This window comes from Leptonychotes weddellii, chromosome 1 (genome assembly GCF_054177405.1).
Source record: "Leptonychotes weddellii isolate Sample4059 chromosome 1, ASM5417740v2, whole genome shotgun sequence".
NCBI classification, from domain to species: Eukaryota; Metazoa; Chordata; class Mammalia; order Carnivora; family Phocidae; genus Leptonychotes; species Leptonychotes weddellii.
The window spans coordinates 150,687,862-150,758,929 of record NC_138369.1 but is presented as its reverse complement, the minus strand read 5'-3'; the positions used below and the strand labels follow the sequence as shown (position 1 = coordinate 150,758,929).

Here is a 71,068-nt window from a genome sequence, read left to right as displayed (position 1 = left end):
AAAGAATATCACATATTTTCCTTGTCCTCAAGAAGTTTACAATCATGTTGCGGTCTAATGGACAAAAAAAAAAAAAAAATAGGAAAAAACATAAGGTTGATGAGCTGCATTTAACTTTGTGTTAAATTTTCAGGCGCCTGGGTGGCTCAGTCGGTTAAGCGTCTGCCTTCAGCTCAGGTCATGATCCCAGGGTCCTAAGATCGAGTCCCACATTGGGCTCCCTGCTCAGCGGGGAGCCTGCTTCTCCCCCTGCCCCTCCCCCCACTAGTTCTCTCAATCTCTCGCACACGCTCTCTCTCTCAAATAAATAAAATCTTTAAAAAAATAATTTTGTGTTAAATTTTCAGTAGGACAAGGAAGATAATGATGGTTGAAAAGGTAGGGAAGACTTGACGGAAGAGGTAGGAATTAAGTTGGTCTAGAGGAATGGTAGGTGATATGGGCTGAGTTGTGTCCTCCCCAAATTCATATGTTGAAGTCCTAACCTCTAGTACCTCCAAATATGACTGTATTTGAAGAGGGGTTTTTTTTAAAAGAGGAAATTAAATTAACATGAGGTCAGTAGGGTAGGCCCTGATCTAACATGACTGGTGTCCTTATAAAGGACACAAACACACAGAAGAAATATCATGTGAAGACATGGGAGAAGATGGCCATCTACAAGCCATGGGGAGAGGTCTCAGAAGAAACTCCCATGCCAACATCCTGATCTCTGACTTATAGTCTCCACAACTGGGGGGAAATACATTTCTGTTGTTTAAACCATCCAGTCTAAGATACTTGGTTTTGGCAGCCCTAGCAAACTTATACAGTAAGGTTAAAATCTGGAGAAAGATTAAAAAGTAAAAAAGGAGAAACCTCCAGGGGAAAAAAAACAATAAAGAGGTCAAAATGAGTATAGACGTAGATGAAGAGTAAAATTTTGAAACATAGGTTTACATTAGTGAAAGTCACCTGTAACTACCATTGTGATAAATAGGATTTTCTCGGGGTTTTTTAGTATTGTGTCTTGAAAGACAAATAAGCCTTTCAACTTTCACATCTCTATCCAAAATTTGCTTTCTCAGAAAGATCTTACCTCACCACCCTTTCCAAAACAGTGTCTTCTACCCCAAGTCATTTTCGAGCCCTTCACTCTGCTTGGTTTTCTTCAGAGCACTCAAATCTAAAATTGTAAAATTTATTTTTAACTTGTTTATTATTGCCTGTCTCCCCACACTGGAATGTGAGTTCAATAAGATCAAGGACTTCATCTAATTCACTCCTTTCTCTAGTACCCATAATAGTAATAATTAGTAGGCACTCCTTACAGATCTACACCTAATGAATGAATTGCTCTGAGAAATGCAAGCAGGACAGAACCTTCTTTAAAAGGCATGGGAAAGCCAAGAAGACAATTCTGGTGCACACTGCAGGGGTAGGATTCTGTCTGACTTCCCCTTGCTTCAGGGGCGATAAATCTGAGGCCTTGAGAAACTACCAATCCTGTGTGAGGGGCTGCCCAGCAGCAGATGAGAGAGGCTTGTCCACACACACACACACACACACACACGTGCAATGCGCACACTGTGTTAGCACCATGTGAAAGGGAAAGTTGGATTTAGGGCAAGAACATTCTTTTGCACAGCAAGCCAAAATCTCATGGGGATAAATGTACAAATAAAATGCTGAGGAGTGTCTAAAATAATATGTATCACATTATTCTGTTATATACACTACAGGTCACATGAGGAAACTGAAACTCTCTGCAGCCCTTCCCAAATATAGGGAACCATTTAGGGCTGTTCAAAATGATTAGGATTGGCAACTCTGGCACCAGAATGAATAACTGCCTTGGTTCAGCTGTTCTTTTTTGCCATTTTTAACAAGTACATTTTAATGGCCATTATTGTTTTATTCATGTTAAGGTTTATCATTACTGCAGTTAACCTCACATTTATTTTGGCTAGTATCCTTCTTTGAAAGTCTTTGGCATTTCAGTTGGTTTTGATTTGTCTTTTTGGTCACACTCCATTAATAATAACTTAAATTTGAACGGTGCTTTTCAGCTTACAAAAAAAATCGTATTATCATTTGTGTCCTTGAACAGCTCTGTGGGAGAAGCTGAGATTATTATTTCTTTTTTATAGTTGCTGTTTTATAGGGAAGGAAACTGAGGCTTAGTGAAGATAAGGGACTTGTGCAAAGTCATAGACATGGTGAATAGCAGAGCTACAGCTCAACTCCAGGTCTTTGGCTTCTTCTACAAGGCTTTTCTCATAATGACATGAAACCCATCACTAAGTTGGCCTGACTGGCAAAGATCCACTGTCCACACACAGTATATATGTTTATGTTCATGCATAATCAAGCGCACTCACACACACACACACTCACGCACGTGTGGTATCAAATAGAAATCTAAGAAAACAGCGACTAGAACTCACATTATTGTGTCCTGCACCCTCAGAAAAAGGAAAAAGAGGCAAGAAAACCCATTACTACCATTTCTCCCAGCAGAAATTCCAAGGCTCCTTCTTCCCGCCAGGTGTTTGTATAGCGTTACACAAATCTGATGTTCTTTTGAGTGATTTGGGGAGAACCACCACACCACTTTGACCACCAAAAATATCCTCAGGGACAAGAGGGAAATTAGTAAGTGTAAGTCAAGCGGTAAATTCTAACCAGGGCCCCTGTATAAATATTCAAGTTAAAACTGAACAAAGTTTATTTAAATAAAGAGCCAGAGAAATGGCAGATGGCAGATCTAAAGAGGTGGCTTTCAGGAGAGAAAGGCCAAGCTTACAAGAGGAAATAATTGTAGTAAAGAAGGATCCCACTGGGCCTTTGGTATTCAACTGGTCTTCTTCCCAGGCATTTCGCTTCCTTCCAGTTTTCCAATGTTTCATTAGATTGTCCTGGTTTAAAGATTATTAAGTGTAATCCAACACATTCACTGAATTGATGGAACGGTGAAGGGCCAAGCATGCTCCTTATTCTTAAAGGCATCACCACAAGCTTAGGGTTTAGTAATTAAATTCAGTCATCCCCAAAGATGGACTTAAGTCCCAGCTTATACATCACCAGGTATTACCATGTATTTCTGGTATGGATTAACATTTTCAGCTCTCTAGTGACTGCCTTAGACATTAAATGTTAAGGACTTCAGAAAACAATTGAGTCTTATTTTTAACAAATAAAGAAGTTGAAGGGCTCTCTTGAGATATATAAAACTGAGAAATAAGGTCTGAAGTTCTAGTCTTCTAAGTGGACAAAGTAAGGAATAGTGGTATGTATAGTATACTGTAATTTGTATCTTAAAGGTGTGTGCATATTCTTAGAACATCTCCGGAAACATGAAGAAAATGGGAAAAGTTGTTGCTTCCAAGGGAAGGGATTTAAGTTACTGGACAGAAGTGGGTGAGAAATTTACTTTTTTTCTGGATATCCCTTGCTACTCATTAAGTTTATACGTCTGTCACGTCTACTAAAAAAGTATAAGCTCTTTGGGGGCGGGGCCCATTGACCATATTATATTCACCACTGTAATCCCTGGATGGGTCTAGCATTGTGTTTGGCAAGTAGTCAATAAATTTATCATTGAGTCCTTACAGCAGATGTTCTTCTTTTCCCATCTAAAATAAAACTGACTATTACCGAGTATAAATCAATACTAATTTTGTGGCTCTTTCCAAATGGTTTATAATAATTAATCATTCTTAGACAGAAAATAATTCCTTTCTATCTCCTCCCATTTACCAGCCCATGTATTATTTCTAGTACATTTGAATCAACCAGTTCTTGAGACTATTCTGATTTATGAAATGGAGGACATTTTATAAATCATTTTGCTGACAGATGTTTTGGGGAAAAATGACTAGTTAGTATACTTTAAAAAATTGTAAAGAGGTGAATTTTGTGGTAGAGATTCCATTAAATATTTTCTTAGGTGCTTTTTATTAATCAATTCTTTTATAGCATGTTCTCACTCTTGGCACTACTCTTGAATAGGATGTCGCAAAGTCAACACATATTTTCTAAGAAGTGGAAAACTATGATCCAGAATTAAGTAAGGCAGAAGCAAAGAAAACAAACTCACAGAATGGAAATTATAATTATTTAGAGATAGAAGTTTATTCAAAGTTCTCCAGAATATTCTTACATTAAAAATTGTGAGAACCTTGCCACTTCTTTCTCCAGCATAATGATGACACTCCACTGAGGATTCAGATTTTCATCAAGACCTTTTAAAGGTGTGGGGAGCACCTTATTATGTCGTGTCAGTACCCTGGAGAACAGACTTCAATGTGTACCACACTTGCCCTCTAGTGGGCCTTTGTGAGCACTGCAGTTCCCTGGGCTTTTGGGTTTTCAGCCCTAGGCATTTCCAGAGGTCTTTGCAAGTTGGTTTTTTATAAACATATAAGCCCCATTAATATTTATGCCATTAACTGTTAAACTGCAAAGGATGCTATTAAAAGGCTTATACAGCTTATTCTCGTGAGTAGTTAAACATCATTGTTTTCTTTATACAACTAGTTTGCCTTGTAAACTCCTTTCTTTCATAATAGTATAAAGACAAAAGTCAGCGCACTCCAGGTCCAATTAGGCAAATTCTAAATTAATGACTTTATAGTATTTAAGTAGAATGAAATGGCATTCCTGTATGTGCATAATTATGATAGTGATTTTTAAAATATTTTGGGACTGTCACATGAAGTACCTTCTCTCCAATTCAGAAGACTTCCACAGTTTTCATTACTGTTGTTTGCTCACTCTTTAATGCTTACATTACTTTGTGACCACACCAAAGCAAAAGGCAGATGAAAAATCCCAGCCCCTGGCGTAAAGCCTGTCAATTACTAACCGTTTCCACTTAGAATAGAATTTTGGCTCGTACTAACAAAGTCTGACTTGCCACCAAGTTTGCCTCCTTTTGGACAATGTACTCTAGCCATTAAGATTAAGTTTAGTGCAAATGTGTGACACTCAAAATAATAGCGATTTAAAGAAGATGATAAAGCTTTAGCTCTTTCTTGCGTAAACAAATTTCAAATGTAAGGATCAATACGGACCTTCGGGTTCAACCAAGGCTGAGGTTTATTCTAGCTTGTTACTCCACCATGCTCAGTGCACGGATTTCACTTCCTGGTCCCAGGTGTCTGGTCTGTTTCCAGGCAACATAACAACATTTCAGCCAGCAGGAAGGAAGAGGAAAAACAGGGCCACTCTTTTAGGATCCTTCTTGGAAGTTGTACCCATTACAACTACATCCAATTGGACAGAACTTTGTCACATCGCCACACTTGGCTGAAATGTCTTTATTCTGGGCTGCTCTGTTCCGGCTAAAAATCAAGAGTTCCAGTACTATGGAAGAAAGCAGAATTGATATTTGGGGATACACAGCAGTATTTCCCATAGCTTATAATCCCACCGATTGCCTTCATTTGACAGTTCCTACTCTTTTCTATTTTTTGCTTATCTCCTTCTGAGAGGTAACATCATCCTCCTTTCCATTTGCCTTCCACGGGTGATGTTCTGATGGTAAAGACTGTTTCCTTTTTCTCCCCCTTCTTTCTAAGTAAACTCGTCACTTGGCCTGCCAGTTTTCACCATGTTGGTGCATTCATTCCTTCCGCAGGTGATGGCTATGCCACCTGGCCCTCCACTGCTGGGAGTGCTGCTTACCATTTCCCTGGGCGCCATCAGGCTCATTCAGGCTGGTGCTTACTATGGGATCAAGCCGCTGCCACCACAAATTCCTCCTCAGATCCCACCGCAAATTCCGCAATACCAGCCTCTGGGCCAGCAAGGACCTCACATGCCTTTGGGGAAAGATGGCCTTAACATGGGCAAGGAGCTGCCCCGCATGCAGTATGGCAAAGAATATCCACATCTACCCCAATATAGGAAGGAAATTCAGCCAGTGCCAAGAATGGGCAAGGAAGCAGCACCTAAGAAAGGCAAAGGTAACATCATATTCCTGTGCTGTTATGAAACAGCAGCTTTCCAAAATCCGAAACTATAAGATCGGGGGAGAAGCTAAATTTTAGAAATTTTTATTTTGGACTGTGTTACTGACATTAAGTGTTTACTGTTCTCTAAACTCTATCCTTGAAAAGTTCAAGACCTAAAAATACAAGCAAAATTACTGTTTTATGTTGTGCTTTATTATTTTAACAGCATTAAATGGCACAAAACATATTTTTATTCCCTTATTCATTATCTATTCCAACATTTGGCAACTATTTAATGAGCATCTATTTTTGTGTCAGAAGCTGGGCCCAATTAAAATGGTCGGGGAGGGGGGTGACAAGCCTACAGGAGGCTGCTGGAAGGCGTGGAGAGCAGGACTGCTCTGCCTCTTCCAAACTTTTCTTCCCTGAACCTGAGGGAAACCAATCTGGATTCACTCCCTCTCATTGACACTCACTCAAAAAGGGTACTTCTGATTAAGACCATTGAAACTAGAGATGGACAGGTTATCAATGCAATTTCTCAGCATCACGATGACCTTGAGTGAAAATTGCACATGACTTGGTGCAGCAATATATTACCACCAAGAATTAAAAAAAAAGAAATCCATTATCTTAAAGAAACAGCTTTCAAGTGCTTTTCTGCAGTTTTTCAGGAGCACAAGGTAGATTTGGAATAGGAATAACTTCTAGTTCTTAAGAACCAATAGCCTTAAAAGACTTCGAAAAAAGTTTACAGCATCATCTAGTGTACAAAGAAAACTTGTGCTAGAATACCTTTTAAAAAGTATTTTTGAATACCATTAAAACTGCTTTTTTTCCAACAAGTATCTGGCCAACTTGTTTCTGCTTCAATAAGTCTTCGGAAAACTCAAAATAAAAACAGGTGACTAGTCAGTCTTCTTTACTGGGAGAGCAATGTTGTTAAGGACCTGCTGTGTTAGAAATATATACATATGAAAGCACTTTGTGAACCAGGTGCTGGATAAATGCCAGTGTTTTTAAGAGCACTTTAAGCTACTACACCTGTTAATCAATAAACTGAGAGGAGGCTATGAAGGGTAAGGACTGCATATAGAGATGAAAATTTTTCCCACTGCCTTCCAGCCATATTCATTAGTTATTCAACACCTACAAAATGCTTATCACTGTGAGAGACACTTTTTTAAAACTTCATGAGGTTCATCTGGATTCCTAGGAAACCTAGCAATCAATTGTAGGAAAAGAACTGCATCGGCATAGCAATTCCCTTTGAGGAACTGGAGGTCATTCCCACTGGTCCCTGAAAAAGCAGGAATCTCTCTGTCTGGGGTACTAGTGGATTTGGTGCTAAGAGGCCTAGAGGCCAGAAATGAAAGACCTGAAAATAATATAACTATTGTATGGCAATTATATATTTCAATTAAAAAAAAAACAACACCTCTCTGAAACGACTTTTCTTTGTAAAAAGTAAGATCTGTTGAGAAAATCAGTGGCATAGGTAAGTAAAAATGCTCAGTAAATACTAAAGCATCATAAAACATTTGAGTTGCTACAGCTGGTCATTCAGGCAACCCTAAGAACAGAGTACATTCCGGGCACTGTGCTGGACACCAAGGAATTCTGATGAGTAAGACATGACCCTGCCCCAGACACTCTTGATATCGTAGTATGTACTACACAATTCACTTAGATATAACATGTCTTAATAGTACAAGACTATCGACTTAGCATAATTGAAGTATTCCCAATTTTCCTCTCTTCAGGAGCTGATATTCCACTTAGGGGATGATCTCAGCCATTTGTTCTCCTTCCTTTCTTAAGTGGCCTGCCCAGCTTTTGGAACTTCCTGTACTTATTCTGATGGGTACCAGATTGCAATAAGAGAATTTGCTAAGAATATGAGTTCTGTGGTTTTATTTTGTTCCCTGACAGTAGGTCAGTGAAAAATATAATGGTCAGGATTAAGATGTGACTACTGGTTAACATAAAACTTTGAGGCCATAAATTTCACTTATGTTTCATTTCAATAGCGTAGAAGATCCAGAGTTGTGTTACTCTGAAAGGCACAGTATAATCATCTTAACAGAGATGTGCTTTGTATTTTGACAACAATTTGTGAAAGTACAACATCTTTCACATCTATTATCTAATCTTGTAGGGAGGCCATAATATTCTTGCTGCACAGAGAGGCAAGCCAAGACAGTGAAGGCCCAAGTGGCCCAGTCCAGATTCATTTCAAGACCAAGAAGAGCTTCCTGCTCCTCCCAGCTCAATTCCTTCTCCACGCTGCTTGTCAGCCTCACGTATCTTATTCACTTCTTCTGTTTGAAACCCAATTTGCAAATGAGAAATAATTTATTAAAAATTTGAATTCATATGAGACTTAGGAAATCCTATAGCACATTAAAGAAATTAAGCAAAAGTATTTGGCTCTAGAGGACAGATGTGAAAGATGTTATTTATTTTTTTTTTAAGATTTATTTTTTTTTAAGATTTATTTATTTATTTGAAGGGAGAGAAAGAGGGCACATGTGCACACATGTATGCGAGGGAGGGGCAGAGGGAGAGGGAGAGAATCTCAAGTTGACTCCCTGCTGTGTGGAGCCCTAAATGGGGCTTGATCCCATGACCCTGAGATTATGACCTGAGCTGAAATCAGAAGTCAGCTGCTTAACCTACTGAGCCACCCAGGTACTCCATGTGGAAGATGTTATTAAACCACGCACAAGATAAAATACTTCTATTCCCCCCTGATCTACATGATAATTACTTTACCTAACACATCATACTGTATTTCAACACAAGAGGAAATATTATTTAGCCACAAATTATTATATAAAAAAACAAGGACATGGAAAAATATAGCATTAAATAGAAAAAGTAATAAAAAAATAAAAATGGAGAATGACTCCATTGTTTAAAATACACACACACGCACGCACGCACACACACACACACACACCTAGAACACAAGATGGAAGCACATATAAATGTCAAGTGATTATAGGCAAATTTGATTTTTCTTTATCCTTTTTTGAATTTTCCAAAATCTCCATAGTGAACACACCATAACAAAACTTGGAGTTTTGTACTTGGAAAAATGTTTTTTCATACTTTTTAGCTTTTTTTCCTTAACCAATGCTGATAAAAGCAGCTACAGGTATCAGTTCTCAAAAAGTATTTCAAACATGACAAAGCAATTATTAGCTTGATTGTTCTTTAAGTCCTGATAGTCCTGGAAGACGAACACATTATTCCTAGTCTCCTCTCAATAAGGAATAGACTAAGGTGTCAGAACTAAATAATGATCGTCATGACTTCCTTGAAGTGAAGAATAATAAATATTAATTTTTCTCTTTTTTCCCCTCCCTCTCCTCCTCCCTCTCCTGCTCTCTCTGTCCCCTCTCTCCCAGTAGAAATACCATTAGCCAGTTTACGAGGGGAGCAAGGTCCCCGTGGAGAGCCTGGCCCAAGAGGACCACCTGGGCCCCCCGGCTTACCAGGTCATGGGATACCTGGAACCAAAGGAAAACCAGGGCCACAGGGATATCCAGGAATTGGAAAACCAGGTATGCCTGGAATGCCAGGAAAGCCAGGAGCCATGGGAATGCCTGGAGCAAAAGGTGAAATTGGACCCAAAGGGGAGATTGGGCCTATGGGGATCCCAGGACCGCAAGGACCTCCAGGGCCTCACGGACTTCCTGGCATTGGAAAACCAGGTGGACCAGGGTTACCAGGGCAACCAGGTGCAAAGGGAGAGCGAGGTCCCAAAGGACCACCAGGACCTCCAGGCCTTCAGGGTCCCAAAGGGGAGAAGGGCTTTGGGATGCCAGGTTTGCCAGGCCTAAAGGGTCCTCCAGGGATGCATGGCCCTCCTGGCCCTGTTGGACTCCCAGGAGTGGGCAAACCCGGAGTGACAGGCTTCCCTGGGCCCCAAGGTCCCCTGGGAAAGCCAGGTCCTCCAGGGGAACCTGGGCCCCAAGGCCCTATTGGGGTCCCGGGAGTTCAAGGACCTCCTGGGATTCCTGGAGTTGGAAAACCAGGCCAGGATGGGATCCCTGGCCAGCCAGGATTTCCAGGTGGCAAAGGGGAGCAAGGACTGCCAGGGCTGCCAGGACCCCCAGGCCTTCCAGGGATCGGGAAACCAGGCTTCCCAGGACCCAAAGGTGACAAGGGCATAGGGGGTCTTCCTGGGGCTCTAGGACCAAGAGGGGAGAAAGGACCAGTAGGTGCCCCTGGAATGGGAGGTCCCCCAGGAGAGCCAGGCCTGCCTGGAATCCCAGGTCCTATGGGTCCTCCAGGTGCTATTGGTTTTCCCGGACCCAAAGGAGAAGGTGGGGTTGTAGGGCCACAGGGGCCACCAGGTCTCAAGGGCGAGCCAGGGCTTCAAGGCTTCCCAGGAAAGCCAGGTTTCCTTGGTGAAGTAGGGCCCCCTGGCATGAGGGGTTTGCCAGGTCCCATAGGGCCCAAGGGGGAAGCGGGACACAAAGGTTTACCAGGGCTCCCTGGTGCTCCAGGGCTGCTGGGACCAAAGGGAGAACCAGGAATCCCAGGGGATCAGGGTTTACAGGGCCCTCCAGGCATCCCAGGGATCGCAGGCCCAAGTGGGCCCATTGGACCACCTGGAATGCCAGGCCCCAAAGGGGAACCCGGTATCCCAGGGCCCCCTGGGTTCCCTGGAGTAGGGAAGCCTGGAGTAGCAGGACTTCATGGGCCCCCAGGGAAGCCTGGTGCCCTTGGTCCTCAAGGCCAGCCGGGCCTTCCAGGGCCCCCAGGCCCTCCAGGGCCCCCAGGGCCCCCAGCTGTGATGCCCCCTACACCACCACCCCATGGAGAGTATCTACCAGATATGGGGCTGGGAATTGATGGAGTGAAACCCCCCCATGCCTACGGGGCTAAGAAAGGCAAGAATGGAGGGCCAGCCTACGAGATGCCTGCCTTTACAGCTGAGCTGACTGCGCCTTTCCCACCTGTGGGGGCTCCGGTGAAGTTTGACAAACTGCTCTATAATGGCAGACAGAACTACAACCCACAGACGGGCATCTTCACCTGCGAGGTTCCAGGGGTCTACTACTTTGCATACCACGTTCACTGCAAGGGGGGCAACGTGTGGGTTGCTCTGTTCAAGAACAACGAGCCCATGATGTACACGTACGATGAGTACAAAAAGGGCTTTCTGGACCAGGCATCTGGGAGTGCGGTGCTGCTGCTCAGGCCAGGAGACCGAGTGTTCCTCCAAATGCCCTCGGAACAGGCTGCAGGACTGTATGCTGGGCAGTACGTCCATTCCTCCTTTTCAGGATATTTATTGTATCCCATGTAAAAAAAGAAAGAAAGATTTAATAGAAGAAAAGAAAATGGTGCACCGAAAAAATCCAAATGAAAAACATAATTGCTTCAAAACATTTATATAGTTGGAAAGTTATATTTAAGTGAAAATCTAAACCATCATGTACAAATAAAAACTAAGATGCATGTTTAATGCTCTGCATAGCAGCCTGTAATTAAAAATGATGGGATAGATTTATGTATCAAGTACTGACACTTTTGTTGTACCCACTGGAATCATATTAGCTGTTGTATTGTTATATGCTTCCATGATAGCCTGCTTATTCAGATCAGTCAAAATATTTCAGTATGAAAGATCATAGCTAATGAAAGTCACTTGCTCACATTGTTTAAAGATTTATAAATATGGCTTAAGGAAATGTCAATGATAACAATTATATACCGTATTTACTTGCATAATTTCCTCTGTCTTTGGGCAGACGTTTTGCCAGGGAAGGTGGGGGAGGAGTTCTGCCGTGTTATAGCCCCAGTGGGAGGGAGTCAGGGGGAGCAGTAGGGTTTTAGTCCAAGGGCTATTTCCCTCCCGTCAGAGGCTGTGTCTCTTATCAACACGAGTCCTCAGAACTGTGTATCTCGTGTTTCTAAAAGAACAAGTGAGCTAATCGCCTGCCGTGTAATTTACTCAGTAAATTCTGTGTGCCTCACACTGGATGAGACATTTGAGGGACATAAGACGGTGCCCCAAAAGGAGCTAAAAAAACAGGTGGGAGACAGGAGCAGTAATTAACTCACTTATTTCTTAAGGATCCTTTTTGTTTTATTTTCTGTAATTGTTTTTCTTCCCTCCATGTAATTTCCACTATGACCCAACTAATATAAACACATGGAAGTCATAAGAAAAAAATAATAACTTTCCAGTTTTGTGGAATATTCATTATCAACAGTTTTTAATCATGTTTACATGTGTATAAAAATCCCCTTCTTTTGCCTACCCATACAAATGAGTACAATGAGGTTTCACCCACGAAAGGGCTATCGCTATTTTTCAGTAGCAGTTGAATTTTGAAGAAATTTCCTGGTGTAGTATATATACAAACTGGCATGTTGTCTCAGGTTCCTAAGTCAATTTCCAAAATCCAAGCCATCCTTTATGTGGGGAGGAAAAAAAATTTCAGAAATACATAGGAAAATAACTTTTTTTGAAAAAACGATTTCTCAAGTTTTAAACTTAAAAATGGATGTACTAGTGTCGGTACTAAAACTGTAGGAAAAGAACTGTTTCTTTAGAAGCAACCTGTGGGAGAGCTATCTGAAATGTCAAAGGGCAGGAAGAGCCCCCGCTGCTTGGGTCACCTCACACTCAGCACAAATCAAGAGCCAATACAAGTTTAAAGAGAAAAATACGTATCTTTCCAGGTTTTCACTTAGGTACATACTAACTGCTGCGGGCATTCAAATCTGGTCTCAAAACACAGGCAAGATATGTCAGTCCGCTATGAGTCTGCTGCTGCTACTATAAGCCACTGGGGTAAATAATGTGGGGCTGTGGTGGTAGAATCTTGTATCTGTTCCTCAAAATTAAGAGTGAGAAGTTGAGGGGAAAGGTACAGATGGAAAAATACACAAATAAATACGGTATAAACACACATGGAAATGTGTCTATGTCGAATCTGAATCATTTTAACCATCAAGAAAAATTCTCCTCAACCTAATAGATGCCTTTCCCTTACATGGTATACGAGCACCATTTCTTCTCAATTTCTTAAGAAGAGAAATGAGTTCATTACCAGAGGGTTTCTTATTCACTGCTAATTCTATGACAAATTTTCCCATCAAAAGATACCTGACCCAACCTTCATTTTCAAAGCAGACAGTGTCTATGTGGTCAAACATCCTTCAGATTGGTCTTGAGGATGCTGGTTTTGGACTGATGACTATGGAGGCAACAAGGATCCACTGGGGTCCTTCTGCTGAAGAGCTGCATTGGAATGGCTTGGAAGCAAGTCAGATCAGCTGATCTGTAAATCCGTATTTATCTGTACATGTATGGGCTTTTTATTTCCACCAAGTAAGAGAGACAGTACCTCTTTCGTTAAGACCAAATTTCACTTTTTAAAATACCTTCCAACTTATTTATTGGTTGTTACTCAATTGCCTATATATATATATATATATATATATATATATATAATGTGTGTGAGTGTGTATATTATCAGGCATATGCTCCTAACTTTTAGATAGGGGAGGAGCAAAATCTATGCCAGATACTGTGTATTCTACAATGGTGCTAATCTCAGAGCTAAATGAATTACTCCATTTAATTTAAAAAAGAGTTTTAAATAATTATCTATGTGTCTTTGTTTCCCTTTTAAGTGTTGCACATTATGTTAACACATTAGTGTAAAAGCAGATGAAACGACATGTTCAAAAGTCTAGGGGTAGTGCTATAATCCCTACTCAATTCAAAATCAGCTAGAGCTTTTCCATGTGAAATGGACCAAACTGGCATTATATTATTTAAACACAGAGTTTTAATGCAGTATGACATCCCACGGAGGGAAAGAATGTCTGTAGTGGGTGACTGTTCTCAAATATTTTACAGAACACCATGAAAGGTGACCAGACTGGTGACTTTTTTGAGTTTCCATGATAGATTTGAGACTTGTCAATAGCAAATCATTTTTGTATTTAAATTTTTGTACTGATTTGAAAAAAGACTTATTAAATATCTTTAAAAGTATGTTTCTCATCTTGTTCGTATCACTCAGCGGACACTGAACCTCATACTTTTTTTTATCCCCCAGTGTACTAAGGAGCTGCTGAAACAGAGACCAAAAACAATCTCACAGCTTAAACAGGACAATTATTTCTCTTTAACATAATAGCTCTGAGCATCAGCAGTCCAGGGCTCATGTAGTAGCTCTAGTGAGAGCCCCAGGTTCCTTCTGTCTTGCTGGTTTTCTGCCCCAAAGGTGTTGCCCTCATCCCCAAAGTCCAGGACAGCTAACCATCACAGCCACATTCCAGCCATTAGGAAGGTGAAAAATCAGGAAGGAGAGGGCATGCTCCCTAATTAAAGAACTCAAACCAGCAGTTGCTTACAGTACTCCCTCCCACATCCTATTGCTCTGAATTTAGTCACACTGCCCAAAGCTGCCAAGAGAGTGAGGGAAATTGAATATTTATTCAGGGTAACAACATGCCCAGCTGAAACTCAGGGATTCTCTTAACATGGAAGAAGGGAGAATAGATACTAGGGGACAATTAGCTGCTGCATCTGTCACATCCATCATAAAAGAAAGAACTGCCACAAGCCTCTCTTCCTCCACAAGAAACCAATCTTCAGGTATTCTATTTTAGTTGGCCATGGTAGAGCCAAATATTCTGAGCGGCGAGCAGAGCTACAGAGCAGAGGCAGACCTGCTTCAAGAACCTAAGAGTCTTAAAAGGCATCACTGGTAAGGAAAGAATTCTGTTGTGATGACTCATCAAGTTCAAAACGATTGTAACTTATGTCTAGAATATTACAAAAGGATTATTCAAACCATTCCATAAGCAAGTATCACCAGTCTGTGGCTGATTAACTCACCTGCTTAAACCATCAATCTGGAAGCTCAAGACCACAGCTTCCATTCCCATTTAAGCCCAGTTAGTTCTATTTCCTTCCACAGCTAAAGACTCTTCCATAACATGGATCAATCATCTTGTATGCTTAGTGTTGGTCACAAAAGTAAACAGAAGGATGGATACAGGAGACACACGCAGGGAAGAATAAATGGTTAGAATTCAGAGTACCAGACAAGCAGGGCAAATCCATCATGACAATGAGTCTGAGGCATTCTTTTATGTTAAAACAAAACACAAAGTAGTCCCTACTTTGCACTTGATACCACTAGGCAATGTGAAGGATACAAAAGCAACAGAAACTGGTATTTTGTGAGTGTGTGTGTGTGTATGTGTGTGTGTGTTTTCTGGGATGGGTGGGTGACAAGACCAGCTGGAATGATGGAAATGACCTGAGTAGATCAGAGAATCTATTCAAGAACTAGTAAAGGAAACCAAGTTAATAACCAATGAAGGGAAATGGTATAGGCCTTTACATATAGGGAAGAGGCATTTATATTTTATCTAATATGCAATAAGAAGACACTGTAGGTCCTTAAGTGGGAAAATGGTACAAAAATATTTTAGAAAAGTTACTTTGATGATTCTATGAAGAAGGTGAATTACAAATGGTAAAACCAATGAGGAGATCAGAACAGCTGCAATCCAGAAATCGGATGATGAGTTGATGGCAAACAGTCCTAAACAAGTCTCATGAGTAAAGGTCACATGTCAGGTCAGGTGTCAGGGTGTAAGGACTGCAAAACAATGGAGCTATTTCAAGGACAAGGAAATGGAATAAAGAAGAATGGAAAACTAAAGAGACAGTTGAAAGACTGAGCTGATGTTGGGGTCAAGCCCAGAATGGCCTTATGAGGGAGAAGGAAGTTTGGCCTAAAGGTGGTTTCTTCTCACTGATACACCTGGAAGACTGGGATGGTTCCCTGGACAAAAACTGGTGATCCACTAGCCGTGCCTGCTCCAAGCAGGGAAATGAAGACACTCAGTTTATTTATAGACTTATGGGACTTCCCTGATAGTTGGAGGAAGATGCCTGTACTCCACAGGTGTATTTGGCAGGGAGATGAAAGGTGGATCCATGAGCTTGGGAAGAGACATGGTGGCCTACCATAATAAGGGAGAAAAAGACCAACTTGAAATTAGTAGCACCATTTGCAGACAAAAATCATTAAATGGCTTTAAAATATCCTCCTTTTCTTACTGCAAGAATTTATTTAACAAATCCCTCATAATAGATATAGCAAAGATAAATATCCTCCCAATCCCTATGGAATTACAATGAATTCTAAGTATACAGGGCCAACAAAGAATGCAAATCAATCATGATTTACTATATTTCAGAAAAGCTTTCTCCTTAATGGTCTTCATGACTCTAAAAATACAAATGGTCATGTCATTCCCTATCATGAAGAAGAAAAATATCTATGGAGTAAGACTTAAGGTTATTTTTCTTTTAGCACAGTGTTACACAGAATTTCTGATGCTTTCTTTCATTTTCAAAACCAATATTGATATCAGGATAAATTTTATCTTCAAACACGTTATTTTTTAGGATATCAAAAAGCTCTTAATGATTTTTATTGTCAGAAAAACTTTTTTTTGCTAATTCCTGGAGATAAGTGTAATGGAATTTAAATCAAAAGTGGGGCACATCATTCCATTTTAACAAGGTATTCAGAAATTTCTCATCTGTGTTACTGAAAAACAGGACCATCTAATCAAATTTTCCTTTAAGGCATCCAGAACCTTTCCAGAGATTTTTTTTTTCTTTACTATCTTACTGCAAGTAAAAATAGATTTTTATTAGAATCAAAAGCACTTCTAAATTAAAGTGTATGAATCCTGTGGAGACTTACATTTCACATGTCTTTTTAAAACCACCAAGACCTAAAAGTTAATTTTGTAATGAGTATGGCCAAGTCACTTTTCATCTAACAAATGAGTGGCTGGCAGCAGTGTTCACATCTGCTCTTTAGTCATGGGATGAGAGACACAATGGGGGAAAGCTGATGGAATGTTTACTTTACCAGTCTCCCCAGTGGTCTACTAGTAATAATAGTTGCCTTTCCCATCAAAGATGAAGCTGTCCTTGTCATTTGCTCTACCAAACCAGAGCCATCGATACAGAACATGTTAGGAAAGGGCTTTGCGGTCAGACTCAAAGAACAAATCTCAATTCCTATTTACCAGCTGGTCACCTTGAGAGAGGTCACCTTGACCTCTCTAAACTTCAGCTTTTGTGTCTATAAAATAGTAAGTAATAATAGTAAACATCTTCTACAATAGTTGGGAGAGTGGATGAAGTAGTAGGGTGTGCTACAGAGGGGTAAAAATTGCTACTATTAGACCGAGTGCCAATCATGTACCAGAAACTGCTTTAAGTGTTTTTATGTATTAACTTAGTTACTCCTCATAGTAACTCTGTTATTAGCTTCATGTTATAGCTAAAGAAACTGTGCCATAGTAACTTGTCCAAGATCTAATAAATGGCAATGCCAGGATTTTAACCCAAGCATCTGGCTTCATAGTCCACATTCTGAGCTATTACACCTTATTGCCTCAAGGCAGAAGATAAAAGTTCTCACCTATCTAAGCAACTACCACTGAGGGCTCAGATTATTAGCTTGCCTCAAAAGAGAAGGAGAGATAACCAAGTCCTCAGATATTTCATAGGTGTTGTCATTACCAAAAACAACAGAAACAGCCGGCTACCAGAGGACTATATCGACAGATCCTAGAAAATCTCTTAGGAGGTAAGAGGGCAGATATATGTGGCTTTAAAAACTAAAGGGACCACCTGGCACCTATTAGGATGGCTACTAATGAAAAAAAAAGAGCAGGCAATAAGTGTTAGCGAGGATGTGAAAAAATTGGAACCCCAGTGCACTGCTGGTGAGAATGTAAAATTGGGCAACCACTATGAAAAACAGTATTGCGGGGGGCGCCTGGGTGGCTCAGTCGTTAAGCGTCTGCCTTCAGCTCAGGTCATGATCCCAGGGTCCCGGGATCGAGCCCCTCATCGGGCTCCCTGCTCGGTGGGAAGCCTTCTTCTCCCTCTCACACTCCCCCTGCTTGTGTTCCCTCTCTCGCTGTGTTTCTCTCTGTCAAATAAATAAATAAAATCTTTAAAAAAAAAAAAAAAAACAGTATTGCGGTTCCTCAAAAAATAAAAAGTAAAATCACTATATGATACAGCATTTCCACTTCTGAGTATATACCCAAAAGAATTGGAAGCAAGGATTCAAACACATCTGTCCATCCATGTTCATAGCAACATTATTCACAATACCTAAAAGATGGAAGCAACCCAAATGTCCACTGCTGGATGAATGGATAAACAAAATGTGGTATATACATACAATTGACTACTATTCAGTCTTAAAAAAAAAAAAAAAAGGGAAATTGTGACACATGCCACAACATGGATTAACCTAGAGGGCATTATATTAAGAGAAATAAGCCAAGCACAGAAGGTCAAATATTGTATGATTCCACTTATATAAGGTACCTAGTCATATTCATAGACAGAAAATAGAAGGGTGGCTGCCCAGAGCTGGAGAAGGTGGTAATGTGAAATTATTGCTTAATGGATACAGAGATTCAATTCTGCAAGACAAAAAGAGTTCTGGTCATCAGTGGTGGGGATAGCCGCATAACAACATGAATGTATTTAATGGCACTCAATACATTAAAAATGGCTAAGATGGCAAACATTATGTTACGTTCATTTTACCACAATTTCAAAAATTAAAAAAAAAAAAAACTAGAAGGAAAACCACCTGCTAATAGGAATAGCCCATGATATAGAAGAGAATTGGAAATGACCTCCAACAGCCTCCCTTACCTCCAAGTTTACCACAGTGTTCACCAAGTGGGTAAGGAATCTAAGCATGGTGGTCCAGAAACTGCAAGTTCCAGCCTCTGCCAGGCAAGTTCTGCAGACCTCTATGGGGACTGCCACTTAACTGCCCCTTCTCTACTTCAGTGAATATTACCTTGTAAGGAATTAAGACCTGGCTGCCAGACAGTCCACTTTCATCCAGTGGCCCCAGAGGGCACTCTAGAATTAAGGTTCCTTTCTTTTTCAAGCATAAACATGCATGACTTATGGTTCCAAAGGTAAGTTAAAGATAGGGTTTTTCTTCCTATAAATGAAGGGATCTTTATAGAACCCATACATACTCAAGATATGAAAGAAACAAAATTAAATTTTACTTCAGCCACCTGGCCTTACCAAGCCTGTGGGAAGAAAGGGAAATTTCACTGCCGCTCTAGGCAGATACCCTGCCTGGGTTAGAAGGGAAGCGAGCATGGTTGTAGCAACATGCAGGTCCCCAAGGAACAACATCCCCCTCTCATGGCCGAAGGAAAAACAGCAGTTCCACTCGCAGGTTTTTTCTACCATGAATTCAGTGGGTCAGGAATTTTGTAGAGGTCATAGTGGGGATGGTTTCTCTCTGCTCTGTGATGTCTAGGGCTACAATGGAGGGTGAATCAACAACTGGGGTGTAGAATCACCAGGAGGTATCTTCACTTATAGGTCTGGTTGTTGATGCTGTTGTTGGCAGAGACCTCAGCTGATCTGTAGGCAGGAATACCTACATATGTTTCCATGTTGTTTCTCTGTGAAGGCTACTTTGGGCTTTCTTATAGCATGACACCTGGTTTCCACATGAACATCTCAAGGTATGAGTGTCAAAGTCACTGTAAGGAAAGTATGCCAGATGGGAAATATTGGTGGCTATCTCTGGAAAATACAATGTGCCATATGTCCACCTGGTTGCTTAGTGCCTTGTCTGTGGTAGATACTCTCTGGTGGACCTAGATATGGGACACAAAAATCCACACACTTTTGCCCACTCCCTTAGGTCCCTCCACATGCCTCTTCCCAGATCTCTTTGCTATTGAACTTCAAATATAATCTCTTACAGGCCCTTGACCCACTCAACCACACTATTCTCTATTGCTCAAGACTGTTTATCCTTATCTCAGACTCCTTCTCTTTCCATTAAAAGGAGATGGTTAAATGTACACCTTGAAGCTCTGCCCATTGTCCTCACCACTGTCCTTTATGGTCGCTCCCCAAGTGGGATGGTAGTACAGTAGCAGTTCTATCATCTACCATTGTCAGTTCTACCAACATACCAAGCTTGAACCAGTATTGAGTATTTTCCTCTTATCATCAGCGGGTCATAAGGAACACCCCATGAGGCCATAGGTGTAAGCTGAGGAATACAAGAGACATGGAGACCTGGGCCAACTGTTCATATAGCTTATTTATGACTTCTCGGCCTGCTTAGATGTGATCTCATGTAAACCATTTCTATTGTTCAGTAGCTGTTGATGTGTGCACCCGACCTTACCAAACCCAGGTCCTGAAGGGGAAGCTCTGTTCATATAATCATTTGATGTTCCATTGTCAAATGTTCAGTTCCTACTAAAGCTAAGTATCATGCTAGCAGTTGCTTTTTGAATGGTTGAGCTGTATAAGGCATGGCTTTACTCTCGAACTCTAGGAGTTTGTGCTGATTCTCCTTTTAGGTCCAGCCAGATTCCCTACAGCATCATCTGTCACCTAGCACCTAGGGATCTGCCACATCATTATGAACTGAGTGCAAGAGCAGCTTGTATTACAACCTGGAACTGCTGCTGGATCCTCTTTTCTCAAAACTGGTAGCCTTGGGGCGCCTGGGTGGCTCACTGGGTTGAGTCGGTCTTTGGCACGGGTCATGATCCCGGGGTCCTGGGATTGAGTCCTGCATTGGGTTCCCTGCTCAGTGGGGAGTCTGCTTCTTCTACCCCTCTCCCCTGCTCGTGATCTCTCTCTCTCTCATAAATAAAATCTTTTAAAAAAAACTGGTAGCCTTTTGAGTCACCTAGCTTAACTGGCGTCTGATAAATTCCCTTTTTTTTCTTTTTTAAAAAGCATTTTTTAAATTTTTATTTTTTAAAGATTTTATTTATTTATTTGACAGAGAGAGACACGCACAAGCAGGGGGAACAGCAGGCAGATGGAGAGGGAGAAGCAGACTCCCTGCTGAGCAGAGAGCCCGATGTGGGGCTAGATCCCAGGACCCTGGAATCATGACCTGAGCTGAAGGCAGACACCTAACCGACTGAGCCACCCAGGCACCCCTTACAGCATTTTTTTTAAAGATTTATTTATTTGAGAGAGAGAGAGCATGCACACACAGAGGGGGGAGGGGCAGAGGGAGAGAATCTCAAGCAGGCTCCCTGCTGAGTGGGGAGCCCAATGCTGGCTCGATCTCACGACCCTGAGATTAACAATTTGAGCCGAAATCAAGAGTCGGACGTATAACTGACTGAGTCACCCAGGCACCTCCTGATAAATGCTTTTTGAGTCACCTGATAAATAGGTTAGAGCAGTGTTTACAAGTGTGGCGTAGGCTATCTGCAAAATCCAAAAGTGCATCAAATATTGTTTCTATTCTTAGTGGTAAGAGACGAAAGATGCAAGAACTTTTCCTTTACCTTGAAGGGGATACTCAGGCATACCTCAGATACCCACACTCCTAAAAATGTGATAAATGTTGCAGGCTCTTGAACATCTGTAACTTATATCTCCCCCTTGGGCATACATGTATTTTACTAGGGCACTTGGAGTACTGGTCATTTCCTGCTCCCAGATCCAATTAATACTATGTCATTGATATGATCAATGTGATGTTTTGAGGAAGAGTAAAATAATCAAAGTCCTTTTGAACTGAATTATGACACAGAACAGGAGAGTTACCAGCCTTGAGAATATTCGCAGGAAAGCATTCACAGTTTTGAGTGAATATGAACTCAATCTTCCCAAGTGAATGCAAACTGCTCTTGATCTTCTTTCCTAGTAGAGATTTAAAAGAACACATTTGCCAGATCAAAATTACAAAGCAATTGCTAGAGGCTGTGTTGATAGATTCAACCAAAGATCAACACCTGGTGTAGACGCTATGATTGCATCTACTATTTACATTTATGGTAGTCCATCATATCCATGGTCCATCTGGCTTGGGGGCACCATACTGGTAACCCAAACTTCCTGCAGCCTACATGTCTGCATTTCCACTGGAGTGAGATAGAGTTTCTGTTTACTATTTTTGCTGAGGAGTGGAATGGAGGGAGGCAGTTTCAGAGGCTTCCACTTGGTTCTTCTTACACAAATGGTTCTTCATAGAACAGAGAATCAGTGTGATGGTCCTACCAGCTGCTCAGTATATCCATCTTGATTATACACTCAGCAACTGGAGAGATAACCACAAACAAATTGGAGCCACCAAGACACAGATCTGGGCCAGGCCTCTATTACCTTGCCCCATATGCTCCACTCTAATGGGAGGTTATAGGATTCCCTGCATCAATTCACCCTGTATCTAAAAGCCCTTGAAAGAGCTGGGTATCTTCCATTTCTCCAGTGTACCATCACTCTGAAGAAAGGCCACAGGTTACATTGGAAAAGATATGAGTACATAGTGTATACACTGATGATATTGCAGAGAACTTCCTCAGGACCCATATTCCCTTTAATCAACAGGCTTTGGATTTGAGAACTGGCTCATATCTAGAAACAGGTCCAGGGATCATGTTTTTCCATTTGGCAGTTGACATCTGCCTTCGGCTCACCACTTCTTAATTGTGGTTGTTTCCGTTGTTGTTATGTAGGTTAATCAAGATCCTCATTAACTTCTACTCTATCTTGCCCCTAGGAATACCCGTGGTCTGTGGAATTTCACAGATCCCCTACATTTTAAGGATCCCTGACTGATTGTTACATTTGCTTCTGATGGCTAAGTGCTGCCAACTACCTTTGCTATTCTGAAATTCTATCACTCACTCACTGACACTAGGGTATCTTCTACGGTTATCTCTGGCCTGCACAGGACAGTTACCATTGAGTCCATCAACTATGTTAATACCTACTCACTACTGCAATCTTACTGCTTTAGTGAAACGATGTCTTCTAGGCTCTCCCAGGGAACAGTCAGCTGGTAGGTTCTCTGGTCACACAAAATAAATCCATTCTAAGAAGCCCACTACTCTGAGCGTCCTGACCATTTCTTTAATAATCTGTCATGGCAGTTCTTACGTCTCCTTCACTGTAGATTACCAGTGTGTCCAAGCTTCAAGTTGCCGTTCTTATAGGGTGTTAGGATTTACTAAAAAGTTAAATCGTCAGCCACTGGAGAGTGTCCCCCTATCAATAACCTCTCTTCTACCCAGCTTTACACAGTGCTGGTCCAAGACTCTCAAGATCCATTACCTTACAAAATTCTTGGTTTCTGTTGATATATTAATCTGTGGCTTTTCTTATGAATAAATAATTTTCTTGTGTAGTAGAGATTATACTTTTCACTATCTGTGCTGAGGTCTAACCCTAGTTCTTGGTGAAGAACAATGAGGGAAGGTAAGGGCTCAACATCATCTTGTGAGGCAATTAAGACAAGGCCTTGAATGCTGTCGAGGTAATGGGAGGCCTCTTTCCTCCAGCAAGGGGGAAAAGACCCTTCTCTGTATTCCCAGAAAGCTCAGGAATCCAGGGGTTCAGAGACCTCAACCACACCTGCCCAAATGTCCCCATCTCAGTCTCAGAGTCTCTCTTCTTCCCTTTTAGGACTTGACATTAGCACAGGAAACATGTCAGCCTGTGCATTCAATCTCTTTATAGCTCTGACACCCTTTGAATCAAATTCTGGGCTGAATTTAAGGTATAGTATGGCCAGGGCACCTGCAGTCAGTTAAGCATCTGCCTTCAGCTCAGGTCATGATCCCAGGGTCCTGGGGTTGTGCCCCATGTCAGGCTTCCTGCTCATCAGGGAGCCTGCTTCTCCCTCTTCCTCTCCTCCTCTCCTCCACCCCCTGCTCATGCTCACTCTCTCTCTGAAATTTAAAACAAAACAAAACAAAACAAAGTACAGTATGGCCTCTGGTTGCAGAAGATAAAGAGCTCTTTAAACAATGCCATGGAGAATTTCTGGCTTTCTCAGCATGTTCAGAATTGGTAAGAACCTGTCATTCTCTTTCCCTAAAGCTTTTAGAGTAGTTAACAATAACCAGCCAACTCCACAATCTCTATAATTACAATTGCCCTGTATCTTTTAAGCTACCACACACAAGTTTCCCCCTTCAAGTTGTACCTCATCCTAATCTACCACAGATAAAGTCACTGTGTCTTAAGAATTGAGATGCTACAGTACACCAGAGGCTTTTTTGTTTTGTTTTGTTTAACCACTACCAATCATCTTTGTTGCCATCTGATCAGTGAGTAAACAGATTCCAAAATTTTGTCTTGAGGGTCTGCTTTCTAGGGTATTTCGAATTCCAACTGTCCTCGTTTAGGTTGTTTCCAAAGCAGACCCTAAGAGACTTGGGTACAGATAGATTATGTGGGAGGTGATCTCAGGAAGCACAAGTAAGAGAGTGGGAAAAAGACAGGAAACACAGAAAAGACAATAAAGTGTCCATCTTGGGACACTTTAAGAAGGTGTATAAAGTGTATCTCAGAAAAAGGACAGAAAGGGTCACGTCGGTGGCTCAGTTGGTTAAGCATCTGCCTTTGGCTCAAGTACATGATCTCAAGATCCTGGGATAGAGCCCTGAGTCAGGCTCTCTGCTCAGCAGGGAGTCTGCTTCTCCCTCTGTGCTTTCTCTCTCTCTCCCTCTCTCTCTCTCAAATAAATAAATAAATAAATAAAGGACATACATACATAAAAGAAAAAGATACAGGACAGAGAACCTGGAACAGTTATCTACTAATGCCTATTCCCCTTTGGTTGAGAGTTGCCCTTGGGAGCATTAACTTTTTTTTTTTTTTATGTTGTTAGTCACCATACAGTACATCATTAGTTTTTGATGTAGTGTTCCATGATTCATTGTTTGCGTATAACACCCAGTGCTCCATGCAATACGTGCCCTCCTTAATACCCATCACCGGGTTAACCCATCACCCCAACCCCCTCCCCTCTGAAACCCTCAGTTTGTTTCTGAGTCCATAGTCTCTCATGGTTCGTGTCCTCTTCTGATTTCTGCCCCATTTTTCCCTTCCTTCTCCTAATGTCCTCCATGCTATTCTTTATGTTCTACATATAAGTGAAACCATATGATAATTGTCTTTCTCTGCTTGACTTATTCACTTAGCATAGTCCCCTCCAGTTCCATCCATGTTGATGCAAATGGTGGGTATTCATCCTTTCTGATGGCTGAGTAATATTCCATTGTATGTATGGACCACATCTTCTTTATCCATTCGTCTGTTGAAGGGCATCTCAGCTCCTTCCACAGTTTAGCTATTGTGGACATTGCTGCTATGAACATTGGGGTGCATGTGGCCCTTCTTTTCACTACATCTGTATCTTTGGGGTAAATTGCACCAGTAGTGCAATTGCTGGGTCATAGGGTAACTCTATTCTTAACTTTTTGAGGAACCTCCACACTGTTTTCCAAAGTGGCTATACCAACTTGCATTCCCACCAACAGTGTAAGAGGGTTCCCCTTTCTCCACATCCTCTCCAACATTTGTGGTTTCTTGCCTTGTCAATTTTTGCCATTCTAACTGGTGTAAGGTGGTATCTCAGTGTGGTTTTGATTTGAATTTCCCTGATAGCTAATGATGATGAACATTTTTTCATGTGTCTGTTAGCCATTTGTATGTCTTCTTTGGAGAAGTGTCTGTTCATGTCTTCTGCCCATTTTTTGACTTGATTATTTGTTTTTTGGGTGTTGAGTTTGAGAAGTTCTTTATAGATCTTGGATACCCTTTATCTGTAGTGTCATTTGCAAATATCTTCTCCTATTCTGTGGGTTGCCTCTTTGTTTTGTTGACTGTTTCCTTTGCTGTGCAGAAGCTCTTTATCTTGATGAAGTCCCAAAAGTTCTATAACTTCTTTAAATCTTGGGCTCAGCAAGCTCCCATGGTGCCAGAGAAGCAGACAGTGGGGATATTCAGGGAAGGAAGCTGTCAGCATGACGAAAATGGTCTACCACAGCTGCAAGGAAGCTTAGACATGAACCAAGGGAAAATGGAGCAGGGTTCTCACAGTATTGCTTCAAAGTCATAATGAAAGAGGGCAGTTTGAATAAAAGGACAATGTCTCTGTCCCCAGTTCCCGGCACTGAGCTCCTAAAACCGTAGGAATTTCCTAAGTGATAAGGGCACGAGGAGCATCTTTTTTTCTAATATTTGGTTTTTGACCCTGGTTCCTGACACAGAACTCCTAAATTCCTTGGAATTTCCTGCATGATAGGAGAGTCTTTTTTTCTAATAAAGTGCCACTTGGTGGGCTCCTGGAGGGGGCTGGTCACCAGAAAGATCAAGTCATAATTCGAAGCTTGAAACCTTCAGCCCCACTCCCCATTTTCCAGGAAGGGGAAAGGAGCTGGAGATTAAGTTAATGATGAATCATTAACTCATCATTTCACCCCCAAATTGTTCCCTCATTTTTGTTTTGCTAGTTTCCTCAAAGATGATATCAGATTTTCACTTTTTAGGACTTGAAACTATTTTTTTTTTGTCCTCTTTTCCTCACCATTTTATTTCCAAACCATTTTCACAAATTGATGGTGATGTTCCTCACTTCATTTCTTCCTTTTTTCTATACTGTTTTTTTCCTAGTCCAGTGGATGTGGGTCATTTTTGGGTCACATATTACTTTGAGAGTTATGAAATCCATGGGCAGATGGGAAACCACCTACTGGATGGGTGACTCTAGCAAGTTACTTAATTCCCCATGCTTTAGTTGCACCATCTATAAAGTAGAGAGACTAACAGTAGAAATGTGAAGCAGATGCTTTTCTTGTCCCTCAGCCCACTTTGAAACCAGTCTGGCGATGGAGGAAAGTTCTGGGCAGCTGCCAGCATTCCACCTCACGCATGCTGAGTTATGTAACTCTGCTCTTCTGCCTCTGGGCTTTCTCCAGTGGCAGCATAGCCTGGGAGTATCTGGAAATTCAAATCCCTGGGGACAACCCTTAACCAATGGTGGATGGCAGTCAGTGGATATCCTCTTCCTGAGGATAACTCCAAGGCACAGTCTACATTGTTTCTCAGAGGGTCCCTAACAGGATAAAGAGCCAGTTATATAACCAATTTAATAGTCATCCTTCCTTCCTTATCTCACTCTCCCTGTCTTTATTTCTGCCCCCCTCCCCCACACCAGATCACATCCCAAATAAACTACTTGCATCCATGCTCTACTTTTAGGGGAACCTAAACTAAGGCAGTAAATCTATCAGTTAGGGTCCAAGTAGGAAAAAAAACGAATCCTTTAAGTTGTACAATTGAAAAAAAAAATTGGTAAAGGGAGTATTTATGCAGATGAGGTGGGGTTAGGAAAACAAAAGATGGTATAAAACCCAAGGGCTGGTAATGGTGGGGAGCCATTACTACCCTTAAGTCTGAGGGAGCCTTGGCCTCCAGTGGAGGGATGAGGGCAAGGACTAGTGTAAAGCAAGCAAGTACATCCAGCAGAACATTTAGGAGGCACTCGTTCTCAGGTTCACCCAAGAGCCAGCCTGAGAGTGAGTGCCTCTTTAAATTTTGTATCCTAGGCCCCTGCTTATGGCACCCTAGTCTCAGCCCCGAAAAGAGAACAACATAAGGAGTTATTTTTCTCTCATCCTTTGATTTCTTACTGATGCCTCCAATTTGCTGAACCCAAATCTGAAATCAGAGCTTAGGGGAGGTTTACATCAGCCTTCTAGGTGACAGAAGGGTAGAGAATGGTAAATGGAAAATATCTGATCCAGCGTAGTAGCTCATGGAGCTATGACAATTAGATGAATTAAGACATAAAGTGCTTAGAAAGGTACCTGAATCATGCTGTTGTTGTTACTGTTATTATTGTCCACATGATGCAAAAGTTTAAGTACGTCATCAGGGGTTCGTGGACTCCCTAAGGTACATATATATATATATATAGACTGGGTTTAAGGACAAAGAACCCGTGCCTTCATTAAACTCTTTTCATTGTATGGTGAGCCTTCACAAAGCAGCCTTTAAACTTTTTTTTCCCCCTTCTAATCCAGTCTTCCCCAACCTTTTTACATCATGGCACCCATAGAAAATAGCAATATTTGTTCAACACTGGAGTGAAGAGATGAGGCTACCTTCAACCTGAAGCAACTGGCCCAGGGGCTCTGCCTGTCTCTAAGACTGAGGGAATCAGTATCTTAACATACCCATGCCAGGTGGAAAGTTCTGCTCAAATTTATTATCTACCCTGCCTGCTGACACCAATTTAGCTTTCCTAAAACAGTAGTTCCATCACATCCTTTGCATCTAATGAACACTAATATCTGGAATTCTTGGTTGGATAGTCAAGATTAAGGCATGGAGTTGGAAGAGAACTCAAGAATCATCTCATTTATTCCCTTTATGAGCAAAGTGAAACCCAGCAAGGTTAAATGACATGTCCAAAACAACATGCCAATCAATATTCATTGACAAGGTCGTTCAAGTACCACCTCCTTCATGAAGGCTTCTCAGTGCACCCTGCTGGGAAGTGAATTCTTCCTCTTGTAAACTCTCTTAATACTCATTTAGATATCATACAGAAAGAGGAAGAAGATAAAGATATTTTTCAACCTGAGCTTCTCCATGTTAGATGAAGTGATCAAATACTGGGGTAAAGAATTTTATAACAGACTAGTTTCTAAAGTAGGATGCCAATTCACTGATCAATAGAACAGTTAAATGGATGTACAACTTAGGTTGGCTAGTCAATATAATCTAGGGTCAATAAGCTTTTTTCTGTAAAGGACCAGGTGTAAATATATTAGGGACACAGTCTCTGTTGCATGTTTCTTTTCTTTTCTTCCTTCCTTCCTTCCTTTCTTTCTGGTTGTTGGTGTGTTTTATTTTGTTGTTGTTTTTCAGCAATGCATTGAAAGCGTAAAAACTATCCTCACTTACTGGGTCAAAATAGGTGATAGGTTGCATTTGGCTGGGGGTCTTAGTTGCTGACTTTTTATATCTGTCGCCAGAAAGGAAGCTGACTTGGGAAACAAACTTATCAGGTTGCTTGGTAAGTAAAACAATCAGAGTAAAGGAATTTCAAATTCAGTTAGGCAATCTATACATTGTCAGTGTCTACATGTGCCAGGTACTTTTCGTGGTCCTAGGGCCACAGGGCCACAGTGGTGAAATAGGAAAGATGCAATTCTAATCCCCAAGGAGGTGATTAGGGAGTGGGTGTGTGATAAGAGATGACTAAAGCATTTAAGAGAGTGACATAATGATTCTGACTATTTTCTGTGTGGAAGCAAGACTGAGGTGGGACAAGAGGAAACGCAAGAGAAAAGCAGGTTAGAAGACTATTACAGTGGCTCAGAAGAGAGATGATTACCTTACACCAAGGTTGTAGTGGCGGAAGTGATGAGAAGGTTGGTTAAATGGTTAGATTGGGGATATATTTTGGAGATAGATCCCTCCAAACTTACCAGTGAATCAGATGACAATGCAACCAGGAGGTGCTGCCACTTACTGAAGTGGAAGAGGTTAGAAGGTAAAAGGGGTTGAGATCCAGGGCACAAGAGGAAGACTGATCCTGGGATAAGATCAGGGACAGTGGGAAAGTGAACTCACATGGGAAAGGCAGCAGAACTGTCTGGAAGCTTTGAGTGTCATTTGAGATGTTGGGTCATTAATTGGAATTCTTAGTGAGTTCTTAAATAGCACCCAATTTAACTCTACTGAAAATGTCTTTTTCCTATAAGTGGATTTTTCCCTTATCTTTTAAATTATGTAAATAAATATTATTAAATACCACAAAATATATGTAACATATCTATAAATTATAAAGCATAAGAATTTAATGCACATCTATGAACTCTCTACTCTACCTAAATTGGACATTTGCCAATAACTTACATTTACTTTGTGTTTCTTAATCCCATCTCCTGGTTACTCCATATCCTAAATTTTGTGCTTACCATTCTCTTTCTTTAAAATCACATATGTACTTTTTGATCTAAACAACTTTTGGTTTTCCCTGTATTTGAACTTTATAATATGGTATCTGGCATTTTTAAACTCAGCATTATGTTTCCAAAATATATCCACGTAATTACATGTGTTGATTCATTTCCTATGCTTAATTGTACAGCTATACTATAATGTAGTTACCCATTTTCCTATAGAAACACATTTCGGTTGTTTCCACTTTTTTGCTATTACTAACAATGCTTCTGTGAATATTCTATAGCATCCAAGAGTTTCCCAAGTGTGTATAGTTAGGAGTGGAAATTGCTGGATCATAAGTTGTGTAGGTTTGTTGCAAATTGTGCGAAATTGCTTTTCCAAGTGCGTATTACCAATTTACATTCACACCAGTAAGGTGAAGGAATTCCCATTGATGCATGTACTCTCTAGAATTTGGTAATGTCAGACTTCCTTAATTTTGTCAATTTACTGCATGAAAAACAGTAACTCGTTGAGGTCTCTTTTTTATTTCCCAGGCTAGTAGGAGACAGAACATCATTTCATATGTTTATTGGTCATGGCACTTCCTCTTCCATACTAGTATTTTTTATCTAACTTTCCTTCTCAATAACCTATCATCCTATCTCTGCCACTTCACGTTGGAGGTAAGACAAGAAGTACTGTAGGTCTTTTACCTGTAGTTAAGCAACAACTGACTCGCTTCTCCTGTTTCAGAAAATGTGGTAGAAAACACAGTGGAGAAGGGTGTAAAGGAGACCGACTCTCAACTCCCCGGATCACTAGAGTCCTTTCCTGGGCGAGCACTTCCGGACCATCAACATTTTTCTTAACCCATACCATATTAAAAGAGCAGTACACAAATCTACAGCAAAGATCAACAATCATGGTCATGAATTCTTGCGCAACGTTTCCCCAAAGCAAACTAGACACACAGGCGCCCCAAAACACAGACACAAACGAAAACAGAACCACGTGCTCTGGTCTTCTCCCGCTGCACAAGTCCTTTGAAACCGAACAGAGAAAAATTGTCTTAGCATCCTGTTTCACACTTTCGTCAATAGCTTTTTGGCCAAAAAAAAAAAAAGTAAACAAAAAGTTTTGAAAGAACTTACTTAAAAAGATAATAATCCTTTGGGGGGAGTTGCGTTTTCTTGTCTTTTTGCTTTTGTGAGGATTTATTTTGAGTTACCGGACAGAGCCTTCTCAGCAGCACTTGTATGGAAACTGCGACGAGATGGGCGCAGTGGCTGGGGAGGCGGGGCGGAGGTGTGACGTCATCGCCGTGGGGCGGAGGCGACGGTGTCTGAGGAAAGGCTCCGCGTGCTGGCTGCCAACGCTGACCTCCCGGCTTGGAGGCAGGGAAAATACCTGCCACTGCCCGCTTTCCTTTGGTGGTCCGCTCACAACTAGTCCCGCCTGGAGATGGCAGACGATCTTGGAGACGAGTGGTGGGAGAACCAGCCTGCAGGAGCAGACCGCAGCCCAGGTACCCACTCTGCCTGACTCCCCCACCATCACTCCTTCGGTGAGCCTCAGCCCGCGCCAGCCTCTGGCGGTCACGGCGTCTGGCCCCGCGGTGGTGTGCCCAGCTGTGGGAACGCGCGAACATAGCGGATGAAGTGGTGCGAGAGCCCTATAACTAGGGGAAGCAGTGTGACTTTAACTCAGCTCTGCCCCCTGTCAGGAACGACCCTTTTCCCAAGCTTTTCCTTTTACATATTTCTTAATAGATAAGAGATTTTTCGTGAACTCAGGGAGTTTGGGCGTAGTGGTTAAGGGTAACTCCTGGATTAGATTCAGACTGCTTCTGTTCAAATCGAGACTCTGGCCCCTCTAATACTGTTTCGGCTCCTTTTCCCCATCTGTAAATTAAGAATAATCCAATTTCATAAGATTGTTATGAAGATTAAATAAACAATACAAATGATGCACTTTAGCACAGCGCTTGGCACATAAGATGTGCGAGGTAAATATAAGCTATGGTTTTTCTTGCTATCATCATCATCGTGTTATTTGGACTATTAAAGCCTGAAGGAGGTTTAGATAGCGATCATCCTTTTGAACTCAACCATTTTATAGAAGAGGAATATAAGATCTAAAGATATCAAGTAACTTGACAAGTTCACATAGCTAGTTGGTGTCAGAAATAAGACTAGAATTTAGTTAACACAATTCAAACAACTTACTATGCTACGCGTACCCACTGCCAATGCAGTGGATATTTTATCCATAAGTAGATAGCATTAAGTAACTCCTCACCACAGGCTTTGAACCTTTCAAGTTCCATGAAGCTTAATATATAGTTACGTGTTTTAATCATTCTTCAAAGTCTACCAGATTCTAAGATTTTTTTTAGGACAAAACCAAAGTCTGATCCATGTCATATAGTCCACCAGGCACTGCACATGATTGACACTTGATACAAATATATTTGCTGCAAACATTAATTTTGAAATATGTGTTGTGAAGTATCCATTAAAGCTGCAAAAATCTACAGGATTGTTTGCTGAAGGGTAGCCTTCGGGTACAAACTGAGTAGATGTCATTTTTAAAAAGGTAGCCAGTGTAATACTTCCTCCATTAAACTTCCTGACTCTGTTGCTACTTTGTTTCTAGGAAATATCTCTTGCAGGCTGTAGTGTTCCACATTTACTTTAATAACCCTTTCCCGCCCCCCTCAACTCAGGTGTTTAAAGCTATATTTTATGGTGTGATTTAAGTATAGAAGTCATTTAAGAAATAATTGAATTGCTTTTGAGTGGTATAGGGGATCCTATTTCTTGATTCTAGCCCTGCCTCTTGCCTGTTACCAGCCATATGTCTCTCAAGTTAGTCGCCCTCTAGAAGGAAAGAAATTAACGTGTATTGAGTGTCTATTATGTGCCAGATATTTTCATAAACACAAATTCATTTAATCTTCATAACATGTTTAAAAGATAAGTAATTACTTTCATTTTTATAGATGAGAAACTGAGAAAAGTTCAGTAATGTTCTTAGAAACACACAGCAAGGAAGAGATCTGGGAAGAGGTTACACAAGTGTGCCTGAGTTTCAAAGTCATACTTTATCCACTATTACAATGTGGCTTTACTGGGCCTCAGTATCATGATCTGTAAAATGAGTTTTAACTAACCAACAGTTCTAAACATTGGATCTGTAGCCTCCTTCATGTAAGTTACCAGGATTCCCATCAAGATAGATATTAGAGTCACCCTGCTTCTTAGATCCCTTCTAGCTCTAACATTAACATTTGAAAATTGCTGACTTTAAATGTATCAGGATCATTTGCTTTGTTAACTGCTTTTAAGTATAGTGAGCATATAAGCTTCCTTGAGATTTGCTTGATTATTTGTCGGTGATTTGCCTAAATAATCTGTATGGTATTTCCAATTCAGAAGAAATCACAACTGAACCAATTCAGATTTCCTGATTCTACCTATGTTAATGGGGGAAAGATCAGCCTAAAATGTGTGAACTGTATTTTTTTTTGAAGGTCATAGGAAAAATAGTGCCTTAAGTCAGAGAAAGGAAAGATAGTTGTAATGATGCCTTCATTTCTGTTGTGTACTATGCTACTTGCTTATAAAAGCAAACATCTTTCCTTTCCATTCACACTTACAGTAGCAAGAAGCATTTAGCCATTTATTCAACAATCTACATCTACAACAAAGGCTCAACATTCATGGTAATGAATTCTTATGCATGTTTTCTAAAAGCAAACTATACAAACATACAGATTCCCAAACACTGATACACACTATGTAAAACATCTGTCTAACATATCCAGTTATCTACTTATTGTCTAAGGAAATATAGTTTTTGCTTGTCTCATGTCTTAGATGTGGTAAGTAACTCAGAGACTCTTACTAAAGCTCTTGATCTACATATGACCCTTTTTTGCATACATCTTATGGCTATTCAGGACTTACACTCTTGTGCTAGAATCCTGCATTGTACTGGAGCCCAACATGGGACCTGGCACCTGGTGTTTGGGAGATATTAGCTGAATAAATGCATGCATGTGTGCTAGATGCTACAGAGTTCTTGGTGATCATGTATGTAGATAGACATATAATTTCTCACCCAATTAAATACTTTAAGAATGAAAGGCCATGCTATTAGAATTTTTCTGGGACTGTCCTAGTCTACCTGGGATGTCACCCTATTGGCGTCATTATTGGTAATTGGAGTCATGGTCCAGGATAAGACAACTGAGAGTTGTGTCTGCTGAAGAGTGTGCAGCCAGTGTGCTCAGGTAACAGAGCCTAGGAGTCATTTAATGGCATCTGACATTTCATTTTACTTATTTCCTTATTCCCTGCTTACCTTAAGAAATTATTTGAAGTGACTCATAGTAAACAATACATGCATTAGAATTGTAATTGCAAAACCTTAATGCTAAAGTGAATAGATACAATGCCTGAGGTTTCATGTACTTGACCAAACTGGGCACTTTCTCAGTACGTTGCTTGAAAACTGAGAATGTCATTCCCAGCAGAGATTTTGTTACTTGTAGAGCAGAGCCATGGGTTTTTGCAGTTGGAGTTGGTCACTTGATCATTCACTTACTGAAGAGAATATTGATTGTTTTCCCTTTTTATTCCAATAATATGCCTATTAAGTTACCAAGTCAAGTGTCCAGCAGGTAGCAGGTATATGAATCTGGAGCTTCAGGGTTGGGTCAAGGCTCAAGATAAGAGATTTAGGAATGACTGGCACATGTATAGCTTACTTTTTTTAAAAAAAGATTTTATTTATTTAGAGAGAGAGAGATTGAGCAGGGGAGGAATAGAGGGAGAGAGAGAGAATTTCAAGCAGAGTCCCCACTGAGCGCGGATCCTGGCAAGGCTTGCTCTCATGACCCTGAGATCATGACCTGATCTGAAATCAAGAGTCAGACACTCAACTGACTGAGCCACCCAGGCACCCCTACAGCTTACTTTTAAAGAGGATGTTTTAGCAATATGCCAAATTCTCAGCCTTTATTTTTTGAGGAGGGTTTTTCATATGCTTCCCTAGCATATTCTGAATCTTTGATTTCATCTCTTACCAAGCATCTAACTAGAAAAATGAAGTGTGAACACACTTCTATGTACAGTATAGAGAGACAGTAGATAATAATACTAACTTGCATTTGTTGAGTGGTGGTTATGTGCCAGATACTATTTTGATTGCTTTATGTGTACTAGCTCATTTAATCTTCACAAGTACACCATGACATAGTTACTATTATCCCCATTTTACAGGTGAGGAAATTGAGGCACTAAGTGGTTAAGTGATTTGCCCAATGTTATTTAGTTGGTAAGTGGGGAGGCTGTGATTCATAGGCAGGCAATCTGAAACCAGTCTGTGCACTTAAATTTCTCAAAGATAATTGTTCTGATTATCAATGGTAAGAATCTCATCTCTAAAATAACAATCCTTTATCAATTAAAAGAGACTCATAGTTTATAAACCCTTTTGTTTATATACATCATTGTTGTCAAATTGTGTCTCTTAACTCTTGCTCTCCTAAAGTTTACTCTTCTAGAGAACACTGATTACTCAGAGATACAAATAAGCAGGTATCATTGGGCTTTGAGAACAATCTTCACCAGGAAGTCAAACTTGATCCTAGAGCTCAAGACTCACACACCTGGCTGTCTTCTTGAAGTCTGCTTATTTACTAGGAATGTCAATGCAAATGAAAGCCAACACTTACCCAAACAAAGGCCCTCCTGTCTGATCTATTAAGTCTTGTCTTTAGCTCTAAGTCATCCTGAATACTTTTTTTTTCCATTTTTCTCCTCTGTTAACTCCATCAAAGTACATGTTATCATCCTCATTTGCCTCAACTACTGCAGTAAACTCCTAACAGGGCTCCCGGTTTCTGTCTTATCCCTATTTGGACTGTTCTTCAATTGGCAGCTTGAGTGATCAGATCTCATTCCTGCCTAAACCCTCCAGTGGCTTCCGTCTGACACGTATAATACAACCCAGGTTACTCATCAGGACTGATATCTGCCACATCTTCTACTACTTACTCCCCTGTAATTTATGCTCTTCCACTCACACTAGCCTTTATTTTGTGCCTCAGTAGGCCAAGTTCATTCTGTCTTAGCCCTTTGCAATAGGTGTTCCTTTTTCTTTCTGGGCTCTCCTGTATTTCAGACATCACCAAAAGAAAAGCATTTCCTGGTCAGCCGGTCTAAAGTAGCCATCTAGTTGCTCTATTACAGTATCACATTATGGTAATTCTCAGCAGAGCACTTATCACCAACTATTATTTGCCTTGTTAAATTATTACATTCTGGTATGATCCCCCACACTAGAATGTAAGCTCCATGTGAGCAGGGATTTGTTTATCTAGTTCTTTGCTGTATAGTCAGTGCCTAGAGTAGTATCTGGGTCCTTGGAAGGCACTCATTAAGAATTTGTTCATTAAGTAATTGATTGTTAATGTTTCGTAGCCACATCTTGAAGACCTCAACATAGGAGTTCCACATCTAAAGAAATTTAGTTAACTGGAAGAATTGTCAAAATCTTGCTTAGGCTTTTGACAGATTTGACAGGTACTGCATCTCTCTTTCTGAAAATACATAGAAAATCCTTGTTGTATAACTGTGTCTACTAACCTTATTCTAACCATATTTGAATTTAGTTTTATAAATTTTGTTTTGAAAGGGGAAAACAGACTTCTGCTTTATAATGAGCAGATATTTCCTAATGGTTACAGCTTTTGTTACCTAGAATCAATGTGATTATTATTTTGTTTGAGATTGCTGAAATGAGCATTTAAAATTTTTGTTGTTGTTGTATTATCATTTTATAACATCTCCTTCAAATCACGTTGCTTTATCTATGCTGAATTCCTCCTAGAAATGATGAAGTAGAGGAATACCTTGGATCTTTTAAACCTGAATAATTCAAGTGTTTGGTTTCTTCCCCTCTTCTCACACCAAAGTTAGGCCTTTACAGTATTAATTTTACCTATAGGCAGCATGCATAGTAGATGTAAAGTAGTAGTAAAACATTGCCTCTGCATGTAGAATTCAGGCTTGGAATATTTGTAGTACATTTTGATAACAAACAACAGAGAATCAACTTCAAAATGATTTATTGAACTCTCATGCTTGGCCCTATTTTAGACACTGTGGTGGAATTAGAGGATAAAACATATGTTTACATTGTGGAATTTATACATCAGTGTGGTTCAACCAAAATGCAAGTAATGTTACTTTAAGACAGATGTTCAAGGGCGAAAAACAGGGACAGGATAAATTTTAAAAGGTGAGAGCAAGGAAAGAAGAAAGGACACATGCTATATCAATAGTCAGTATTCTGTACTTGAAGACTGTGTAACAAATGGACCCACAGAGAACCTTCATGGGCTCCTTTTACTTTATTGTATACAATTTCAATAGTTCTTACAAGTGATTAAACAAGTGGTTCTTGACAACAATTGTGTTTAAAGGTACAAATATATACATCTTTCTCCAACTACATGCACAGTAGTTCTCCTATCATTTTGCTAAATGTCTATGAATCTCTTGAAAAATACCAGGAATTTGGAAGGCCTAGAAAAACTTCCATTTCCCCTCTCAGATTCAACAGCAACATTGTTTTGTGGCACAAATCCTTTGACCTGTTCTTATCTGATGTTCTTTAGTTGAACACTTTAGTGCATTCATAGAATTATACATTTTACTAAATGTGTCACAAACAGCTTGAAATATAGTTTCCCTGTTTTCATCAGCTTTCAAAAAATTCTTAGTTCTTAAATTACTAGTTTTTTTTTTTTTAATTAGTTGATTAAGCTCTTAAGCTCGTGTTCCTGAGTTCCTTGCTAGTCTAATTCACACTAGGCCAGAGATCAGAAACTTTCTTTGTAAAAAGCCAGGTAGTAAATATTTTAGGCTTTGCTGTCCGGTCACTGTCACTACTCAACGCTGCCATTATGGCATAAAGCAAGCATACATAATAAATATGTAAACAAAAGAGTGGCTGTGTTCCAATAAAACTTTATCTATGGACAATTAAATTTGATTTTCATGTAATTTTCACATTTTGTAAAATATTCATCATCTGATTTTTTTTCTACTATTTAAAAATGTAAATACTATTCTTAACTTGCAGGATATACAGAAACAAACCGTGGGCTGAATTTGATCTGCGGGCTGCAGTTTGCATACCCCTGCCCCAGATTCAGTGTCAGAACCTGAGTTGTATGTCCCATGTCCCCTAGAACAGGAATTTGAAACATATCCCAGAGAGAATTGCATTTTACATCAAATACTCCATTACTTAGTCCATCATTATCAGTCATATATTAGATCAGTCACATTTCTGTTAAAAATCAGATACTTTATTCAAGTAGTTAAAAGGACATTAGTTCAGAAATCACTGCAGCTAAATAAATGAAGGGCTGAGGAAACCCTCCAGCAGAAAAGTATCAGGTTATTAAAATTCTTGTTACAAATTGGATTTGTTTTTTTCACTTGGATTTTTATCTGCTTTCTTTTAAAAACTTAGTACAGTAACTCCAGAATTAGGATAGCTTCCTTTATTCTTACTGTTTTTTAGAGGAGCCACATTTCTGCAGAAATAGGATTATTCTCAGGAAACAGGATTCTTTATGTTTCAGTTGTGTTATAGATCAAACACCATTGTGTTAAACTCCAAATAGTATTCCCAGTTCTAAGCTACTTATGCATTTTTATTGTGTTACATATTGCTTTAAAATAAGCATGGTTTTTCGTTGGTAATCCTCTAGTTAAAATAGACTTTGTTATTTTAAAGATTTTTGTTTTATTGGGATTAGAACTGTTACCATTTAAATATGGGTTTCGGCTGCTTGCCATAGAAGTGTAGCTATTTTCCGACTCTTTTAGTACTTTGTATCTTGTACCTTGTCCTTCTTTTTTTGCTTTCTCCTGAACTTACGCCATCTTGGCGTGAAAATGTACTGTAAGAAGTCTCCTAACCTAGGAGAAAACAATTTAAAAATGTCCAACATACAACATATTTTGTGCTCTTCAAGGTAAAAATGTTCCCAGTGTCTTTTGTTTTTCTGGGAGTATTTCATGCTTGTTTTTCCTGTTTTATGCTTCTTTTCAGTCTGTTTGGTGTCCACTTTAGGAGGTCCAGTGTTTTTTTCTTTCCATTAGCATAATTATCAGTCTTGAATGTCAGTCACCTGGCATAACTGCTTTTCCTCTATCAAATACCACTGCCATCTCCTAGCAATTTTCTCACTTACGTCTTGACTGAATGGTCCTTCTCTCCATCATTCACTCATCCTCTGTTCATTTAACATTACCTGCATATTGCAGGCACCACACTAAGCACCCTACGCATGTTGCCACTGTACCATTCACCTGTTACTACCCTGCACTTCCTTCTGAACTGTTTCTCTTGTATGTTTGTCTTAGAACTTAGTCACCTTTTTTTTGTCACTTCCTCCCACTATTTCTCCTACTGCTTTTCAGCTTAGACTTTTCCATTTCAGGCTTTTGATTCATGTGACCTCCCCTATCTTCTTCCTCTGCCACTTCCCTGTTGGGACTGCTGCACGTCATCCCTCTCTTTGGCTGCATTGCTCAATGCTACCCAGAATTCCAGCTCCTTTACCTCCTCCTTGAAATTCGAGTGAGTCCAGGGGTATTTGTACAGTGACATGAGCACATTGAAGCAGGCTTGGCTGGATGAGTGTGGAGAATGGCAGTTCCTTTACTCCTACTCTGCTGGCTCAGTCCCAGGATAGCTGGCTAAAGCACTGTCCTTCCAGGATTTCTTCCAGGATCATGTCTCCAGTTCTCGGTGCAGGATCACAGAGAACCTTGCATCATGCTCTTCACAGAATTTTTTTTCTTTCTGACTGAAGCTTTGTATAATATAACTGTGTCTCATGTCAAAAATGCCTTGTCTTATAACATTGTGTTGCTCTGTCCACACTGATTTATAAACATACCTTTCTCTTAACTCAATGAGAGAGTTTTAAGTGTGATGAAAAGAATTACTTCAGCTTACTACTGCCAGAGGCCTGAGTCCCACCTTGTAGATGACTGATTGAATTCAGTCATGGGTTATCAGAACTGGAAGGAATCTAAGGAATTATTCAGTTCTCCTGTTTTATATATGAGAAACTCAAAGCTCAGACTGATGAATGCCAAGCTCATTGTCAAATGAGTAAAAAGCTAGGATTGGAATTTGAGTCTTTTGCTGAATCAACTGTGTTTTTCTGTAACACTGATTCATTGAAGTAATGTAATTAAACAATGTCTGATGAGACGATAAATTTTTGTCTTTGTCTTTTTTTTAAACACCTAGGACAGTGATTCTTATCTCCCTAAAAGATCTCAGTATTAATGACCTTTGACTCTTAAATGTCCTGATGGCTTTAGAAAGCAAAAATACCCGTCTAAAATGGTTTTCATAATAAGCCTAGCAATATGGTTCCATGGCCTGGCATATATAGGAGGGGCAACTTACTAGAAGAAGTGAGACAGAAGACTAAGTGCCCGCAGTCAGGTGTGCATATTACACCAGTGATTATCAAGTCCATCACACAAAGGATGTGTTCACCCATCACTCATTTTTGTTGTTCTTTCTTCCATGTACTAAGAATTACCACTTTTTTTTTCTTCTCCTGGTGTAAAGAAATCATAGTTTTAGACCTTAAATTATGATTTAGGTTGTCCTGCCATTTTGATGGAAATAATCTGATTTTCTTGAAGGAGATTAGGAATTCTTGCTGGCATATCTTCTTAGCAAAATATGATTCAGTAAAGTTCTGTGAAATGAAAGAGTTACTTCTGAGTTCACCAGAAAACTTTTGAGCTGTTCTCATGAATTCAGTCCTATCCCATGCTAATGATAGATGGTCCAACTTTGGGCTGGATTGTAAGTAGAATGAGGAATTGGAAGGATTTGGCCTGTTTGTATGTATATGCCTATACACACATATAGGTAAAATAAATGTAGATGTGCTGCTCTTTCAGGATGCTATTCACCAGGTCCAGCAACCTTTGAATGAACTATTTGTCATTTTGCTGCTTCACCATTTCTTAGAGACATGACCTTTCCTCTTTGGCCTTCATACTGGTAATTTTAGCTTTCCAGATGTTTCCGTAGGTGGATGTATCCAGATAGTGCATTGGCATGACTTACCTTTTCCCTCCCATGTGGAGAAAAGTGTTAGAGGTGACAGTCCTTATGTGTAGCTTCCCACAGCCAGTGTAGTGACTGGGCTTATCCATAGGCCCTGTGGGAGCTTTAGGGAAAAGCTTGGTGTTGCCTGTAGATTTTGGTTTAGGGATCCGTGTTGGGATTCTCTGCTTGCATACCTCCTTGATCTTGAATTAAACAGAAGAACAAAAGGTAGTTAATGGTACAGTTGGTGGAGAAGCAGACATTGTTCAGCTTGGAGGATTTGGCTTCTTTGGAAGCACTAGGTTCTGGGGATACATCAGATATAAAGACTTTCAAGTTGAAGAAAAAAATTTAGTAAAGCAATTCTGCTAACATGTGTTGAGTGTGTGCTATGCAAGGCCCTCAACAGTAGATAGCACTAAACAGAGATAAGTTGCTTTCCGGCAATCATAGTATAGTGGGACGTAAGCAAGAGGAGTGTCTCAAATTAATCTCAAAGCATCATGAGGTTGTCAAAGAAAGGTTAATTTCAATTGAGGGGTCTAAGAGCTTCATGAAGAAAGTAGCATTTGACTTGGGCCTCTAAAGACTTAGGATTTTTAATAGCAGGAATGGGAGGGCATTCTAGAGTAAAGGAATACTTTTGGCAGCAGGATGAGGGAATATTTTTGGCAGTGTCCCTGAGATAGGAAATCAGAAACAGTTGAAAAATGGAGTGACTTCAGATTAGGTTGTATTTGACAGGTGAAATGGGACTGTAGACTGGGCCTAGATGGGGAAAATTGTACCTGATTCTATAGACTGTACATGCTGGAGGGGATGGAGGGGAATAGGAAGGGAAAAGGCTGGGGGAAGACACATTATGGAGGTAGAATTGTATTAATATTTGTTCCTTGTTAATATATGAAGAGTGAGAGAGGAGTCACAGATAGGTTGAATGATCTGGACTGGGAGAGTGGGTTGTAGAGTGTGAAAGAGTGTGATTGAGTTCACATTCACCCAAAAAATACACACTTATTTTCATTTGTTAAGGAAAAATACCCTTGGATAAGAATACTTGTTGGTAAAGAAATGGGAAAAAGTTCTCAGCTAACTGTAGTTCTCCCATTATAATCCACAGTTTCTGGTGATGATTATTTTCCCCCTCTTTGGTTGCATCATCCTTTCTTTCCTATGAGCTCAAAAATATAAATCTTTTGAAAATGCATTGCAGTTTTCATCATAGATTACTAATACTGTTTTTATGGGAACCCTTCTTATATTATTTTTCATTCTACAGAAATTTGTTTCCATGTTTTTAAAGTACTGATAAAGTGCAGTTAAGTCTCTTTATGTAAACATTTAGTTACTTAAAATGCCCTTTAACTTTTAAAGCAACCATATTTAGATTTTCAAATAAACAGTACATAGACTTAGCTAACAATATGAGGATTGCTCGAAGAGTTTTTGGACTTTCGTATTGACATTTTTTTTAATACTTAATCCTAAACATAACAAGTGAGATGTTGATACTCTGATATCAGTCTCCTCCTTATCTAGATGGTATTCCTACCTTTCAACCTGTCCTCATGGTCTCATCTTCAGTGCTGAAATGCTCATTCAACATTTTTACCTTTCAAATAGGCAGAACCTTTTTTTTTTTAATTATGTTAGTCACCATATAGTACATCATTAGTTTTTGATGTAGTGTTCCATGATTCATTGTTTGCGTATAACACCCAGTGCTCCATGTGTGCCCTTCTTAATACCCATCACCAGGCTAACCCATCCCTCCCACCCCCCTCCCCTCTAAAACCCTCAGTTTGTTTCCTGGAGTCCTCATGGTTTGTCTCCCCCTCCAACTTCCCCCCCTTCCTTTTTCCCTTCCTTCTCTTAATGTCCTCCATGCTGTTCCTTATGTTCCACAAATAAGTGAAACCATATGATAATTGACTTTCTCTGCTTGACTTATTTCACTTAACATAATCTTTTTAAAAAAAAAATAATAAAACTCAGTGCCTAGTAAGGGTTTGGTGAGATGGGCGACCTTGGTGATGATTACAATAGTAGTTTGGTAGAGTGTATCAAGATACCTAAAACTCACACTCTGTGACTCATTCATTTTATTGCCAGGAATCTTTTCTAGGAAATAATTAGAGATGTAGGCAAGGCTAATCACTTTTGTATTATTTATAACAAAAGTTTACACTATATATTACACTATAATCACAAGAAAGTATTATACTGTCTTGAAATGATGCTTTTGAAGATATAGGAAAATGCTTATTCAGAAATGTTAAAAGCAGAATTAAAATCTATATATGTGCTTTAACTATGTATGTTTGAAGAGAAAATACTAGGAGAAAATATACCAGTGTTGTCAGTGGGTAACTGGTTAGTGAAGTTATAGATGTTTTTTATTTTTCTTCTATTTTCTATATTTTCTACAATAAGTATACAATTACAAAAAGCAACACTAAGTTATATTGAGATTAAAAAAAGAAGGAAACACTTCAGAGATCAGAACATTTATGTGCATATCAACCATATTTTCCCAGCCATGAGCAGTAGCAGCTGCAACTGGAATCAGTGAGGGACTAATTCAAGTTATCTGATCTTGTCACCATAGCAAATAATAGCCTTTCCAAGATGGGTTTCTGCAATGTCCTTTAACTTTGTCAAGATTTAGATTGGTTCTCCTATTGTACAAAAATCTGTTGGAATCCTATTTAAATTATAGATTCCTGGGCCTTCCCTCTAGAAATTATAATTCATTTGTCTATGGATGTGCCCAGACATCCTCAATTTTAATAAACTGTCAGGCTGATTCATCTGATGCAAGTGGTCAGGCTGCCACACTTCGAGAAACACTGCCATAGTTGAACCGCCTTTAGAAATAAGTTTTAAGTTGTGGCATGCCTGGCTGGCTCAGTTGGTGGAGCGTCAGACTCTTGATCTCGGGGTTGTAAGTTCAAGTCCTGCATTGGGTTTACTTAAAAATTACTTAAAAATAAAATCTTAAAGGGGTGCCTGGGTGGCACCATCGATTAAGCATCCGACTCTTGGTTTCTGCTCAGGTTGTGATCTCAGGGTTGTGAGATCCAGCCCCATGTGGGGCTGTGGGCTCAGCGCAGAGTCTGCTTGGGTTTCTCTCTCCCTCCCCCTCTAAGCCGCCCCTGCCCCCGCACTTGCACGCTTTCTCTCTCTCTATCTCTCTAAAATAAATAAATAAATCTTTTTAAAAAAATCTTAAAAAAAAAGAAAAGAAAGAAGAAATAAGCTTTAAGTTTTCTTTCACCTGGAATTCTGGCCTGCCTGGGTGTGGGAGGTTCAGTGGTTTTCATCAACCTGTGGGGCTTTTAAAACGCTGCAGATGTCCACATCCCTTCTTAGGACCTACTGACTCCGATTGTCTAGGAGTGTGGAATATGGGCGTGTGAATTTTTAATAACTGCAGGTTATTCAGAACTGAAATCCCTGTGATAAACCAATTGGTATAGGAACACAATACTGGTGGGGCTTGTTTGTTTTACACTATATTGTTATGCTTTGGTGAAGACAACGTGGCTTGGGATGATGGTCATAGGTGGGGTCAGTTGCCGGAAAGTTACTGGGCTCCCATTGTTTCTAGACCATTGATGGTGCAAGCCAATTTTGTGTCTTCTTAACTCTGATTGCACTACATAGTTTTTACGTCTAGATGGCAGCAAAGGCTAGTTATTTTATTAGAACAGTCCTAAATGTCATTCGCCTATCTTTTAAAAAATGATTCTATGTGTTTTTTTATTTTTTCCTGTATGAATTTTATACTTGGACATATTTCAGTAAATGAGATATGGAGCTTTAAAATGTGTCATCTCTTGAATCATTTTTATAGAACATTATGTCAAATAGCTCCAAGAAAGTTTTGTCCAAATTTGGAGTGCATATTGCAGGCGGAATCTATGCATATGTCTGTTTTAAGACCACACAGTAAATGTTCTACTCAGAGTTGGAGGCTCCTGGGTTCCATCAGAAAGCAGATGTCTTGGAGGAGATTAAGCTAGTTGGAAAGCTCATGCATAGAAGAAAATAATTTTTTTTTTTTTTTTAATGTTTAACTCAGTTCAACATGGAAATTGGGATTTGGAATGGATTACAGGTCTGAGGATGCCAAATTCAGTGAGGCAGAGGCATTGGTTTTATCTAGGGAGCAGGAGAAAGAAACGGAGTACATGTGTGGAATGTATTCACTAAATTCTTGAAATGTTGGCTTACTTGGTCCACAGTTTCTAAAAAGAAACCAAGCAATCTACAAGACTTCCTGGTTACAGCAAGTCATTAAATGCTATTGAGTCTTTGTGACCAAAAGAAGTGCCGAAAGGTGAAAATGTTTTCAGTTTTATTTGAAGTCTTAATTATGTAGCCCAATTTCTACTTGATGCTTGTGCTCTTTCATATTATCATGGAGGGTAAACATCTGAAAGCATACCAGAACAAAATCAGCATTTATGGGGAAGCTATTAGATCCTAGTTAGACAGCTGGAGTCAGGATGTTCCCTTTTCTGTAAATGAAATTAATTTTGTAAGTGCTTTGAACTTTTTGGAGATGTATTGGCAACATATTATCTAAGAAAACAGTGTTCCCTCAGGAGTGTTCCTGACTCCAAGGACTGCACAGGCCCTCAGTACACCTTTAGCTCTAGAGGTTGAAAGACTCAAGGCTCCCAAAGACCTCCTATCATTTTGATTTGTGGTTATTGGGGTGATGCAGGGTGGGGGTAGATTCAGTGCTGTCTGACTCCCTCAGGGACCCAGCTGTGTTATCAGAATAACAGTATTTTGTATTTTTGTTTTTATCTCTTTTTAATGGGAAAGTGCATAAGTGATTATGATAGATGTGATGAAAAGGAGGAAATGATAAACTGGAAAAAAAATCTTTGAAATATTATTGCCTTCATTTCTTTTGTCTTTTGTATTGTTTGGTAAATCACTACTAATTTGTATAAAGAAAAAAAAAGGAAATGACAGATAATGAATCTAGCAGATAACCTGGAGTTTCATAAACTGCTTTGGGTTTTTTCTCTTGATTTTCTCAGAACTTCCTCATTATACAATAAAACTTTATCACTATAGATTTTACAGTTTTATATGGTGAGAGGTCCTTCAAAAGGAAACCCTATAGTTGGATTCGTTCATTCCTGTTAACCTCCTGTGAGAAAACGTTTGGTTTTAAATACTTGCAGTGCTATGATTTCTATTGAAGAGTTGTCTAGTTTCTGAGGAGGTTGATGCCTTTATTTTATAATGTAACATGCTTTGTGGTTGTACCTAGTTATATCCCAGTCTCTCTGTGGTAATTATACCATGGGCAGTGAGGACAATCCAAGAATAAACATTGAAATACAGTTTTCAAAAATCCTTCCTAACCCAGTTGCTTCCATTTTGTACCCAGACACATAGCATCACATATAGAAATAGTATGCTAAGGTAAAATATACTAACCTTGAAGTGTTGTCTTCCTTGTTTGTCTCCTTTATTTTCCTTTTTTTTTTAAGATTTTATTTTTAAATAATTTCTACATCCAATGTGGGGCTCAAACACAACCCCGAGATCAAGAGTCGCATGCTCTACCAACTGAGCTAGCCAGGCGCCCCGTCCCCTTTCTTTTTATCCATCTGTCAGATTTTTACCTCAGGTTTTGTTTTGTTTTTTTCTTTTTTGGTGATCTTCCCACCCCTTCTTTCTCATTTCTTCATTTGCACCCATTTAAGTTTTTTCAATTGTTCACAGGCTTACATTTTACAACAGCCTTGGGTCAGCAGTTAGAGCAGAAGCTGTGATGCCAAATAGACTTGGGTGTGCATTCTGGTTCTGGCACCAACTAGCTGTGTGTCCTCAGGCAAGCCATTTAGCTATTCAGACTTCAGTTTCCTCATCTGTGATACTTATCTGGGTATTAGAGTATTACTTTACTGTTCTTTGGGGAGTAGGAAAGACCCTGGCCCATCAAAGTTCCAGATAAGTGTTTGTTGTTACTAATGTTAACGGTATGAACTTTGTCTTTTTCCTTATATTTGTTCTTAAGATGTGTATTTCTTGATTATAATCATAACTTTTTTCTTTTTTTTTTTTTTAAAGATTTTATTTATTTATTTGAGAGAGAGAATGAGAGAGAGCAAGCACATGAGAGGGGGGAGGGTCAGAGGGAGAAGCAGACTCCCCGCCGAGCAGGGAGCCCGATGCGGGACTCGATCCAGGGACTCCAGGATCATGACCTGAGCCGAAGGCAGTCGCTTAACCAACTGAGCCACCCAGGCGCCCTAATCATAACTTTTTTTCTTTGGTTATTTCATCTTCCTTGTTTTTCTGCTTTACTCTCTCCTATTAATTACTGGAGACATGTTAGCGAGCATAGGAGTTGAGGCAGCCGACCAAGCAGTACTGTGTTTACTGGGCCAAGTTTCTAAGCAGTTCTGACCCAGAGAAGGATCTCTTCACACAACCTTTTCCATCTTTATCTTACTTGGTCTGGTCATCATCTTTCTTTTTTAGAGTACCTGAAAACATACTATTTTCTACTTTTTTCTCTTTTCCTATCTTTTAATTGAAAAATGAAATGAAGTCCTTTGGCCCTGACATTCTGTGAGTCTATGAAAAGAACAAATGCAAGCCCGCTATGGCCACCAGGTGTGTTGTTAGCCACGTGAGCCTTTGTTGAACACCTATTACCAGCAGTATTTAAGTCCTGGGTAATGTAGTGCAGTGGTTCTTAAACTTTATAAGCCCAAGAATGAACCAGGCAGGTTGTTTAAATGCGGATTTCCTGCATTGGTTTTCATAGGTCTAGGCATGTGGAAATCTGTGGAGTCCTGAGTGATTTTTATAAAGGTGATCAGTGACTGCATTTGAGAAACGTTGATGTTAAGAGTTTCAAAAATAAACGATAGTGGATTCTTGCTGTCAAGAGATTATAGTATAGTATAGTATAGTGTATGAGAGATTATAAAAAAGAGGCAAAATAAAGTGCTATAATAGAGGTACAAACAGAAGTATTTTGGAAACTCGGAGGAAGATTGGCATTTGAGATAGGAGTAAGATTTCAAAAGGAGGAACAAAGTGAGAAGCTTATTCTAGCCCTAGGAACAGCATGAGCAAGGTGCAAGGCAAGAAAGCTCAATGGTATGTGGGAGGATGGTCAGTACCGTGTTCTGGTGAGGATACAGGGGTTGTCCAGTTTCAAAGGGAGTTGAGGAAAGAGATGGAGGCCTGATAGAAAGTTTGGAACTTGGATACTCAGTAATGTAAGTGTGAAGTAAGTGCTGTTTTTGGTGGTGGTGGGGTGGAGAGGACTGGAGAATTGCCATGATTAGGAAGGTACTGTAGAAAGATCACTAGCAACATGAGTGAAGATTGGATTAGAAATGTGAGGGGTTGAATGCAATAGATTAACTACCTTACACTACTGTCTGTATTGAGGTCTGGATTTGGGGAGTAGTAGCACAAATAAAAGGGGGAGGGCAGAGAAAGAAATACCAGGGCAATGTGGCTGACTAGATCTGGGGAGTAAGCAGAAAAGTGGAGAATGGCTCCCAGATGTTGAACCTTGGAACAAGGAAGGTAGTGGACCATCATCAGAAGTAAGACAAAGAGCAACCCAAAAGGAGCAGTGCAGTGGGGTGTGGGCACTTTCCAAGTTTGAAGTGTAGCTGGACCTTCCATGTGGAACTGTTTGGTAGGCACTGAAAACTTGGGAGATCTTGCTTTGAGAATCATCATGAGAGAAATTGTTGATACTATTCAAGTGGCTGAGAACCCAAGGGGAAAATGTAATTCTTTTCACCTGCCAATCTCTTCTGCTACGACAGATAATTCTACGTTCCTTGCCCAGAGCCTGAGAAGTGAGTTTTATTGGGCCCTATTCTGTGCCTACATGCCCACCCCACCGCCCAACCCACCACAAGGCCACCAATCTTACTGATAAGAGTGTAACTAGTTCTGAGAGCAGCCCCCTACTAGAGGCATTTCTTCCCAGTTCTTGAACGATGCATAGTGATTGAATCATTATCCAGGCACTGATTGGCTAGCAGGGGGAAAGGAAATCCTGTCCCTGTCCTCCAGTGACCAGGCTGGCCCCTCTGCCATTGTGTCTGGGCTGAGCAGACAGATTACATAAACTTATATTCTGTGGGGGGATCTGCCAAGTCCTTAGCACAGGGGCATTCAGTAATTACAGGATGCCCCCCCTGCCTCCCCAGAGCACATTTCCTTCCTCATTGGCAGTCTGAGAAAACCTGGAATAGGGCCATAGTTGATAGGTTGGCCTAAAAAAATAGTAATAATTGTCCATTGTTCTCCCTAGTCTTCTCATTACCCTTCTTAGAAGCTAAAATTAGCGGCCCTGGCATTTATATTTTCTAAAATTTTTATAATACATATGTATTATTCTTATAATCAGAAAAAAGTTTTATATAAAGAATTTTGTTGCTTATGCCTGTCACTATGAGAGATGTCATCCTTCTTCACTGAGATCCTTACCCATTGACCCCCTCCTTGTTACCCTGAAGGGATTGTTAGGTGTTTTAATGTTTCTTATGGGCCTTTTGGGGACCTGTTGCAATTTTTAGTTAACTTCTCTTTCTATAAAACTGTAATTTTCTGAAGCCCAATATCAATGAATTCAGGTAAGAATACCATTAAAAGGCAAAGAACAGAAAAGGGATAGCTCTTTTTTTTTTTAAGAGAAGGAGAAAAGCAGTCAACTCACTAATAATGAAGAATAGTAATTTGTTCTTGAGAAATTGTTGTGAGTTGTTTAAAGAGTGGTTGCATTGAAGCAAGTGTTTTTATGCATTTGTTTATGAGAGATAACATTGAAGACCAACTTGACAACTTTCTCTAAAATGTCAGTTTTATTTGTGATGTTTCCTTGGTTTACAGTTATTTCATCCTGAATCAGAAGCAGAATTTAGAGACTGACAAGGTTGAACCCTAACACTTTTCCCCCTGAGCTCGGAAGATAAATGGTGCTGCTGCTGCTGCTTTTTTTTTCTTTAAGGTGATGTTCGGACCATCATTCTTTCCTTTTAAGATAATGGTGTTGCTTGAGAAGTGGAAATCCTAAATTAGGGTATACCATCCTGGAAGATTTTCTGGTCTTCTGCAGAGGCAGAAGTCCCACTACCTCTGGGCTAAGTTGCTGGTGCTTGTCTTTATGGTGGCTAGACTTTGATCCTTTGATTGTCTTTTCTGGAGGTGTTGGGTCACTATCAGGACTATCAAGGCACTACTTACTTATAAGCTTTGATATGCATGGTCGTGTTGTTCCCTCTGTGGATCATTTTTATTCACTTCTGTTGTTGTGCTCTCCAGCCACCTCTGAGCCAATCGGGTACCTCATACTCCAAGCTCATTCTGCATGCCTGGCATTTTCCTGATGATGAGGAATTGTGCTTCTCCTTGGTCTTGCTTTCTCCCGTGTCCTATCCACAGCACATCCCCAAGTCCATCTTCCCCATGCCTGCCCATTTATGTGAGGCATGGCCTCTCAACATTCATTATCTCTTATTCCCCAAACAGTAACCTCAGGGAAATGGGAGGAGTTGGAAGGGGAGCCAGATCCCTCTGGACTGTGGTGATGATCATGGAAGGTTTCAGAAAAGGTAGGGCTTGAGCCAGACTTTTCAGTGTGAGTCACTTGATGAGAGAAGAGAAAATTATCCATGTAGAGCAGTGGGGAGGAGATAGGGGAAAGTCCTGTGTATATTTAGGGGCATTCCAAGTGTTCTGGCTAAAGTGGGAGACTTTTGAGATAAGAGTGAGTACAGGGATGTAATGTTAGGCAACCTGTCTATGCCCTTAAGTAATGGGAGAGGTTCAAATGCAATTTATTGTGCTTTCCACTTGTATTGCGGTAGCTTCTCAGTATGTTTCTCTGGAAAGAGAATGGGACAATATAACTAAATTTGTGTTATAACGTCTCATTTTTGTCACATACTAACAGAACAACCTGAAGAAATTTTCCTTATATCTCAGAATTAAAATTTTTTATCTCTAAAATTGTGAAGATACCTACTTTATAGGGTTGTTGTGAAATAAGTGTATAAAGTATTAGTTGTTTCCATTATCTCACTTCTCTGAGGTGAGATAGAATGCTCCCTAGCATTATATTCAAGGCCCTTCACAGTCCAAGAGGACTGGGCCCTTAAGCCTTAACCCTGCCCCAACCATCTCAGTTGCAGCCACACTACACTGCTCATTGTTCCTTGAACATTGTTTTTTTCCTCTCCTACCTGCCCTCACACCTCTGCTCTTGTGGGCACCTCCCTGGAACACCTTTTGTCCTCTCTTTATCCTACTCTTCCTCATCTCTCATCTATTTCTGAAATCTAACCCCCGAACCTGCCCGCAGAGTAACATGCTCCTCCTCCAAATTCCTGTAGTACTTATTATCTAAGAATTCCTTCTCTGTGTTATGCTCTTAATTATCTTTTAAGGTAGTCCTCAACTCCCACCCTAGATTCTAAATCTTACACTTGCATAACTGCCTTGCACCGCAATAAGTAATATTAGGTACTTCATAAATATTTGTTGGTTCATTCTTGTAGCTGATTTGTTGAAGAATGAAGAACGCTTGTATTCTAATAGAAGACATTTGTGCCTCTGGTGGTTATAAGCTACTACAGAGGGAATTGAAACTTCTCAGAGAGGACTCTTTGGAAAGGTCTAAACAGTAAAGGGTTATCTCTTAAGTTCTTAGGAATCCTCCTGAAACCCTTTTCACCCACTAAGGCAAAGGTGTTTGGTTCTCTAGACTTTTCTTTCTTCTCTTGAAGGCATGCGAGAAATGGAAAGCTCATCTGAAAACTCAAGTTTGTAATATGGTATTGAAAGAAACAAAGGTACAGTATATTAACACAAATATAAATGTCAGATACACACGTGCTTTGGGCCAATCTGTCAAATTAGTAGAAACAACTAAAGTCTTCAGTGCAGATTTTTAAAGTTGCTTTGAGGCTTATGTTTAGTCAGATTCAAGATTTTCATCTTTACATACCAGACATAAGACTTTTCAAATGAGCTGTTAAATTTTCCCCACAGCAAGTCCTGTAAAAGAGGAACTGGCTCATAGAGTTAGTCAGTCCATCTCCCTAATGCAGTGGTTCTCAAATGGAGGTGATTTTACCCCCCAGAGAACATTTGGCTATGTCAGGAGCCATTTTTGTTTGTCACAGTTGGGGGATGCTGCTTGGCATCTAGTGGGTAGAAGCCAAGAATGCTCCTAGACATCCTAGAGTGCACAGGACATCCTTCCCCGACAAAGAATCATCAGATCCAAATTATCAATAGTCCTGAGGTTGAGAAAGTTTGCTCTAATAAGAAAAGAGCTGGTATGTTGAAGGTTAAAAGGCTAATGCATAGAATTTTAAAGAAGAAAACACATCTTTAGTGACCATCTAGTAGTTAGGACACCTGCAAGTGGGAAAATGAGGAAGAATTTAATTTCTGAAAGGAAACTCATGCAGATAATCGGTTTGTTTATTTATGCCCAACCTTATTTCCCAAAGGAATTTTAAGCAATTTGAAAAGGGTGTCAAGCCATGGAGAAAATTCAGAAGTCACTGGAAGTTAGAACTAGATATGATCTTAGAGATCACCAAGTCCAGTTCTCTTTATTTCACAAAAATTAAATGACTTTTCTAGGGCCCCATAGCTGACTGGGAAGGGCATGAACTGGAACCTGATCTTGTTTGCTAGCCTCAAATGTTCCCTCCCACCCCATAAATTGACTTCTCTAAATCTTTCCTTGGCCTATTTCAAGCCTCAATTGCTCTGTGAAGCCTTGTTAATCTACTGTTTAGTCCTCCTTAATCTCTAGTTTACTGTGTGAATTTAGTTTGCACTTGATTAAATATTATCTAATACTCCTTTGTTTCTTGTCTCCTTCCTTTCAAAGGCAGTGAATCTTTTGTCTCCATACCTGCCCCAGTGTTGGTAGAAGATAGGTAGTTCAGTGGATGTCATGATCAGTGGATTAACCAGTTGTGTCCATGTGGTGCTTTGAAGAGAAGACATCGTGCATGTCACTGAGACATATGAGTGGCATGTCAGTGAACCCATTCCACCTTTCCAGAGGCCTAAGGAATGCAAAGTGAAACAGGCTTTGTAGATCTGTAGGGCCTGTATACATTGTTAGTTATGCGAAGATGACTAGGCTTTCAAAAGCAAAATAAAACTCAGAGGCAAAAAAAATCCTAGATAACGTTACAAAAATATCATACAGGACCATTGGGCTATGGGGGAAAAAGGAAATTACTAAAATAGGAACATTTAAAAAGCTTTCAAAAACTGCCTTTATCAGACAAATTTTATTTCTCTTGATCAATAATTTTATTAAAAAAAACAAGTGAAATTTTAAAATGAAGCTACAAGTAAAGAAGATTATTCCTAGGATAGCTGACTGTAGCCCAGAGTACATTTTTATGGCACCATTTTAAGTGTAAAAACTAGTGTCCTGATGGAATGTTGAGATTTATATGTGCTACCATATGAACAGTGTTAAAGTTCATTATCAAATGATAAAGTACTTAGAAGTGTAGGCCAATTAACTGGCTGGACTCCCTAAGGATTCCTTACCCTACATTGTTGCCTTTGGGGGATGCCTGCTCTGATACATTTCACTGCACAGTGGAAGGGTCCATCAGTTGGAAAGGAAAGTATTTGGAGTTTAAGTGAAAATGAATTTAAGGGGTTTTAAGATTGGGGACTTTATTGAACCACTTATCTTCCTTGCTCTTTTCTTGGCATTTGCTCCACTGTGGCCTAAGGTGAATGGAGTCCTTTGTTTTGGTTCATCCAAACTGCTCTCTTTAATGTGTGTTCTGGACCATTCCCAAGAAATGCTGTAGGGTTATTGAGGGCCTGGGATCCGAGGGAGAAACAGCTTGTAGGTGTCAGACAGCCTGCTACTGCTCAGCTAAAAATTCAGGCATCTATGCTTTGCTACAGTTGTAAAACTAGGAACCTTCCCACCTTATAAAACGATAGTTTTTATTAAGCTTTTCTTCTGAATAAAAAGAAAACCTGGGGAATGAGCGTTCTATTTGTCATGCCAGCCACTAGAGGGCAGAATAGTCACACTTCCTTGGACAGGTGTAATTCATTCTGATAGAGCGGGACTACCGTCAGAACACATTTGCTAATGTTTATCAATGTAGGAATTTCTAAAACAGTGAAATTCCTACTTTAGAGTGCATACTAATCAGCAGAGTAATTTGTTAAAAGTGCAGCTTCCTGGGTCCTACCCTCGGAGATTCTCATACATGTATGTTGGATTTTACTTTGAGAAACACAGATCTTAATGTTTCGGGCATGCATTTTTGCCTGATTATGTTTTCTTTTAGGATTGCAAAGCAAAATGATTTTTGGAGGGAAAAACAATAACAGAAACCAAGGTATAGGGAAATTAGAATGTTGTTAATTTAAAGATCTTTCCTTGCCATTGTCTTACAAGTTTCAGAGGAGACTCACTGTAAAGATTCAGAATCAAAGAAGCTACCAAAAACATGTTTTTGTCTGGAGTTCTATGTCAGTCAGTAAAGATCATCAAATCCTTAGGCTTCAATTCTAAGAATTTTTTAATGAAATATCCTTTTTATGACCATCTTATAGTATAACCTACTTTTTATCCTTTGGGTGACATGAAGACCTATGTCCTAATGTCTTGGTGTTGTGAAGTATAGTTGTGGGGACCTTCTGAGTAGATTTATGTAATTCTGTCATCATCTTGAACAAATAGAGACCTTCCTTTATATGTAAAGATCCAACTATAGTAATGCACATTGTCCTAGTAAGGGTGATGGTTTTATTTTTGCCATTGCCCCCAGGGAACAGAGGCAACCTTGGAGTTTTGCCACTGTTCTTAAAAGGACAGAAGAATATGGAAAATCGTTTAAATCTGTGGTAGGATACTGCAGCTTAAAAAATTAAAGAGATAGGAGAACTGAGTAAAATGAAAATTGGTTCTGAAGCTGGGACTTCAGATGAAATGAAATGAAAGGAAGATATTTTATCAGATGTATATAAAAACTGTCTTCTGTGAGTCTCTCATGGGCCTCCTTCTTCTAAGAAAACAAACTTCCACCCTTACATATCTCATATGAAGATTTTCCAGTGTCACTTCCTTCCTCCTTCCTGGCTTTCAAGGTTCTTCTGTGATTATATACAAATGAAAAAGAAAGTTCTATAACCTTTCAAACATACACACGGTTATAAAAATTTAATTTTGAGGGGCACCTGGGTGGCTCAGTCAGTTAAGCATCTGCCTTCGGCTCAGGTCACAATCCCAGGGTCCTGCTTAGCAGGGAGCTTGCTTCTCCCTTTCCCTCTCCCCCTGCTTTTTTTTTTTTTTTAAAGATTTTATTTATTTATTTGACAGAGAGGGAGACAGCGAGAGAGGGAACACAAGCAGGGGGAGAGGGAGAGGGAGAAGCAGGCCTCCCACTGAGCAGGGAGCCCGATGCAGGGCTCGATCCTAGGACCCTGGGATCATAACCTGAGCCAAAGGCAGACGCTTAACAACGGAGCCACCCAGGTGCCCTCCCTCTCCCCCTGCTTGTGCACGCTCTCTCTCTTTCTGTCAAATAAAATACTTAGAAAAATAAATAAAAATTTAACTTTGAAATTGAGGACTAAAAGTCTAGAATGTGTGAATGGGAAGATGCTCTTTTTTAATGTGTGATTTTATGGAAAGGGGCAGATGCTTTTTTTTTTTCAGAAATGATGCTGTCTTTACCATAAATTTTAATTAGTAACACTTTTAATTATATATGTTATTAATATGACAGTGTTCCTAAATTCTGATGGTGATGTGAATTATTATACTGAAGTAATCCTCCCAGGAGAAGAACCTCTAAAAGAGGTTCAGTTCCTTGAAAGTCCAGTAGACTTTTAGTAACATTAATCACTTGGGATGCCTATTTGTAGTAAATATCTAGAGCAGATGATGAAATGAGAATTTGTGCATTATAATCACGGAGCACAGATCCTGTGGTGTTAACTTTATTGTAGAGAATTGTTCTGGCTCACATGAGAAATTGAACCCTTACAAAACGGATGAACTATTCAAGAGCCCAGAGCTTTTCAAACTCTGTTAGTTACATGTGCTCCAGGAATGGATGTCCCCTCAGCAGATGGGGCAAAATATTTTCTCTCTGGGCCATTACGTTACAAAGGTTGGGAAGCACTGCAAAGACTTTGTTCTTTCGTTCTTTCTACTTTCTGTCATGCTCCAAAATGTTATGTGTACCCTCTCTTGATTATATCTAAAAAAGCATCTTAGGCAGTAGCATTATCAATGTCTACTTTGAAAAATGTAAAATTAAGTATGTAGTTTCTTCTAAAGTTCTAGCCTAAGGTGACTTAAAAATAAAAATAGTTTTGGGGTGCTGGGTGGCTCAGTCGGTTAAGCATCTGCCTTCAGCCCAGGTCCTAATCTCAGGGTCCTAGGATAGAGCCCTGCATCAGACTCCCTGCTAAGCAGGGAGCCTGTTTCTCCCTCTGCCTCTGCCTCCCTCCAGCCCCCGCTCCTCGTTCTCTCTCTCTCTCTTTCTCAAACAAATAAAATCTTTAAAAATAAATAAATAAAAATAGTTTTGAAAAACATTTAGACCATCATATATTTTGTAATACAGTTGGGTCACTGCCGATTCCCAAGATAAATGTGTTGAAACAGAAGCTTTCTCATTCATCACCAGCCTCAGCTTTCATCCAAATTTATTTAATGATGATGCAAGCCCACAGCATTGGTGTTGCAGTTCATCACCATGGAAGTGTTTCTGTCAACAAATCCTCGCTTTGCTATCATGAAATTGATTTTGCAGGGAAAAGGAGGATAATCATGGAAGATTTCTTTTACTTCTAAAGATCTTCACAGTTTACCTGGGTGTCTAAATGAATTGTGTTTAAAATCAGTAGCTGGCAGTAAAATTGACCAAACTAAATTAACAATTATGAGGTTGGAAAGGGGAAACTGGTAATGAGCTATTTTGTCTGATTTTTTTTTTTTTTTAATGCAACTTGGGGACCAGATTTGTAATTTAAAATGTTCCTCTGAAAACTGTTGTTCTCTGCTATGGAAATATAGATCATTTTGAAAGAGTCCTCTAAGGTAAGTATCAGAATTCTTAGAATGCTTTGGCTAAATTTTTCTCACTTATCTTGTAAATGGTATAACAATAATCACAGAAGAAATTTTCCTCAACTAACATAATGTATGATTTTTCTTTTAAATATGCCTTTTCTATAACTTGTGTTTGAAACTATCTTTGGCTTCTATTTGCTTGTTTAGAGGTGGGGGGAAAATGCAATTACATTGTAAGCTTCTGAATATAGCCAATTTATAAGCAAGATAGGAAGCACCTACCTTAAATAATCCAAACTATTTTGGGATCCAGATAGGAAAGAAAAACAAGAATGACATTTTTGCTTTGAAGCAGTGTTCAAGAGCATATATCATAGTGGCTGATTTCAGGTTTGGATGCAAATACATATGTTTTATGAGGGTTTTCACCTATAGTAGAAATACAGTCAACTCTTGATTGTCAAGGTAACTTGTGTTTTCAAATGTGCTTTTTCTGGCTTCCTGTCACATTTCATTTTTACTTTCACCATCAGCTCATATGTGCTTATAAAAGCAAATTATTTAATTTTATTCACTTAGTGTCAGTAAACATTTATTAAGTTCTCAATATGTGCTAGGCACTTTGCTGGGCACCAAGGATACTGAGATACATCTCAAGCAGGAAGTTAAGTTTGCTCCTGAGAGATCTTACAGTTCACTTTAAAAACAAAGAGACATAAATTTTATTTATTTGAACCACTTCCTCTTCCTCTAATAACGTGTGATCAGAAGTTGACTGTAAATGGGAAGTGGGAAGTAGGTCCTACTTGTTTTTAAGGAAGAATTAATAGACCTTGTGAACAGGAAGTAAAATTCTATTATACATGCAAAAATATAACACAAAATGACCAAAAAAAAAATTCAGCAAGCAATGGTAAAAATAACAAATTATTTACTGCTTTAAAATGTTAAAGTATTTCATCAAGACAAGTTGCAGTGAAATTAATGTGAGTTATGGAAAATGAAATACATAAAGATGTATTTATACAAGTGCAGACTAAATATTTTCCATACAGGTATGTAAATGAAAAGATATACAGTAAGTGCACACTTGGTATGACTATTGCAGGCAACACTTAGTTAGTTTCAGATATTCTTGGATAGTTCATGCACAAACCTTCCCAAAGTACAAGTTCAGTCAGTCTTTTGGGGGATGTGGAGGGATAATTAAAAAGGATTGAGTTCCTTGCAAAAATAGCACTATAGACCGGATGAGGGTGAGAGTCGTCAGTTATATATATTACTTACTGTAATTTGTGATTGTCGAGGAAGAGGTGTGGCTGTTGGTGTAATAGTAATACTGCTGGTGACTTTATTGGTTGTTTTGTTTAGGGCCCCATTAGTTAAGCCTTGAGTTCGGTTATCCTGTGGTGGTGTTGAAGGGCTGGCAGGTCTCACGGGGCTGGCTACAGCTTGCATGTAAGGACTTCCTAAGTGAATGTGGATTTTATTATCCTCAGTAGTTATCACACTTGAACTGTTGCTGTTTGAACGCTGAAACTGCCATGATGACTGCCGGTCAGGGGAAACTCTGAAAATCGCATGCTTGGCACTGATTTCTATCGGCTCTGGGGAACGTCCCTGCTCAGGAGAGCCTGCTGAACCAGTCACAGCCAAAACCTGAATAGGTGACATTGTCCTTTCTGGAGTTACAGAACCACAAGACTCTGGGGTCTGTGCTCTGGCAAAGGTTGCCATGGTAATTGGGGACATGCTTTGCTCTAAATTCATGAGGCCTTCAGCTGAAGTTTTGGATTTCACTGGTGTTATGGAGGCATTTTGGAGGATGGTTATCCTTTGCTTTGGGGAGCCACAGTTTGGTATCACTGCAGTGCTTGTGTAAGAGTGAGGACTTTCTGTAGTCGGACTTGTGATTTCAAGAGTGGCTGTGTTTTGGACATGGTCTGGAGTAACTTTTATATGAAGTGGCTGCCCAGGCGTGTGGCTTAGGACTAGATCTCCAGGTTGCATGAAGTTGCCATTGGGTTTAGTTTGTATTTTTCCATTCTGAGGATAGCTCTCCTTAGATTTCATCCAAGGAATCCATAGTTTCCTGTTAACAGGACAGGGAGTAGATGAATTGCATTTGAAGGATAGCACAGATTCCTCGTCATTAGGTTCCTCATCCTGGTCCTCACTCTCCTCATACAACTGACCATTGATGACTGCTCGTTCCAGAGGAATGAGACTCTTATAATCGGGTGGCTCATTGTCTCCTACTTCTGTCTGAACTTCTTTAGAAAATACATGAGGGTCAGAGATGATTCTTCCATTGAGACTAGGCCGGAGGCTCTTACTAAAATGCCGGTACCTCTCTAACTCTTTAGTTAGATTTTCAATCTCTCTTCCTAAATCTCTGTTCCTGTTTTCTTGTTGATTGAGTTTCTTTTGTAGAACTGAATGATCTCCCTGGAGATGACATAGTAGGTCCTCAGTTGCCATGTATTCATGAATTTTCTCTTTCAGTGCATCTACTTCTCTTGAGAGGTGCCCTGATTTAGCTTCTTCTTCTTGAAGGCTTTTGAAAAGCCATTGTTCATGGCTGGACTCTGTCTTTTCTGCTAACTTGTACTTATTAAGTTCCATTTTAACATGTTCCAGCTCTTCAGATAAAAACTGAGCTTTATCTCGTTCATTAGCATACCTTCGTTCTAGAGTCTCATACTCATCTTCTGTTTTCATAAGGTCGTCCTCAATGGCTTTCATGTCCTTTAACTTCAGTCTCAGTCTTTCCACTTCTTGAGAGAGCTCTTTAATCTTATTGTTTTCTTGGTGTAATGCTGTTGTAGACTTACTAGAATCTTGATTTAATTTGTTTTTTAGAAAATCTTTCTCAATTGCTTCCAATGATTGAAGTCTATTTTTCAGCATATTAACTTTGGACAGGAGATCATTTCCTTTTTCTTCTTCTGCTTTCAGTTTGTTCTTTAGGTCATCTCTCTCCTTGGTGACACTGTACATTTTTTCTTCCACATCAGTTTTGGATTTCAGTGCCCTTTTTGTTTCCTCAATTAGCTTCTCAGTAACTGTTGTCACTTTATTTTGCTCCATTTGAAGTTGAGAAGAAGCAGCTTGCAACTTATCTTCAGTTTGCTTTAATTTTTCACTCATTGTTTTCCTTTCATCTACCAGCATCACAGTTAATGTTTTTAGTTTAGTTAAGTCCTCTTTTAGGGTGAATTCTGTCTTTTCCAGCCGACTTTCAATGGCTTCTAGCTCTTTGATCCTTACTTTTAAACTCTCCAGTTCTTGAGACAACTGCTTTGTGGTCATCCTTTCTTTTTCTAAATTGCATTTCAGAGAGTAACATTCTTGTTTGCTTTTGTTGAAGGCATCTTCTAATTTGTCCAGAGCCATAATTCTTTTATTGAGTTTTTCAACCTCGAGTTTGAAGTCTTTACTCTGTGATGTTTCCTTTTCAAGCCTCTTATTGAGATCTCTGCACTGCTCCTCCATTTTTATGAGTTCTTCATCCTTCCCTTCCATTTCTAGCACACGTTTCCTGAGCTCCTCCACCTCAGCCATGATACCGCAGTTTCCATATTCTCCCTTGTTGATTTTTTCTTTTATATCTTGCAGCTCCTCTTCTGCTTTTCGTAAAGACCTGTTTGTCTCTTCTAACTCATCAATTTGCCGGCTGAGTGCTGCCAGCTTTTGTCGAAGCTGGCGATTTTGGCTGTCCTCGTTGGTGAGCTTTGCCATAATTGTTTCTTGGTTCTGGTGAAACTTTGTGGTCTGTGTTTGCAGTTCTTTCTCTAATCTGGTTGCCTTCTGCTCTTCTTCCTGAACTCGGGTTTCAGCGAGGGCTAGTTTAGCATGTGTTTCCTTTGCATTTGTGGTTAGGTCTTGGATTTTCTGTCTTTGAAGGGCAAGCTGTGCTGTCAGCCTTTGTTGTTCGTCCACCACCATCAAAGCAAAAGACTTCAGTTTGGTCAGCTCCTCTTTCAGGGCAGTGACCCTTTTTTCCTTTTCTTGCTCCTTCTTCTCCTGGGACTTGGTTTCTTGGTCAATCAGCTTCTTTAATCTGAAAAATACAAGAGTGCATTCTATTTTGTGATTGGTGCTTCACCAATTTATCAGCTGTGATTAAACATTTGTGTAATTTAATCTTAAAAAAAAAAAAAAAGGGCACCTGGGTGGCTCAGTTGGTTAAACATTTGTGTAATTTAAAGATTTTTTATTTATTTATTTGAGAGAGAGAGAGCAAGCACATGAGAGGGGGGAAGGTCAGAGGGAGAAGCAGACTCCCCGCCGAGCAGGGAGCCCGATGCGGAACTCGATCCAGGGACTCCAGGATCATGACCTGAGCCGAAGGTAGTCGCTTAACCAACTGAGCCACCCAGGCGCCCAAACATTTGTGTAATTTAAAAAGATCAATTAGCTATACAGAATATGGAAAGGGATTCCTGAATTTGATTGGAGAGGAGAATCTTGATAAACAGTTATCTTGCTTTTTTGCTTTCACTACTCCCTCTCCCCCAACCCCTTGTTGATTGGTAATAGTTGCAGTTCACCAGGAGCCTTAGTGGAAGAATAAAGGTAAAAAATAGTTGGTTTAAATTGCTTGTGTAACAGAATCCGTAGATAGTCTAGGCTGAAAGCTGTAAAAATAGAGTTTCAAGATGACCTGGCTTCAATATTGGCCCTACTCTACCAGCTAATTAACCTGGGCAGTTATTTAACATCCTTGAGTTTCAGTTTCCTGATATGAAAAATGGAGGCAATAATTGTATTATCTCAGGGGCCATTTGTGAAAATTCAATGAGATAATTCATCTAAGATTCTCATAGTGCTGGCACATAGTAAGCATTTGGTAAGTGTTAGTTATTGCTGTTGTCCTTTCTTATTAATGTGGCTATGGTTACATTTATAAAATGTTTTGCGGGGAGCTGGGTGGCTCAGTTGGTTAAGGCCCTGCCTTTGGCTCAGGTCATGATCCCACAGGGTCCTGGGATCGAGCCCCACGTCGGGCTCCCTGCTCAGAGGAGAGCCTGCTTCTCCCTTTCGCTCTGCCTGCCCCTCTGCCAACTTGTGCTCTCTGTCAAATAAAATCTTTAAAAAAATGTTTTGCTTGAACCATTATAATATGTGGCACATTAAGTTTGGTCCACAATTTCTTGATTCTTGGGAGCCTGGATGACTTCGTTAAGCGTCTGCCTTTGGCTCAGGTCATGGTCCCCAGGTCCTGGGATCGAGCCGCACATTGGGCTCCCTGTTCAGTGGGAAGCCTGCTTCTCCCTCTCCCACTCCCCCTGCTTGTGTTCCCTCTCTCTCTGTCTCTGTCAAATAAATAAAATCTTAAAAAAAAATTCTTGATTCTTAATTGAGATAAAATTCTATTCACATTGCTTAGAAGTTACACACTTCACTGATGGACTTCTCTGCCAATTAAAACTTGGTTTACACTAGCATAACATTGTGCCAGGAATCACTCACCTCACATATATCTTTATCCCCATAGTGACTGGCAGTTGAATGAGGGGAATTGAGAGGCATCTGAAGGGGTTTAGAGTTTTCATAACGTACAGTAAGAGCACAGGGTTTAATAGGAAAGAGTTTATTGATTAGAGTCAGATGCTAGAAATGATGGAAGAAAAACTATCAGGAATATGATGATTCTATTATAATGTTACTTAATGTTTTAAATTTGTTGGCATAAAAGGATGTCTATTTACATGTAATATAAATTATCTCTTCCACACACTTTTCTCCTCAGCAGTGAGGTCATAGCTTTAAATTTGTGGCACTCTTAATTACATTGGAATGGGCTGATTATAGAGGATATAATTACAGTTTTGCAATATTGTTATACAGAAGCTAAAATAGAATGGAATTCCTGAAGAATTGAACTAAAGGACTTGTTATGGGTGAAAAATTTGTTTTCTGATCAAGCAGAGAGAGTTCATAATATTTTACTATATCTTTTCTATTAGGAATGAGTTACTTACCCAATGCATGTCTTTGATCCTTACCATAAGACTTTCTTTTGAAAGTTGCTTAAGGATTTGTAAGGACATTTTAAAAGGAAACTGATTTGAAAGAGTCTTCTTGGAAAAGTCTTTCTTGAGATCCTAATCTGATCTTTTCCTTAATTATACTACATAAGAGGAGCATGTTTAAAATAACAGTATAATGTAAGAATTCCCAATTTTTTTTGTGGGGGGAAGATCCACTTTATTTTTTCCTGTTTTGAGAACCTGACAGGAGGCTGGTCCAAGGACTGCAGCCTGTGAAATTCTAAAGAAGCTGAGATGGATGCTGGGGTGGAGTTGATGAGCTCATCCACAGTCTTGGCAAGAGGCTTGCCCATGGCCTCTGGCCCTTTCCCACTCCCTATTTCAGACACCTGAGAAGAGAAAGATGGCGTCTTCTTCCTGAATGGTCATGAGACTTCACAAACCACTGGTAGGTACGTCCACAGGCAAACTGCTTTGGTGGTGAAATAGTTACAAAAACTTTGGCAAAGTGTTTCTTCCTCCACCTTAGCATTTGAATTATATATATATTTTTTAAGATTTTATTTATTTATTTGACAGAGAGAGACACAGTGAGAGGGAACATAAGCAGGAGGAGTGGGAGAGGGAGAAGCAGGCTTCCCGCAGGGAGCCCGATGCGGGGCTCGATCCCAGGACCCTGGAATCATGACCTGAGCCGAAGGCAGATACTTAACGACTGAGCCACCCAGGTGCCCTAGAATCATATTTAACAATGCTCTGAGCATAACTGCAGTGAAATATTTTCCCCTCTTTACATCACAGTTCTTAGAGTTTTATTAGAGAACAGCTTCACAAAAACTTTTCAGGATTTGTTTTCAACTTATTAAGTAATACCATGTGCCATTTCATTTTCAGGAGAAGGACATGTATTTTCTTAGGATATAAAAGATGGAAGATTATTTTGCAGTGTAATGAAAAAAGCATAAAAATTGAATGGTGATTAGTGAATCTTGGCAGAGCTATAACTGGCAAAAAAAGATTTTGAAGAAGTTTAAATTGTTTCCATTGTGTTCATTGTTTTTGGCAGCAAGCATGATGCATCTTTTTCATCATGGTTGCAAGGTCATGTATCTTTTTGATGGTTTCTGGAAATCAGCTGGCATCCCTTTCTGTTCCCAAGCCCCCATCCTACAAGGTAGGCATATAAAACTGGCAATTTGAATACATTTGCTCTCAGTAATTCCTTACTACTTATTTCCTAACAACCTGCTATTTCCCTGGGCCAGTCCCATGAGCACACCATAAGACAGTCAACAGGCTAGTCAGGTAAGGCCTGTCAGGGAGGGAAATAGTTTATATGCAGAAAGAGTTATACTCCCAACCATCAACTCAGGAGCTTAAGGCCAGCAACCAGTGAGAATTGAGTATAGGAGAGAGGCCCTGATAGAACCTTCTCAGAGCCAGTGGGTGCCTGTAATGCTATTACACACTGTGTGTGTGTGTGTGTGTGTGTGTGAGAGAGAGAGAGGCTGATTATACTACTGAATTGGAATTAGCACTCCTGGTATAGTCAAGGGGCTTACCCTAAATCATTCACTATTTCTTGCCTTATATCAAGAAGGTTGAGTTTGAATTTGAGGTTAGTTTACGGACTCGAAGAAAGGCATTTCTATGCAAAGTTAGCAGGTCCTTATAGGATTTGAAGCTGCAAGCCTGGCTTATACACAGTGCCCTAAATAAGGAAACTGATTGTCATACTGTTAATTACTAATGTAGAGGATTTGTGTGTGTGTGTGTGTGTGTCTTTTCTTTTTTCAAATGTATATGAATGCGTTCAGCGAATATTTGCTGTTGACTGTATTTTAGTCACTTGAGGTCCATAATCATGTATCCAAAACTTTTGAAGCCAAATGTTTTCAAAATTATAGTTTTTCATATTTTAGAAAGGCAGTAAGGAGCATCTATCATATATAACAGCTCCAGCAAGGCCTGTGGCACCACCTCCTAAGCAAACCTCTGAATACTTCTGCAGTGAACCATGTGAATAGTTACACTAAGTGGGATAATTAAGATAATGAATAGCCTCACCTGTATTCAGGCTTTGCTGCCAGATGATGAGTTCAGATAAGAAGTTCAGCCACAATTTAGAAAAGAATATTGCATAGTTCTTAGATTTTTGAAAATTGCAGACAAGGGATTGTGGATGTGGAAAATGAAGGTATAGACCTACTGGTGTCTTTTGGTAAGGCAATGGAATTGAGGGTCCTATGCCTGCTTTCTTCTGCAGTTGGATTGGGTTTTAAATGAAATAGCACCTTAATTTTCTGTCTCCATTATTTTTCTTTGCATAGTAACAGGTTTTAGGCAGTGATGCTGACTGATTTTATATGCTAATACGGATTATCACTGACTCTGGGTTTGCTAGCAAAAGCAGATAAATGATTTTCATGGTCTTGAAAGCTGCATAGACCTTGAGATGCAGAATGCCCAGATACAAAATTCATCCCTTCAGAGCTGTATAGTCAAACTATTGCTCCTTTTCTCATGAATAGTTCCAATTAACACACCTTTATGTAGGAATCTTTGCATAATCTGTGCTAGGGTTTCTCTAACCTTAGCACTATTGGCATTTTGAGTCAAATGATTCTTTGTTATGGGGGGCTGTGCTGTGCAGTGTAAGATGTTTAGCAGCATCTTTGGTGTCGACTCACTAGATGCCAGTAGCAGCCCCCCTCTCCCCACTGACAACCAAAAATGTCTCTAGACATTCATTGCCCAGTGTCTCCTGGGGCGCGAAATCACCCCTAGTTGAGAACAGTTGAGTGTGTGTGCTTATGGACATTTATATATGTCAGTCTATCATTAGAGTTAGACACCATCATTTTGCCTTAGTCAGCTCTAGTTAAGCAGGGGCATCAGAAAGTTCCCACCTGAGTTATAGCTATACCTGGTGATTATATCTTCCCTGCAAATGGCCTATTCTTTATCAGTGCATCTCACAGTTTAAGGTGCATTTGGATCACCTAGGAGTCTTGTTAAATTTCAGCTTCCAATTCAGTAGATGGGGATGGGCCTCAAATTTTGCATTATATGAAGCTCCCAGGTGGTGCCAGGATGGACTATGGGTAGCAAGGCTTTGCATGTCAGATGTTTTGCTAACAATGGTGCTATAACTGAAAATTAACTCAGCCAGTTGTTCATAAGCAATAATGGATTAGACCCCAATCTGTGGACATAGCTTATACTCCTAACCTACGGGGCCATCCATTTTTTTCACAGAAAACATCAGGTAGGAGACCATGACTAAATTAGCTAAAATTTGTCCACACTTCTGGAAAAAATGACTCAAAATACATATCATAGGTGATGGATCAGGAGCTACATTTTCACCTAAAAAGGGCAATAAATAATTTGAGTTCCAGTTGGTGATTTTCCTCACCCAGCTCAAAGCTTTAAAATACACGAGACTGTACTATGACCACTATTCTTAATTTAGTGTCAGTGAGTACTGCCAAGCACTGAAGTAAGTCTGCATCTATTGGCTCTAATTCACATGGTAAGCTTATAGGTTTTGGGATTATAATCTCTATTTTACAGCCATGAAAATTGAAGCTCAGAAAAGTCAGGAAGGTTTAAAGCCCAATGCCACACTGCCTCTCCAGCAAAGAACACAAACTATTACCTCAACCTTGTCCACACACAGTGTTTTTTTTCAAGAAACATTCTCTGTGTTGGAGAAACTGTCAACCTAAAGAAAAATTCTCTTAATCACTGTGCTTGCATTCTTTTTAGTTCATATCCCATAGAGCTCTTCTATCTCCTAAAATAATTTTATTATGTACAACTAGTTTGTTTATATAAAGAGTAGTCCTAGCACTTCCTTTAGCAAATATTATCAACCTTTTCTCAGCTTGTTGAGGTATAACTGACAAAATTGTAAGATATATAAATTATACATGAAGATTTGATATATATATAAATTGTGAAAGGATTCCCACCAAGTTAATATATCCATCACCTCACATATTCACCTTTTGTGTGTGTGAAAACGCTGAACTTCTACTCTCTTAGCAAATTTTACTTATACAATACAGGATGATCAACTGTAGTCACCATGTTATATATTACATCCACAGACCTTATTCATCTTTGTAACTTAAAAGTTTATACCCTTTTACCACCCTCTTCCTGTTTCCTGCCCCCACCCCCACTCCAGCAACCACCTCTCTACTTTGTTTATATAAAGATCAGTTTTTTTTTTTTTTTTTTTAGATCTCACGTATAAGTGATACCATGCAGTATTTGTCTTTCTCTGTCTGGCTTATTTCACTTAGTGTAATGCCCTCCGGGTTCTCTGTGTTGTTGCAAATAGCAGGATTTCCTTCTTTTTTAAGGCTGAATAATATTCCATCATATCTTTATCTACTCATCTGTTGTCAGACACTTCAGTTGTTTCCACACCTTGGCTATTGTGAATAATGCCTCAGTGAACATGAGAGTTGAGATATCTCTTCAGAGATGGTGATTTCATTACCTTTGGATATATACCCAGAAGTGGGATTGCTAGATAATATAGTAGTTTTTAAAGATTTCTTGAAGAACCTCCATATTGCGTTCCATAGTGACTGTACCTGTTTACATTCCCACCAACAGTGTACAGGAGTACCCTTTTCTTCACATCCTTGCTAACATTTGTTACCTCTTGTCTTTTTGATAGTAGGTAAGGTGTGAGGTGATATTTCACTGTGGTTTTCATTTTCATTTCCCTGATGGGAAAATGTACCTGTTAGCCATATATATGTATGTCTTCTTTGGGAAAATGTCTGTTCAGGTTCTTTGCCCATTTTTTAATTTATTTGGTTTTTTGCTATTGAGTTGTATGAGTTCCTTATATATTTTGGATATTAACCCCTTATTGGATATATCATTTGCAAGTATCTTCTCCCATTCCATAGGTTACCTTTTTGTTTCATCGACAGTTTCCTTGCTGTGTAGAAGCTTTTTAGTTTGATGGAATTTCATTATTTTTGCTTTTCCTTCCCTTGCCTGAGGAGATATCTCTAGAAAAATGTTTTATGGCTGATGTCAAAGAAATTACTGCCCATGTTTTCTTCTAGGGTTTTATGGTTTCGTGTCTCACATTTAGGTCTTTATCCATTTTGATCATTTTTGTGTATGGTATAAGAGAATGGTCCAGTTTTATTCTTTTGCATAAGCTGTCCAGTTTTCCCAGCACCATTTATTGAAGACACTGTCTTTTCTCCATTGTGTATTCTTGCCTCCTTTGTCATAGATTAATTGACCAGATAAGTATGGGTTTACTCCTTGGCCTATTCTGTTCCACTGATCTGTGTGTCTGTTTTTTGTGCCCATGCCATGCTGTTTTGATTACTACAGCTTTGTAGTAGATCTTGGAATCTGGGATTGTGATACTTCCAGCTCTGTTATTTCTCAAGATTGCTTTGGCTATTCAGGGTCTTTTGTGGCTCCATACAAATTGTCGTATTATTTATTCTAGTTCTGTGAAAAAATGTTGGTATTTTGATAGGGATTGCATTAAATCTGTAGATTGCATTGGATAGTACAGACTTTTTAACAATATTGGTTCTTCTAATCCATAAGCATGGAATATCTCCATTTTTTGTGTCATCTTCTATTTTTTCAATCAATCTTTTATAGTTTTGGAATACAGTGTTTCATCTCCTTCACTTTTGGCATAAAATTAAAAAACTGCTAAGACCAATAGGGAGGAGATTACCCACTATGTTTTCTTCTAGGAGTTTTATAGTTTCAGGTCTAACATCCAAATCTTTAATCCATTTCCAATTGATTTTTGTGTGTAATGTAAGATAGTGGTCCAGTTTAATCTTTTATATGTGAATATCCAGTTTTTTCAGAACCATTTATTGAAGAGATCCTTTCCCTACTGCATACTCTTGGCTCCTTTGTTGAAAATTAATTGGCCATATTAGGATTTTTTTTTCTGGGCTCTCTTTTCTGTTCTGTTGATCTCTGTGTCTGCTTTTTATGCAAATACCACACTGTTTTGATTGCTGTAGCTTTGTGATATAGTTTGAAATCAGGGATCATGATGCCCCCAGCTTTGTTCTTCTTTCTCAAGATTGCTTTGGTTATTCAGGGTCTTTTGTGCTTACATATATATTTTAGGATTGTTTTTTTGTATTTCTGTGAAAAATGCCATAGGGATTTTGATAGAGATTACCTTGAATCTGTAGATTGCTTTGGAAAGTATTATTAATTCTTCCAGTCTGTGAACATGGAATTTCTTCCCATTTGTTTATTTCTATGTCTTCAGTTTATTTAATCAGTGTTTCACAGTTTTTACTGTACAGATCTTTTACCTTCTTGGTTAAATTTATTTCTAAGTACTTTGTTTTGCTGCTATTGTAAAATGGGACTGTTTTCGTAATTCATCTTTCTGATAGTTCTAAAAGGATTTTTAAAAACTAAGTACCTCTTCACACCTTTTAAAGCTGCCGTCTACAAATTCATACTCAAGGTTTAAATAACTGCAGAAGATATAATTAACATTTGGCATATAATCTAAAAAAGTCACCATTGGCAAACCAGTCACCTAAATCAGACATTCAGGAATAGTCTGACTTCATTTTTCAACTTAAGTAAATGTGTCAATACGTATCTCTTTGGCAACCATTTCACTCCTAAAAGAGATGAGGCACAGCAGCTTGCCCTGAGTTGTTCCCAGATGAAGAAACAAGCACTGCTTCCTCCACTGGTTCTGAAGCGGTTTCTGCTCTGCTCTCTTGGGGACCCTTTCAGGAGTAAGTGTTTCTGTAGTTGTCCCTTTGTCTGTGCTGTGCTCCAGAGAAGTTTCCAGACCAGAAGATGCATTTGGTAAAATTTTAAGTTAGAAGACTGTTTTGAAAGGATTGTTGCAGAACTGAAAGCACAAGCACTTTTTCTGGAAAGTCTTTGTGTACCCTCAGGGTAGGTGTACCCCAGTCTGAAGACTACTGTCTTGTAGCACTTATATTCATGTTCAAGTACTGATAGCACAATATTATAGGAATATTCACTGAATCCTGTCCACTTAAAAACAGGTTGTAGAAGCTGGTTTTATGGACACAAATTGAGGTAGTTAAATCCAAACTAGCTTAAAGCAGTGTCTTATTACAGCTTTTCTTTAGGTTTTCTATTATGGCTTAGAACTGTTAGAATTTACTGTGGTTTATCACTATTATTATGTGCAATACCAGTTCCTTGTTTTTCCAAAAATATCACATCTGTCATCTTGAATGTTCTTTGGTACTAACCATAAGGCTGGTTCTTTATTACAAATTATACATTCAGAGGGTCTTTTTAGTTTTTATTTACATACACATATGTCAGCACACATGTGTGACTATATTTTATCTCCTCTGTGGGAGACACTGTTAGTAATATTGATCATATAATACATATGAAACAGATGGTTTGTCTAAATGTTCTAAGCCAGTCATACCCATAATAATTTATAATTTTCACCACTTTTGATTTTGTCTTATTTATGTGCATTACAATGTACCCTACTAAAATATAAGCTTCTTAAGAATTGGGCACATAATAAATAAAATCTTTAAAAAAAAGTGGGGTGGCGCCTGGATGGCTCAGTCATTAAGCTCTGCCTTCAGCTCAGGTCATGATCCCAGGGTCCTGGGATCGAGCCCTGCATTGGGCTCCCCGCTCTCCAGGAAGCCTGCTTCTCCCTCTCCTACTCCCCCTGCTTGTGTTCCCTCTCTTGCTGTGTCTCTCTCTGTCAAATAAATAAATAAAAATCTTTAAAAAAAAAAAAAAAAGAATCGGGCACATAGCCACTCTGGAACAGTATGGAGGTTCCTCAAAAAGTTGAAAATAGAGCTACCATTTTTCCCAGCAATTGCACTACTGGGTATTTACCCCAAAGATACAAATGTAGTGATCCAAAGGGGTACGTGCACCCCAATGTTTACAGCAGCAATGTCCACAATAGTCAAACTATGGAAAGAGCCAAGATGTCCGTCAACAGATGAATGGATAAAGAAGAGTGGTATATATATACAATGGAATATTATGCAGC

The 71,068-nt window shown here is 39.6% G+C and overlaps 2 protein-coding genes and 1 long non-coding RNA gene across 7 annotated transcripts; 2 read left to right on the top strand and 1 right to left on the bottom strand.

The window, feature by feature from the left end:
• The first annotated feature begins 5,595 nt into the window (after nt 1-5,595).
• COL8A1 (collagen type VIII alpha 1 chain) lies at nt 5,596-13,965 on the top strand. 2 transcript variants are annotated; one of them, XM_006742382.3, is made up of 2 exons: nt 5,596-5,948; nt 9,350-13,965. In XM_006742382.3, exons 1-2 carry the CDS (start codon nt 5,624-5,626, stop codon nt 11,257-11,259), a joined length of 2,235 nt encoding a protein of 744 aa, XP_006742445.1. In that variant the 5' UTR covers nt 5,596-5,623; the 3' UTR covers nt 11,260-13,965. The 2 variants fall into 2 exon arrangements, with proteins under 2 accessions (XP_006742445.1, XP_006742446.1); XM_006742383.3 differs by having other exon boundaries at nt 5,597-5,948; nt 9,353-13,965.
• Nucleotides 13,966-36,866: 22,901 nt separating this feature from the next.
• Nucleotides 36,867-61,113, bottom strand: LOC102733206 (filamin A-interacting protein 1-like). 4 transcript variants are annotated; one of them, XR_014138522.1, is made up of 3 exons: nt 58,304-61,112; nt 52,856-53,012; nt 47,491-50,809 (listed from the first exon to the last, which is right to left on the bottom strand). XR_014138522.1 is itself a non-coding variant. In XM_081797950.1 (2 exons), the coding sequence occupies exons 1-2, from the start codon at nt 60,962-60,964 to the stop codon at nt 40,932-40,934; spliced, it is 2,850 nt and encodes a 949-aa protein (XP_081654076.1). In that variant the 5' UTR covers nt 60,965-61,113; the 3' UTR covers nt 36,867-40,931. The 4 variants fall into 4 exon arrangements, 3 of the variants coding, with proteins under 3 accessions (XP_081654076.1, XP_006742443.2, XP_081654080.1); XM_081797950.1 differs by lacking the exons at nt 47,491-50,809; nt 52,856-53,012 and adding an exon at nt 36,867-41,120 and having other exon boundaries at nt 58,304-61,113; XM_006742380.3 differs by lacking the exon at nt 52,856-53,012.
• LOC145716115 (uncharacterized) lies at nt 60,899-62,508 on the top strand. Its single transcript, XR_014138523.1, has 2 exons — nt 60,899-61,137; nt 61,201-62,508. It is a non-coding gene; the product is annotated as an uncharacterized LOC145716115 (long non-coding RNA).
• The last annotated feature ends 8,560 nt before the right edge of the window (nt 62,509-71,068 follow it).

Coding starts and splice junctions, on each gene's coding strand:
- COL8A1 (XM_006742382.3), top strand. CDS start 5,624: ATGGCTATGCCACCTGGCCCTCCACTGCTGGGAGTGCTGCTTACCATT. Junction 5,949..9,349: donor AGCACCTAAGAAAGGCAAAG/GTAACATCATAT, acceptor CCTCTCTCCCAG/TAGAAATACCATTAGCCAGT.
- LOC102733206 (XM_081797950.1), bottom strand. CDS start 60,964: ATGGTGGTGGACGAACAACAAAGGCTGACAGCACAGCTTGCCCTTCAA. Junction 41,121..58,303: donor CTCGACAATCACAAATTACA/GTAAGTAATATA, acceptor GTTTAATTCAAG/ATCAAGGAGGTATGCAAGCA.